This window comes from Blastomyces gilchristii (assembly GCF_000003855.2).
Source record: "Blastomyces gilchristii SLH14081 genomic scaffold supercont1.10, whole genome shotgun sequence".
NCBI lineage: Eukaryota > Fungi > Ascomycota > Eurotiomycetes > Onygenales > Ajellomycetaceae > Blastomyces > Blastomyces gilchristii.
In genome coordinates, this window is record NW_003101673.1 from 1,061,180 (window position 1) to 1,123,378 (window position 62,199).

Below are 62,199 nucleotides of genomic sequence, written 5' to 3' on the forward strand. Positions count from 1 at the left end.
CTTCAGATTCACAGTCTAAATTTCAGAAATCTGAGATAAAATTGATATTATCTTCAGTATAAGCAATGTCTGTGTCTAATCTATTCAAATTCTCATTTTTAAAGTTATCTGAATAAATCAGAATAGAGTCTTCTATATTGATTGTAGAAATTCTCTTCAAATGCTGTTCATATTCTTTCTTCTTAGATAGTTTACTTATTTATAAGTCTATAAGAGATTCAAGCTTTTCTCTTCAGAGAGATATCTTCTCATGATCAACTTTTTCAATATTTGAAGAAAAAAATTGATTTTTAATCAGTGAGTATAGTCTGTACAGTTGAGAAGACATTTTCTTTGAAGAATTATTTTCATTTCAATCAAGAAATCTATTTCAATTCAGTTCATTTTCAGAGTTAATTAATAGAAATGAAGAAGAGACTCTTTCTCTAATTATATAATTTAAGCTCATCTTTATAACTCTCAGAGCATAGTTTACATAGGTCTTTACAAATCTAATAGTAGAAGAAGGAATTGAAGCTTCAATTTTCATTGCTTTAATAGAAGATGATTTGAATACTCTTAGAATTCTTCTCAAAGCTCTGTTTTACAGACTTTAAAATAGTTCAGTGAAATTCTCTTAATTATTCTATCAAACTTGAACTTCATAATCAGCTACTGAGATAATACAAACTATATATAACTATCTTATAGCCTGGAAGAATAGATCTCTCTCTGTATTTAATAGTCTGATTATGTTATTCAATAGTCTTTCTGTCTTGACAGTTCTTTATTGAATATAATATTTAAAACTTAACTTAGAGTTTAATCATACTTCTAATCATTTGACATTTAAACTGAGTTTAATCTCTCTATTTAAAAGAGTTAGAGATAGTTCTTTCTCATTGAATCTAGAAAAGAAATGAATTAACTCAGTTTTATTTATATTAAATTGAATTTGATTGATATCTGCTCTAATAAAGACTACAGGTGCTAGTCACCTGCAGAATGCATTTTAAGCTAATTATATTTAACTCTCTATAATTAATTAATCACTGTGTTCATCCTCTCAGACCAGCCACTAATTTCCAGAGATATTAATTAGTAACTGTCATTGATCACTTGATAATGTACACATCAAGTTTTCAGTTGCTGATCTCAGTCTCATTAGATATTCATTGATCTATCAATTAGCTGTTGTGATCTCATCTTATGTTACAGACTAATCATAGAGTTGATAACTGCAGTTCTCTCTGCTAGTATTAGAGCTTGACAGTGAGCTTGCAGACTCTAGTCTATCAGAGTGCTCTATCTAGAGTCTAGATACACATCTAGATCTGCTAGTCAGATGATTTTCAAAATTATTCTCTGTATTTAAGAGAGAGCTAGGCTTCAATGACAGCTCTAGTTAGAGACTTGCTTAAGTAGTGTATAATCACTATATTAGACTTGACTCTATATTGTTAGAACCTTGATGAATGCATAGTAGAATAGTAAGACATTGACATCTCATGCTGACTCTGATGAGTGTTCACAGAATCTCACTCAACTAGTGACTTAACTTACAGTAGAGAGTTCTATCTCATATCAAGTCTTACTAATTAGACTCAGCCTCTATTACATGAGGGCTTTCATGGGTAAGAAGTGACAGATGCCAGCAGTGAGATTCAAACCCACACACCTCTAATGTATACGGTCTTGATTACTAGTCTTATCAACTGAGTCACGCTGGCATTATATCTAGTTTATTATCAGAGTCATTTCTCAATTCTTTAATCTTAACAGAAGTTTGAGAATTCAAATTCTGTTTACATTTAGCTGAAGAATTGAAGTTTGAAGATTTAAATAGTTAAGAGTTTCTTCTTTTTAAGCTTGCAGTTGTAGATTTACTGGCTTGACTATTCTCTTCAGTTCTAGATTTACTTTAAGCTTCATCTTTTCTTCAGTTCTTTTGAGTTCTTGAAGTAAATATACATTCTTTTGAGCTAGATGCATGTTTTTCTTTGCAATTAGAGTATTTAAGTAGAGTGTATTGATATATTTCATCTCTTTTTAAGCATGTTTCATATTTATACTCACTAGTTTTATGATCTCTAGTATAGAATGCATATTTTAAGTCTCTAAAATAAGAGATTACAAAGTGTTTATATCTTTGACAGTTTGAACACTGTATTTAAGCTTTGAGATTCATTCTTGAGTCTTTGTATTTATGAACTCTCATTTCAAATCTGTTACTCTTACTTCAGAGATCTTTGACTGTTTAAGTATCTTTGTATATACTAGAATAGAGGTATTTCTTCTCCTTTGTCTGAACTCAATTGAATTTAGTCATACAGACTCTTTTCTCAGTTAAATAGAGTTGTATTCTTTTAATTCATTTTTGAGAAGTAGTATTTCTTCTTCACAGTCAAAAATTTCAACTGAAATATTATAAAGAATGAATTTATCTCACTTTTCATCTCTCTTAGATAGAATTATTATGTTTAACAAAGATTCTACTGCTGATTTTCAGAGATTCTCATTCTGAATAAGAAATTCTGTACTGAATTCAGACATTGTAGTCAGAATAATGAAGTTTTCAAAGAAGAATGACTCAATTGAAGCTATAACTAGTTTAAAAACTTTAATATTAGTTATTAACTGAGAAAAGAACTGCTGATTAATTTCATTTCTAATTCTAAAAATGAGATTTGAGTTTAGCTTGTTTCTCTGTAAGATATTCTGATTTAAGACTTTGAGAATAAGTCTTCTATTTCTGAAGATTTGAAGATTTTTCTCTTTTTACATTTTTTTCTTCACTTTTCTATCAATAGAAGTATGAGTAGTATTCTTCTCAGTTTTCTCAGAATTTTAAGCAGATTTTGAGATAGCAGATTTAGAGATAGCAGATTTAGAGATAGCAGATTCAACTGCTTGAGTATATATTTTCTACTAATTTAAAGAAGAAGAAGAAGAAGAAGAAGAAGAAGCAAAGTAAACTGAAAAGTTAGTAATTATACTAGAAATTTTCAATATTGTTAGAACTGTGTTTGAAATTCCAAGTTTGAACTTGATCACTTTCTGTAGTTATTTAGTCTGAGTATGAAGAATTAACAGAACTTCTTCATTCATCTCACTCAGACACTGCTTTTCAAGAATCTTACTTGCTTTTTCATGTTTCTGTATTTCAAGAACTTATTATTTCTCTATTTCTTTCTTCTTTCTTCTCTTCAGAATTTCAATCTCAGGAATAACATTTGAGAAAGCATCTTTTTTCACATCAACTGAGTGTATTTTTGAACTCATTGTTCTTACTCAATGAAAAGTTGATCAGACTGATTTAATTGAGATATTTATTAAACTCTTTTGAATTGAAAAGTTAGTCAGACTGTTTCAATTAAGAGATTTCTAAGTCTGTTTTTCATTGAAAAGTTGGTCAGACTGTTTCAAAAGAAGAATAAAAGACTTTTATATATAAAATACCTGATTTTTTTCACACTAGTTCAGTAACTAGGTTAGATTTTTGAAGAGCATCTAATAAACTAAAATTGATTTTTAAAATAAATTAATAAAATCTTTACAATCTCTTTCTTGAGATATAGTGAGAAAAAGTATGATATCAATTAATAATAAATCAGATGATATGACAGTTTTTGAGAGAAAAACTGATAAAAAATAAATCAATTTTTTACAGAGAAATTGATTAAAACTATTCAATTTTATTCTAAATCATTCAATTCTTCTCACACAATAAGTGTTCAACTCAAATCAGTTAATAAAGAGTGTAAAAAAGAATTAAGTATTAATAAAAGCTTTTCAGTCACTGAAAAAGTAATTCTTACTTAAAAGAATGTGAAATTATAACAGAAAACAACTCTGTTTTTAATTCTTTGTAAGAATATTATGTAAAACTCAGAGAAAAACATCTTACTTTTTCAAGAGAAGTAAAAAACTATTTCTAAGATCTTTTTTTTACATTAACTACTACAGAAGAATGAGATAAAGACTGCTAAGATATGCACTACTGTATACTCTTTATCAAGACTTTCCCTCTTCAGAGTCTTGATATTATAGAGAATATAAGTCTGTTTCTATATAATAATATAAATATTGTCAGTGAGAGGTAGAGGAACTGATTATTTATATCTTAAAATAAATGACTTTGTTAATGATTATATCAATATAGAGTTAATTCTTAAATTCAATAGAAATCTAGTGTTGCTGTTCTCAATCTCTTGCAGAATCTATTGAATATTGAGATATTAAAACTAGATTTAATATATCTCACTGTGCAGGGATCAAAGGCTCAGTCAGATCTTGAGATATACTGAATTTATAGTTGTTAACATGCTGTTGACTTGTTCTGTTGACTCATTGTCTGCTGATTATGTATTGAATACTGTTACCAAGGTATCTTTTTGTATTATTCTATTAGAGATGAGTCGGATTGAGAGAGATGATACAAGAATAAGACTTAGTGTTAATGTCTAGATACACTGAAGATAGACAGAGTATTTATGAAAATTGTACTTCAGAACTGTTCATTGATTATATACTTGATATTATTGCTGAGATATCTTTTTGAATTTTTCTGCTGAGAATGAGCCAGGTTGAGAAGGGTGATACAAGAGTGAGACTTGACATTGATGTTTTAAAACATCAAAGATGAACAGGGTTTTCACAGAGATCACTTCTCAGATATCTTCACAATTACAGATCAGAGATCTTTCAAAATTAAGAAGATTGATGCATATGACTAGGTCTCTTCACAATACAATTTGTATGGCAATTTGGCCCGGGGTTGTGGTGTGGTAGAGAAGAATGAGGGATAATCTCACACAGAAGTTTTGAACAACATCTGGTTCATGTTTGGCTGAATAACTCCATCATCACACAGAGTATGCAGTCAGTGATGGGGTCAAAATGCTTGTATGATTGAGAGCTTTTCAATGAATCTATCAGCGGGTTCTTATTTAAAAAATTGAGCAAGTTCATGATGAAGTGATTGAGTAATATACTGTCTGTTTTTAATTCTTTATAAGAATATTATATAAAACTCAGAGAACAACATCTTACTTTTTCAAGAGAAGTAAAAAACTAATTCTAAGATCTTTTTTTTTTTTGCATTAACTGCTGCAGAAGAATAAGATAGAAACTGCTAAGATATATACTACTATATACTCTCTATCAAGACTTTCCCTCTTCAGAGTCTTGATATTATAGAGAATATAACCCTGTTTCTATATAATAATATAAATATTATCAGCAGGATGTAGAGGAACTGGTTATTTATATCTCAAAATAGAAGACTTTGTCAATGATTATATTAATATAGAGTTAATTCTTAAATTCAATAGAAATCTAGTATTACTGTTCTCAATCTCTTGCAGAATCTATTGAATATTGAGATATTAAAACTAGATTTAATATATCTCACTGTGCAGGGATCAAAGGCTCAGTCAGACCTTGAGATATACTGATTTTATACTTGTCATGTCTGCTGATTATGTATTGAATACAGTTGCTGAGGTATCTTTTTGTATTTTTCTGCTGGGGATGAGCCAGATTGAAAGAGGCGGTACGAGGGTGAGACTTGGTGTTGATGTCTTGATACACCAAAGATAGACAGAGTCTTCGCGGAGTTGCCGAGGTATCTTTTTGTATTTTTCTGCCGGAGATGGGCCAGATTGAGAAGGGCGGTACGTGGGTGGGACTTGGTGTTGATGTTTTGAAACATTAAAGATAGACAGGGTTTTCGCAGAAGTTGCTTCTCAGATATCTTCACAATTATAGATCAGGGATCTTCCAAAATCAAGAAGATTAGCACATATGGCTAGGTCTCCTCATCTTATAATTTGTATGGCAATTTGGCCTGGGGTTGTGATGTGATAGGGGTGAACAGGGGATAATCCCACACAGGAGTTTTGAACAACATCTGGTTCACATTTGACTGGATAACTCCACCACCACACGGGGTATGCGGTCGGCGATGGGGTCAAAATGCTCATATGATCAAGGACTTTTTGATGAATCTATCAGCAGGTTCTTATTCAAAAAATTGAGCAAGTTCATAATAGAGCGCTGTCACAGAATCTTGAAATTATAATAATAATAAATAGCTGATATGCATGCCACTTAGTAACATTAATACAAGAATATTTAATAATTATCTCAATAAGAAATCTCTGCACAGACAATTTCAACACTGACAGAATTAAATATAAATATAATATAAATACTGAAGAAATACTTAAATACTTCTATATATTTTAATACTTCTAATCTCACTCTCTACTCATCATAAAGATTGAAAATGCTTATGAAACTGAGTGTAGATGAAGATGTTATTGATTTTCTAATTAATCAAGATTAATATATTAATGAATAATTAAAGAACTATATGAAACAGAAGTTTTATTCATGAATAAAAGTATGTGAATCAGTATTGTAAATATCTGATAATATTTTCAAACATCTTGATATTCTGTTTTAAGACACTGTTATATAAAAGAAAGTATTAGATTGATTACAGAGTATTTAATAGAGAAATACTTCTCTTATAATATTCATTTCTGACTTTGATATCAAGATTCTAGAAGCAGATAATCAATCTTGAGAGAATTGAATGAAGATTAGCATACCTAAGAAGACATTAACTTTTAAACTCTTACAGACACTTATAAGTATAAATAAAGATCTAACTTATAAAGGCTTCTGCATACAACTTCAGATATTGAATAATTATCTTATTAAGCTTAAGAGTATACAGAATAGTGATAGAAGATATTACATCTCAGTTACTTATACATCTGCACTAAAGAATAACAATAATAATACAGATGTTATGAACTGAGTAGACTTGAATATCTATATATAAGCAAGAGTCTTCACTATCTGAACAGACTTCTGAGTTTCTGAGATCACTTTCAAAGAAGTCACTGACTGACATTAATATAAAGTATGCATTAATTATTATTAATCAGAACATATCACTTTTAACTAAACTGATTATATAATTATATCTGAGATCAGAATCAGAATTTTTAATAGTCTTATTATTAATTTAACTGATCTCATTACACAGTTTTAACATTAAATAGTGCCTCAGTGACTGAATGGTTAATGCAGTCACTCAGTAGCACCATGGCATGGGAAACCAAGGCGCGTGGGTTCGAAACCCGCAGGGAATACATTAAATTCAGAACTCAAGCACCTCAGATTTCTAATAAATACAGAGGTGTACAAATCACTTCAATGAATTGCTCTATATTCCTGAGCTGAGAAGTTATTATTGTATGTATTTAATTGTCACTTCTTTGTATTTTCCTATGTTCTTATTATCTTGACATGATCTTAACACCTGTATTTCCTTCTGTATAACTAACACTTAACCTGTATTTAACATCATGCAAGGACTCATTATAAGCTCTGCTTGTATATAAGTATAATAAAAGAATAATAATAATAATAATAATAATAACATTAAATAGTAGTCTTATACTATCTCAGTGAGACTTACTATCTACTCATATTACATTTTTCAAATGAGAACATAATTTTCACTTCTCAATTTAAATTATTTTTATTGCTTTGAATGACTTTAAATCTTATTTAAGTGTTATCAAAAAGTGTTACTTTTTAAAAAATTAAAAATAGTCTAAAAAAAACTTAAAATATCTAAAAATAGTAACTTTATACTAAGAATGAGACTAAATAAAATCAAATAAGATCACTTTCTTATTTTTTTCAAGTCATGATTTCATTTTAAGACCTGATATATAGTCACTTTACAGATGTTTTTAATAATTAGTCTCAGCAGAATTCACATCAAGAAATATATGAGATCAGATTAAATAAGATTAAACTTGAAATTTATAATCTCAGTAATCAGTCTACTTTCAACTGCTAATTAATCTATATATCTTCTCACTTAAGTGAAAGATCAGTATCTTCTCACTCAAGAGAAAGATCAGTACCTTCTCACTTAAAGAATGAATCAGTGTCTGTTTACATCAATTACATTATATTAGAGAAAGATTCAGAAGATAACTATAAGAATATCTTAATAAAACAGGGAAAAGATTAGCTTCTATTCAAATTTATAAACAGAAGCTTGAAAAGGTTAAATGATAACAATTTAAAGAAAAGATAATAATGAATATAATTCTTGTATCTACTGTGATAAATAACATGTATAATATGAAAGCTATGATAGATAGCAGTCTATGTTACTATGCAATGATTAAATCTTCAGCCTCAGTGGCCGAATGGTTAATGCGGCCACCTAGTAGCACTTTGGCGTGGGAAACCTAGGCATATGAGTTCGAAACCCGCAGGGAATACATTAAATCCGGAACTCAAGCAACTCAGGTTTCTAATAAATACCGAGGTGTACAAATCGCTTCAACAAATCACTCTATGTTCCTGGGATGAGAAGTTATTATCGCATGTATTTAATTGTCACTTCTTTGTATTTTCTATATTCTTGTTATCTTGATGTGATCTCAACACCTGTATTTCCTCCTGTATAACCAACACTTGGCCTGTATTTAACATCACGCAAGGACTCATCATAAGCTCCGCTTGCATATGAGTATAATGAAAGAATAATAATAATAATGATTAAATCTTCAGTTGTAAGATATTACAATCTTCAGTGTATTATCTTATCAAGATCTTAAGTTCTCACAGAATTTGATAACTCAAAAGACATTTGTACTCATTACATAATAAAGTTGATTATAGATGTCAGAGAATATTAATATGAAGATGTCTATACATATGAAGTTGATAATCTTAATTATAATCTTATGTTCAAACTTGTCTGATTATCTAAACAAGATATCTTATTAAACACTTGAAACAGAAGTTTGATATTCTCTAACAATGATAGAATTTATGAAGATGATATTTATATTATCATGAATCTCACACAGATCTCTGTCAACACTTATGAAATGCTCTGAAAAAGAAGTTACTGATAGAATTACTGACAAGATCACTGATAGTAGAACTATGTAACAATCTACTCTGTCAGTCTGATTAATATTAAAAAGTCTCTAGAAAAGTTATTCTATGTTACAATAACAGATTCTCATATAAAACTCTTTTAATAATATTATAAATATCTAGATATCTTCTGATAAGATAATAATGTTACAAATCTACCTCTCTTATGAGGTTCAGAAGTGAATCACAGTATTAAGTTAAAAAAGAAGAATGATAAAGACTCTGAATCATTATGAAACTCTCTTTATAACATGTTTTAAAATGAACTTCTTCTTCTTCAAAAGACACTTAATAATCTGTTAAATAAAGAATTCATATGTATTAGTAATTTCTCTACTGCAGCTTCTATTCTCTTTGCAAAGAAATCAGATGAAGAACTCTTATTCTGTGTAGACTATCAAGAATTGAACAGATTAGTAAAGAAAGACTGCTATTCTTTATCTCTTATCAATGAAACTCTAGATCATATTAAACAAGCTCAATGATTTATAAAGTTAGATATTATTACTGTGTTTCATAAGATCTGTATCACTGAAGAAGATAAGTGACTTACAGTATTTTAAACATGATATAATCTCTTTGAATGAGTAGTTACACTCTTCAGACTGGCTAACACTCTCAGTATATTTCAGAAGTATATTAACTGAGCACTCTGAGATTTCCTTAATAAATTTATATCTGCTTATCTCAATGATATTCTCATCTTCACTGATGAGTTCAGAAAAGAATATCAAGAACACATGTGAAGAGTATTATAATAATTATAAGAAGTTAAACTATCAATAGACATTGATAAATGTGATTTTGAAGTCAAGAGTACAAAGTATCTAGGTTTTATCATAGAAGCTGATAAGAAGTTTCAAATGAATTCTGAGAAGATCTTTATCATTCTTGAATGAGAAGCTTCACATACTGTGAAGAGTATAAAAAGCTTCATCAGATTTGCTAACTTCTATCAGTAATTTATATGAAACTTCTCAGATATTATGAGATCACTTACAGAGCTTATCAAGAAGAACTCAGTATTTCAGTGATTAAAGAACACTGAAGCTGCATTTACATGAATAAAGAAGATATTCATTAATATCTCTCTGCTGATAACATTTAATTCTGATTATAAGATAGTTATGAAAGCTGATTTCTCTGACTATGTTATAGAAGAAGCTATATTACAATATGATAATAAAGATATCTTATAATTATATACTTTCATATCTAAGAAACTAAGTTCTGCTGAATGTAATTATAAGATCTATGATAAGAAACTTCTTACAATTATACACTATCTAGAAGAATGAAACTCTGAACTTTGAAGTATCTCTGAATTTGAGATAATCATAGATTATAAGAATTTTAAGCACTTTACAATCATCTGTAAACTTACTAAATAATAGATATAATGATCTGAGTTCTTAAGCTACTTTCATTTTATAATACACTACTGTTCTAACAGCTAGAACTTCATGACAGATACTCTCTTATAATGAGAGTAAGATATATCTTTCAATATAACAGATATCTGTTGAATGAACTGAGAATACTGACTCTTAGATCTGAAGATATTGACTGATCAAGATGAAACATCTTATAACACTATACATACTTCTTCAATTAGAATGCTCTCTCTTTAAACTGACACTGATATTAACATCTTCACTTTTTCTACACTGAATGAACTGTGGCATATAACAGCTCAGACTGATAAACTTCTTCAGACTCTCACTGAAGTAGTATAATAAAAAGTATCTCAATTCTGTTCAGAATTATGTGTAAAGACTGATATCTCAGAATGTTTAATTAATAATAATAATACTCTGTAATTCTGTGAATAATACTGAGTCTCTCACTCTGAACTCTTACACACTCAGATAATACAAGAGATGCATAACTTATATATAACTAAATATTCAGATTATGAACAACTGTACTAAATAATCTCTTGAGAATTTTACTAATCTGAGATATTAAACAGCATCAGACACTTTATCTGAAACTATAATTATTATTTCTCTGTTATCTGTAAGAGGTCTACGCTAAATAGATCAGTATGATATTTATAGATCTTATATAACAAAGTGAAAAATGTTAAAGAAGGAAAAGAAAGAAAAAGTGCGAGAATTAGCAATCAAAGTGAATATTTATACACATATATAATGATGTACGCGGTGAAGCTTCAGAGTGAGAGAATTTATATATGTTTATAACAGCTGAGAATCAGAGCTTTCAGCAGAATTAGACTGACTGTCAGAATTATGAATTTCATGTTTAATCTCATTTAATCTGATCTCATACATTTCTTGGCATGAATCGGACTGGGACTAATCATTAAAAAAACATGCAAAGTGACTATATATCAGATCTCAAAATGAAATCATGACTTGAAAAAAATGAGAAAGTAATCTCATTTGATCTCATTTAGTCTCATTCTTGACATAAAGTTACTATTTTTAGACATTTTAAGGTTTCTTTTAGACTATTTTTTTAAAAAGTAACACTTTTTGATAATGCTTAAATAAGATTTAAAGTCATTTAAAGTAATAAAAATAATTTAAATTGAGAAGTGAAAATCATGATTTCATTTGAAAAATGTAATAAGAGTAGACAGTAAGTCTCACTGAGACAGTATGAGACTACTATCTAATGTTAAAACTGTGTAATGAAATCAGTTAAATTGATAATGAGACTATCAAAAATTCTGGTTCTGATCTCAGACACGGTCACACAGTCAGTCTAAGCTGAATCTATGAAGTGTATTGAAATAGTCTATATAATTGATTGAGCGCAGCCTGTCATATTAGTTCCCTTCTTCTCTAATTGTATGTAGCTCTCATCAGTCAAGAGCTGCGGTCTCAGATAATACAGAACTCAGAGTTTAGATCAGACAATTATAGCTGACTTATTTTACAAGATATTATTAATCACACCTGTGAGATCTCTTATTAAGAATATTCTTAATCTCTTACTTAAGTTCATTATCTTCTTCTCCAATCTCTGACAGCTGTCAGTTGAAAGTTAGTTGAGAAGAGAATGAGTCAGTGATAGTGCAGTGAAGCAAGCTTGTATAAAACATATTATAAATCTCTGACAGAGTATTAAGATAATAGTTATAACTGTCTAGAACTTCTATTACTATGTATTTCATATAACAATAATTCAATATGTAAGATGAGTATGTGATTCATATATTTTTAAGATTCAATTATACAAGATCTTCTATCTTATACAGTTATACTGCTCTGTGAGATCTCATTGAATATTAACTTAATCTTCTTGATCTTGTTTTACAGTTATTATAGAGGCCTCTGCTCAGTCACAGACATCTCAGAGCTTTGTTACTATATTATCAGTGATCTGAATCAGACTGCAGAGATTCAGTGTGAAATATATAATCTCTAGAAGATTCAACACTTTCATGTGAAATCTGTGTGTAAGAAAGAATAAGCTTATATCTATTGAAACAGTATCTCAGCTGTTGATAGTGATCTCTGCATGTAGAAGAAGATCATGTTAATTATCTTATAAGTAATTGCAAAACTTATAAAGATAATTCTTTACAGTCTGAATTATCTGTTCTGACACATTATTAATCTCAATTATTATTATTATTATTATTCTTCAATTATAGATGTATGCAGTCAGAGACTATGACATCTACCTGAGAATCTTTAATTCTCAGGGTTTTTCCTATATCTATAGAGTCAACTATTATACACTTATTAATTTCAAATATGCAAAATCAGAAAATTCCAGCTCAGAATATAAAAACTGTTTACAAATTACAGTATTTCAACACCTTCTGATACTTTGAAATCATTTGAAAATATCATGACAAAGGAAAAGAGAACATAGTCTTAAAGATAGACACATTAAATAGATAGATAGAAAAGAACAGAAAGAAACAAGTACAGTAAAGAGAGACTATAACAAAATAAAATTATTAAAAGATAGTGTATAGCTGTTTTAACAGACTATATCTAATAAATTTCTGCCTCTTCATATTCAGATACTTGTGAATTCAGTCATTTTCTTATAGCTGCTTGAGTTTCTGATAGAAAGTCTATTAAGTATTTAATTCCTGTCTCAGTTGAGAATAAGAACCTTATATTTAATTAATTTAAATTATACTTCTTCTTTAATCTGACTCTGTGACTATTGTATAATACACAATGTATTACAATATGCTCAGGATTTTCATTTGTATTACAGAATGAGCACTCTGTTGAATCAAATCTATCATCAAATCTTTGTATATAAGATTTGAAATAATCATATTCTAGTTTTAGCTGAATTATGAATGAGAATATTTTCTTTTTACATTTAATTGAACAAGATTTTCACTTTGATTTTATCTCAAATCTTGAATAATATATGCTCTTCTTTTATTTCTGTCAGCTTTTATTTCACTTGTTTAAATAAGATTCTTTTATCTTTCTCTTTATGAAAGATCAGGACACTGTTTTTTGAATAGATCTGCTTAATTCTGAGCTCTTTTTTACAGCTGAATCAGTCAATTCATTGTCATGAATATTTACATGAGTAGAAACTCATTACAGATGAATTATCAGTTTTGATGTTCTTCTCTTTTGAATTTTCAAAACAGAGTTTAAAATCAGTTCAAGATTCATTTAATCATTATGAATCTAACTATTTCTAAGTCTTTTTAAAGCAGCTTGACTATCAGAGAATATTCATATCTCTTTCAAACTATTTTCTCTTTTATAAGATTTTATTTCAATGAGTTTGAAAGCTTTCACTATTACAAATAGTTCAGCATCAAAGACTTCAGATTCACAGCTTAAATTTCAGAAATCTGAGATAAAATTGATATTATCTTCAGTATAAGCAATGCCTGCATCTAATCTATTCAAATTCTCATTTTTTAAGTCATCTGAGTAAATCAGAATAGAGTCTTTTATATTGATTGTAGAGATCTTCTTCAAATACTGTTCATATTCTCTCTCTTTAGATAGTTCACTTATTTATAAGTCTATGAGAGATTTCAGCTTTTCTCTTCAGAGAGTTATCTTCTCATGATCAATTTTCTCAACATTTAATGAAGAAAATTGATTCTTAATAAGTGAACATAGTCTATACAGTTGAGAGAGCATTTTCTTTAAAGCATTATTCTCATTTCATTCAAGAAATCTATTTCAATTCAGTTCATTTCCTGAGTTAACTGATGAAAATGAAGAAGAGACTCTTTCTCTGATTATATGATTTAAGCTCATCTTCATGACTCTCAGAGCATAGTTCATACAGACCTTTTCAAATTGAATAGCAGAAGATGAAATTGAAGCTTCAATTTCCATTGCTTTAATAGAAGATGATTTGAATGCTCTCAGAATTCTTCTCAAAGCTCTGTTTTATAGACTTTGAAACAGTTCAGTGAAGTTATCTTGATTATTTCATCAAACTTGAACTTCATAATCAGCTACTAAGATAATACAGGCTATGTATAACTGTCTCATAGCCTGAAAGAATAGATCTCTCTCAGTATTTGATAGTCTGATTATACTATTCAGTAGTCTCTCTGTCTTGATAATTCTTTATTGAATATGATATTTAAAATTCAACTTGGAGTTTAATTATACTTCTAGTCATTTGACATTCAAACTGGGTTTAATCTCTTTATTCAAAAGAGTTAGACTTAGTTCTTTCTCATTAAATCTGGAAAAAAAGTGAATTAACTCAGTTTTATTCATATCAAATTAAATTAGATTGATATCTGCTCTAACAAAGATTTTCTTTACTGCTTTCTTAATTACTTTTAAATTCTCTTTGATTGTCTTTGAACTGTAGAGTAAATCAATATCATCTATATAACTTGAAGATCTCACTATTTTCATCTCACTATTCTTGAATAGATATGCAGTGTATATTGCAAATAAAACAGATGAGATTAAAGATTCTTGTGATACTTCTATTTTTATCTCAGTTTTATCTTGTTTTCTTTCATCAAAGAATAGTTGTATAATTCTTTTAGATATGAAATAATTAACTCATTTTATTAGAGAAAGTGGCAGTTTTAACATCTTCAAAGTTTGAATCATCTTAGACTTTGAAACATGATCAAATGTATCTTTTATATCAATAAAAACTGCAGTTGAGATCAGGTCTTCATACTTTACTACTTGAATATTATGAATAACTGAGAGAATAGTGTTAATTACAGAACATTGTTTTCTATCTTCTATTTATTCATTAAATAGAAGAGAATCACTAATAGAGCTTATAAAAGATAATCTAGTAGCTATTAACTTTTCTAGAACTTTTCTTAAACAGTTTAACAGAGATATTACTCTATTTAACTTAGAAATTGAAGCTTTTCTATTAGATTTTACACAGATTACTTCAGTAGCTTCTCTTCAGTATTCAGAATAATAACTATTTTTTAAGAGATTGAAAAAGAGCTCAAAATATTCATTCTTCAAGTAGAAATATGTGTTTTGAATAATTAAATGATTAATTGAATCAGGCCCTGCAGCAGTTTTAATTGAACTTAAGAATATTACTGACTCTAGTTCATCATATGTAAGCTCAGATCATTCCCAGTTATTTTCATCAATATATTCATGAAATGACATATTCTCCTCTTCTAAATGTGATGAGTTTTGAAAGAGAATTCTTATAAAAGCTTGACATTTTTTCTTAAAAGAGTTTGCTGTATACAATTCATTCTGAAATTCATATTCTAAGATTGAAAGCTTTGCTACACTTCTTGTTTTAGTATAGTTGAAGGTTTTAAAAACTTCTTTGTAAGAGGCCTACGCTGAATAGATTAGTATGATATTGATAGGTCTTATATAACAAAGATAAAAATGTTAAAGAAGGAAAGAAAGAGAAAGTGTGAGAATCAGTGATTGAGGTGAATATTTATATGTGTATGTGATGACATACGCGGTGGAGCTTCGGGGCAGAAGAATATACACGCATTCATAGCAGCCGAGGATCAGCAATTGGAAATGGCTGAGAATCAGAGTATATGCTATGCGCGTTTGTAGCAGCTGCAGATCAGTGATTGAGAATGAAAGAATCTATAAAGTGTAATGAAATAGTCTATATAATTGATCAGGCGCAGCCTGTCACATTAGTCCTCTCTTTTCAGAAGCAGTTCTGATCAGTCAAGAGTCACTGTTTCAGATAATACAGAACTCAGAGTTCAGGTCAGTTAATCATAGTTAACTCATTTCACAAGATATTATTGATTACAACTGTGAGATCTCTCATTGAGAATATCTTCAATCTCTCACTCAAGCTCATTATCTTCTTCTATGATGTCTGGCAGCTGTCAGTCAGAAGTCAGCTGAGAAGAGAATAGATCAGTGACAGCACAGTGAAGCAAGCTTGTATGAAATATATTATGAATCTCTGATAATATGTCAAGACAGTAGTTATGACTATCTAGAACTTCTATCACTTTATATCTGATATGGCAGTAATCTAGTGTATAAGATAAATGTGTGATTCATATATTCTTAAGATTCAATCATATCAGATCTTGTATCTTATATTATTTAGCAGAGTCTTGATGAACATTGATTTGATCTTCTTGATCTTGTTTCACAGTTGTCATGAAGATCTCTGCTCAATCACAGGCATCTCAGAGCTTCATTACTATATTATCAGTGATCTGAATCAGACTGTGAAGATCTGATATGAACTGTGTAATCTCTAGAAGATTCAACACTTTTATATGATATTTATATATAAGAAAGAACAGACTTATATCTGTTGAAATAGTATCTTAACTGTTGATAGCAATCTCTGCATATAGAAGAAGATTATATCAATCATCTTATAAGTGATTGTAGAACTTATAAAGATAATTCTTCATGATCTGAATTATCTATTCTGACATATCATCACTCTTGAGATGATAGACAGTTGATAGACAGTATATAATCTTGAGAACTTGACAGATTCTTGTTCAGAGAGTGCTTATAAATTGACAGCTCTGATCTGATACAATAGATCTCAGCAATTCATATATCTGATAGAATGAGCTTTGTAGAAAAGCTTCAGTGACTTATTCAGTATTCATCTTATTATAAGATTTCAATATTACATCTGTAAGAAATCCCGCTTCTCGCGGATTCTTTACCCCTATTCCTATCTCTCACGTAATTAATAGGGCTAGCGGCCCTTGGCTACACACAACTATATAGACTGAAGTTCGCGAATACTATTCATAACTCAGCTTGAATACTATTATACATTTGATCTCTATATTTTATCTTTCTACTGTGAATACTTCTAGTAGTTAACAGTATATATCACATCAAGCTGCAAATACTCAAATAATCATCTGTGAGCACTTATTCTTATATTTCAAGCTCAGTCAGTCAGCAATAATCTGTTATAACTGAAAGAACTAGAAACTTATATGCTTCAATCTCTGTGAACTCTACTGCAGACACTCAGAAGCAGTCATCTGAATCATGAATAGCTCTTATAAAAGAAGTCTCAGAGAACTTATTAATCACTCACAGAACATTATTCTCTACATCTGTGATAGAGAAACTCTCTGAACTTATGAATAAATCAATCTCAGTGAAGAATATTCTTGAGCATCTTCTGTAAGATTAAGCTATTTTTCTATAAGAAATACTTACTATCTGTAAACACTCTTGAACTGAGTCTCTAAACATGATCTTCAGAGATACTTATAAACTAAAAAGAAACTTTCTTAAGCTGTGATTACTTAAGATTACTTATCAAATCACAATCTATAAAAGCTTTTATAAGTTTGTATTTGAAATTGACTCACAAGCTTGACTATGTAATATAAAAGATAAAGAAGCTGTTATCTATATAATGACAGATCTCTATTACACTGAAGTCAAGAACTGACTGAATTATCTAGAGAATGATTATAAGAGATCTCACTGATCTGTTCTCAAGACCTATCTAGAGAATAAGTTGAGAAACTTTATAAACTGAATAAAGAATATCTGAGCTATAATCATCAATATTAGAAAAAGAGATAAGAAATCTGATGAAGACTACTCACAGTGCTTTATAGAATTATGATATAAATTGAGATCTGTAAAAATAGAGTTCTAAAACAAGACCTGAATGATGATATTCATAAAGAGACTGAATAAAAATATATAGAATAAGCTTATTGAGTAAGACTCTAAGTTCTTGACTCTGAAGAAACTAATAACTCTCATTCACTGCTTACAGATCACTGTGAGAGTCACAGACTTATAAAGAGCAGATCATTAATCAGCTCTGTAAGAGTCAGAATAACAGAGAACAGATTTATCAGAAAAAGATAATAAGATATAGAGAGATTTATATCTGACTACTAAGTAGAGAGAAAGAGCTTTACAAGCTTTTACAAACAGAGTATATAATAGAAAGATTAAGAAAAAGAGACTCTGCTTTATCTGTTCTAAATCAGAACATCTTCACACAAACTGTCTGAATAAATTAAAATAGAAATTTGAGAAGTTATAGACAGAGTCAGTAACAGTCTTCTTAAAAGTCTTAAAGCTGATATCTGAATCTGTTACTTCTCTGATAAAAATACTTACTTATGAGAAGAGATCACACTGCAGTACTGCTGCTCTACAAGTATAAAAAGTATTAATAGACTCAGAATCTCAGGTCACTGTAGTGTCTCTAAAGCTCACAGAGTGAATGAGCTGAATGATGAAAACTGAGAATCTACTCTTATAATAAGCAGAGTGTGAGAACTCAGATCTGAGAGCTGAGAGACTTATAAGAATTATCTTTGAATTGTAAGATCTCTCTGAAATCTGAAGAAGATTTACAGAAACTGTGATTATTGCAGACATCACAGATAATATGTACTTAAGACTTATATAACTTCAAAGACACAATTCATACATAGCTGTTCATAAGTCAGGTTTATACTTTCAATCAGTATTAGCAGACTTACTTATGAAGATAGAATTAGTTAATGCTGTAGAGTTGATTAGAGAAGATAAGCTTATCTATATAATGACTTTATAAGTGTCTGAGAATCTTGTGATCATGAAAACTGAGCTTCAGATATTAGAGAAATACTGAGATCTTATAGAGATATTCAGCTTAGTAAAGACAGCTGAGCTTTCTTCTTATTATAAGAAGAATCTGATAATAGATTTGATAGAAGAGTAGAAACTCTTCTAAGAACTAATCTATAAGCTCTCTCACTATGAGACAGAGATCTTATAGATCTATGTAAAGAAGAATCTGAAGAATGACTTTATCTGATCTTCACAGACCTTCACAGAAGTCTCTATGATATTTGTAAAGAAGAAGAATAAAGATCTCAGATTGTATATAGACTACTGTAATCTGAACTTTAAGATAATAAAGAGCTGCTATTCTCTATCTCTGATTGAGAATGTGATCAACTGTCTTATAAAAGCTGTTATATTCACACAACTGAATGTGATTAATATATATACATAGCTGTGAATACAGTCTGAGAATGAATAAAAGACTGTCTTTAGAACTGCACTGAAATTATTTGAATATCTAATAGTGTCTTTTAATCTGACTAATGTCTCTGCAGTCTTTCAGTCTTTTATTAATAAAACACTTCATACATATCTAAATATCTTCATAATAATATATCTGAATAATGTGATGATGTACTCTATGAAGAAGAAAGAATACACTGAGCATATACAAAGTGTGTTAAAGATCTTAGATAAGATAGAACTGTATATTAAGCTTATAAAGTATAACTTCAGTGCCTGCTGAATTAATTTTCTAGAATATATAATTATTATAGATAATATTCAGATGAAATCTTTATAAGTTAAGACTATTCTATCATGATCAGAGTTAACTAGTATTTATAAGATTCAGATCTTTCTGAACTTTGTAAATTTCTATAGACAGTTTATCTTTATATTTATAAGAATCTTCTTAACTCTTACAGACATACTGAAGAATGAAAATAAGAAGAAGTTATTCTATAAACAGAGAATAAAAAGATTGTTAAGAAGAGAGAACTGTGAGAACTTTCTTATTCTAGAAGCTTATAAGATCTTTGTAAGATTGAAATAGATATTCACAGATATAGTGATACTGTTTCACTTTAATCTCTTACTCTTAATCAGATTGAAGACAGATGTCTTCTTCTTTATAATTTCAGAAATAGTCTTATAACTACAGTTAAATGAGAACTGGGTTTCAGTGATCTTTTTCTTATAGAAGATATAATCTGTGAAGATCAACTATAATATTTATAATCAGAAGCTTCTTATAATAGTGAAATTCTTCTGTCACTGATGTCACTACTTTAAGAGTCTTGTAACAGTGATTACTGTTAGAACTGATCATAATAGCTTGTAATAGTTTACTTTAATCAAGAAACTCTCACAGCAGCAGGTTTACTGAGCTCAGAGACTGAGTGAGTTCTGATTCAAGATAGAATATATCAAGAGAACTAAGAACTCAGTGAATAGACTCTCTCACAGATCAGACTATATTAAGAAGATCAGAACAACAGATACAGAGAAGCTAGAGAAGACAGAAAAGCTTTGTAAAATGCTTGAACTGAGTATTATAAAGAGATTAACTGAAGAGTCTCTCAATTCTTTATAAGAGAAGAGAGAAGAGAGAGAAGAGAAGTCTGTATAACTACTCTCTATAATACTGAGAGTTAACACTCTGAGAATCTCTATAAGAATTCTTAAAGAGAGTATCTATAATCTGAAGAATTTACAGACTTTAAGAAGTGCTGTGAAAGACCTGATGTAAGAAGAAACAGAGTATAAGTCTTTATAAGATCTTCTATTCAGATTGTCTGAACTGCAACTGAAGAATAAATATACTCAGTATATTCAGAAACTGCTCACAGCAGAGATTAATTCTGCAGAAATAAAGAGTTAAAGAGACTTAAATAATCTCTTATAAAGAGAGAGTTAGATTTATATATCTATGAATGAGTTTCTATATATAGAACTCATTAAAAGGCATCATGACTCTTCTCTAGTGAGTCATTTTATAGATACTAGAACTCATGAGTTATTTATAAGAAAATACTTCTGACTGAAGATACAAGAACTTATAAAGAAGATAGTGAATTCTTATACTGTTTATCAGAATTCACAGATAGTGTGATTCAGATTATATAAAGAACTTACTTCTCTACTCATTCTATAAGAATCCTGAGAACAGCTAGAAATGAATGCTCTTATAAGCCTCTCTGAAAGCAAGAATATATATAATGCCTGCTTTGATAGTGTGCTGATGATAGTGAATTACTTTATTAAGATGACACACTTTATATTCATCTGTAAGAACTTGAAGTCAAAGAATTTGACTTATATCTTTGTCTGCAATGTGATTCAGTTATATGAATTATCTATAAATATTATCTCAGATAAAGAATTAATCTTTGTAGAAGAGTTCTGATCTGATCTGATAACTATACTGAAGATCTCACAAGATCTAAGTACAGCTTTTCATTAATAGACAGATGATTAGACAGAATATCTGATAAGTATATTGAAACAGTATCTATAATACTTTGTTAATTATAATCAGAATGACTGAGTGTATTGATTATCACTCATAGAGTTTATATATAATAACTCAAAGCATGCTAGCATAGATAAAATCTTCTTTAAAATACTCACTGAGACTTATCTGTGAATAATCTTGATAAATCTGCAAGAGTACACTATAGAGTGTAATAATGTCTGTGAACAGACTGAGAGAATTCAGAAGATTCAGAAGAAAGCTCATGAATTCTTGAGAAAGACTTAAGAGTATCAGAAGAGATACTATGACTCTAAGCATATTATAAAGAGTTTTAAGAAAGATAATAGAGTCTGACTAAGTCTAGAAAATATTATTATACAGAGATCTAGTAAGAAGCTGAATCTTCTACAGACAGAGTCTTATAAGATTATAAAGAAAGTTAGCTTATAATTCTATAGATTAAAACTGTCACTTGAGTTGTAGATATATAATATTTTTCATGTCTCTTTACTCTGTAAATATAAGAAATTCTTAGAAGAGAACTCTGTGACTCATCACTTTATCTGTAAAGTACTAGAAAGTGAAAGAGAATATCAGATCAAAGAGATTATTAACTCAGAGAAGTGAGATTATAAGCTCTGATTCAAGATTCAGTGATAAGAATATTTTGACAAGATGAATAAGTTCACTTAAGAATCATTTAGATAGATAAGATATCTGCAGAAGCTGAGATATGACTTTTATACTATAAATTCTGATAAGTCAGAATGACACAGTCTTTGCTAAGAATCTGATTATGATAAAGATATTAATACTATCATTTATAAGTTCTAGTCTATAAGATGATGAGTTTCTACTGAGATGAACAGTTCACAGTGTATATAAGAAAAGAAGAAATTATGCTCTTATTAAAGCTAAAAAATAAGAAAATAAACAGGATCATAAACACAATTTAGAGATTAATAAAGAAAAAATAAAGAAAACTCATATTCACACTCTTAACACTTATAACACTTAATCTTCTCATAACTACTAATTTCTTTCTTTAAAGAAGCAGAGAGTATTATGTCTGTGATACAGATAATTATTACATTTAATATGAAGACTGTCAGAAATGCACAGACTTCAGAGAAGCTGAATATCAGAGTATATACAGTTATGACAGAGTCTTAAGAGCTAGTCATCTGCACATGTGATCAGATATTTCTTATAAAGCTGTATCTGCTTCTTCAGTTGTGCTGAAGTATTCAGTCTGAAAATAATTAAGATGTGAAGAGAGAGCTCATCTGCTCAGATCAACTTCTATCATGAATTTATAGCATTCATATTGCCTTGATTACCTGAATTTTGCAGATACTCAGAAACTCATCTCTCATTAACAATGAAATTGCAGAAATGCGCTGCAGTGTGAGAATCATTGATAGAAAACCTAGGCATATTTGCATATGTCTGATCAGAGATTGTATGAACAGAAAGAGAGTAGTTGTAGACCTGCAGAGCTGTAGAAGACACTGATAACACTGAGAGCTTCATAAGAACTATCAGCTAGAATCTGTAAGAAATTACTTATAAGAAGACTTACAGTAAAGAGAGAGATTGCACTGCTTGAAGTCAGAAGCTGATCTGAGAAAAATATGAAGTTAGCTGCTGATCTGAAGATCAGATGCAGTGACAAGACTGAGAGAAATAAAGATACTATTATAAGCAGTGATGTCTCTGCTTCATCAGTCAGTAAAAAGTAATTAGAGAAGTTATGAAGATACTTATAAGAAGCTCAGCAGCAGCCAGACATTGTTATGAAGATATTAAAATTGAAAAAATTTTTTATTCTTGAAAAGTTCTTGAATTAATATATAAATATTGTCAGAAATACTCTCTCTCTGTCATCTGAGTGAAAACACTTCACAGATGAATGAGAATACTCATAGTTTATAAGAATGAAAGCTGTTATAGAAAAAGAGAAAAGAAGATGAGATTTTATAAATAGATCTGAGATATTTATACTACTCTAGAGAGGTTTGCTTACACTGTAAGTGATCTCATAGAACAGTCAGATTACTCTAGTAAATAAGAGTAATTATGAATCACAGATCTGAATCTTTCTATATAACTATAAAAAATGATTGCAGACTGCAGATATCTTATTCTTGATTCTATAATTCTATAGAGTTGATGAAAGAATGGAAAATTTCTCACAATTCTATAGTATCAAAGAACAATGATTTGTAAGAATGAGTGAAAGATTAACTTATAAATGCTTCTCTTTGATAAGAGTGATCTCACAGAGAGTGATTCATCTGTGAGATGAATCTGTGTGATAATCACATAAGAATCTTATAAAAATAATTGAGAGTCAACTGAAACTCTTCTATATAAAAGATGTGAGATGAATCTGTATGATAGTCAGAGAAGAATCTGTAGATTATAAAGAATTTTATGAAATAAGAAACTGAGTGACAGACTCTTTTCTCTTCACAGTAATAAGGGATTTTTCCTCACTGAGATTTTTTATAGATATAAAGAGTTTTTAGTGAGTATCACTGCAGTGCTGAGCTGATTCTATGAAGTCACTCAGTGAAAGACTTCACAGATGAAGCCTTAGAGAGGAAGAAATATATAAGAAATCTCACTTCTCACAGATTCTTTATCTCTATTTCTATCTCTTATATAATCAATAGAGCTAGCAGCCCTTGACTACATACAACTATATAGACTGAAGTTCATGAATACTATTCATAACTCAGCTTGAATGCTATTATACATTTGACTTCTACATTTTATCTTTCTACTGTGAATACTTCTAGTAGTTAACAGTACATATCACACCAAGCTGCAAACACCTGGATAATCACCTGCGAGCACTTATCCTTACAATATCTTTGCTTAATCAATTCACAATGATCAGAATGTTTCTACAATTCTTACTCTCAGATAAATCAATAGTGAAGTTAATTACTACATCTTATCAAATTCTATTAGAGATATTGAGTGATTTTAATAGATCTTTTCTACAATTCTTTCATAAGATAATGAAAGAACAGTGATTGCAGTTTCAGATGAAGTATCTGATGCTATTTAATATCTCAGATTAGTAGAACTCTCAGAAGACTATTCTATACAGTTATTCACAGTCTGAATGACTGATTATATATAAATCATGCATCTCTTACATTATCTGAGTGTGTAAGAATTCAGAGTGAGAGACTCAGTGTTGTTTACAGAATTATAGAGTATTATTATCATTAATTGAATATTCTGAGATATCTATGCTTCTATGTAGTTCTGAAGAAAATTCAGATACTTCTTAATATACTGCTTCAGTAAGAGTCTGAAGAAGTTCATCTGTCTGAGCTGCTGTATATCACAGTTTATTCAGTGTAGAGAAAGTGAAGATATCAATAGCAGTTCTAACTGAAGAAGCATGTATAGTTCTAATTAAAGAAGTATGTATAGTGTCATGAACTGTTTCATCTTGATTAACTAGTATCTTCAGGTTCAAGAGCTGATGCTCTCAGTTCATTCAGTAAGTATCTGTTACATCAGATAATACATCTTACTCTCATTATAAGAGAGTATCTGTCATCAAGTTCTAGCTGTCAGAACAGTAGTGTATTATAAAATAAAAGCAGCTTAAGAACTCAGATCATCATATCTGTTGTTTAATAAGTTTACAGATAGTCATGAAGTATTTGAGGTTCTTATAATCTGTGATTATCTCAAATTCAGAGACACTTTGCAGTTCAGAGTTCTATTCTTCTAAACAGTGTATAATTGTGAGAAGTTTCTTATTATAGATCTTATAATTGCATTCAGCAGAACTCAGTTTCTTAGATATGAAGATACATGATTGTAGAACATCTTCATTATCATATTATAATATCACTTCTTCTGTTATATAGTCAGAGAAATCAGCTTTAACAACTATCTCACAATCAGAATTGAATATTATCAGTAGAGAAGTATTAATGAATATCTTCTTTATCTGTGTAAATACAGCTTCAGTGTTCACTGATTATTGAAATACTGAGTCTTTCTTAGTGAGATCTGTAAATGATCTTGTGATATCTGAGAAGTTTTATATAAATCACTGATAGAAGTTAGTGAATTCAATGAAGCTTTGTATATCTTTCACAGTATATGAAGCTTTTCATTCAAGAATAACAGAGATCTTCTCAGAATTCATTCAAATCTTCTTATCAGCTTCTATGATGAAACCTAAGTATTTAGTACTCTTAACTTCAAAATCATACTTGTTAATATTAATTGATAGTTCTGCTTCTTGTAGTCATTGTAATATTCTTTATACATACTCTTGATATTCTTTTCTGAATTCATCAGTGAAGATGAGAATATTATCTAGATAAGCAGATATAAACTCATCTAGAAAATCTCAGAGTGCTCAGTTGATATACTTCTGAAATATACTGAGAGTGTTAGTTAGCTCAAAGAGTGTGACTATTCATTCAAAGAGATCATAACATGTTCAAAATACTGTAAGTCATTTATCTTCTTCAGTGATAAAAATCTTATGAAACATGATAATGATATCTAGCTTTGTAAATCATTGAGCTCATCTAATTCATGCTAGAGTTTCATTGATAAGAGATAAGAGATATCAATCTTTCTTTGTCAATCTGTTCAGACCTCAGTAGTTCACACAGAATCAGAGTTCTTTATCTAACTTCTTTACAAAGAGAATAGAAGCTGCAGTGAAAGAGTTACTAATACATATAAATCTCTTATCTAACAGATCATTGAGTGTCTTTCAGAGAAGAAGAAGTTCATCTCAAGACATATTATAAAGAGAGCTTCATGATAATTCAGAGTTCTTATCATTCTTCTTTTTCAACTTGATACTGTGATTCACTTCTGAACCTTGTAAGAGAGGTAGATTTGTAGCATTATTATCTTGTCAGAAGACATCTAGATATTCATGATATTGTTGAGAAAGTTTTATACAAGAATCTGTTATTATAATGCAGAATAACTTTTCTAGAGCCTTTTTAATATCAGTCAGACTGACAGAATAGATTGATACATGATTCTACTATCAGTAATTCTTTCAGTGACTTCTTTTTCTGAGCATTTCATAGGCATTGACAGAGATCTGTGTCAGATTCATAGTCTTGTGAATGTCATTCTCATGAATCCTGTCATTGTTAGAGAATATCAAGCTTCTGTTTTGAGCATTCAATAAGATGCCTTATTCAGATAGCTAGGCAAGTTCTAACATAAGATTATAATCAAGATTATCAACTTCATATGCATAGGCATCTTCATATTAATGTCCTCTCACATCTATGATCAGCTTTATCATGTAACAGATACAAATGTCTTTTGAATCATCAAACTCTGTGAGAAGTTGAGATCTTAATAAGAGAATACACTGAAGGTTATGATGTCTTACAACTGAAGATTTTATCATTACATAGTGACATAGACTGCTGTCTATCATGGCTTTCATATTATACATGTTATCAATCACAGTAGATACAAGAATTGTATTCATTGTTATTTTCTCTTTAAATTGTTATCATCTGATCTCTTCAAGCTCCTGTTTACAAATTTGAATAGAAGTTAATCTTTTCTCTGTTTCATCAGAGTATTCTCATAGTTATCTTCTGAATCTTTCTTCACTGCAATGTGATTGACACAGACAGGCACTGATTCATTCTTTAAATAAGAAGACACTGATCTTTCTTTTGATTGAGAAGATGTCAGTCTTTCTCTTGAGTGTGAAGACACATAGGTCAATCAGCAGTTGAAAGTGATGTATTCTAATCAGTTACAGTTAATGCATACTTCATATCAACATTGATCAGTAACTTCTTTAAGAGTGATCTCAGAAATTCAGAAGCCTATTCAGACAGTGAAGATTCTTGCTTATATGTAGATATTTGAGTCTACTCAATTCATAGCATCTGTATCATTGTTATTCCTCAGTGCAGGTGTATGAGTTGCTGAGATGTAATGTCTTCTGCTACTGTTCTGTATATTCTTGAGCTTGATAAGACAGTCATTCATTGTCTGAAGCTGTGTGTAGAAGCCTTCATATAGACTGGCCGCCGGGACCATGAATTTCATGTTTGGTCCCATTTGGTCTGGTCCCATACATTTCTTGGCGTGAATCCCGCTGGGACTGGCTATCAAAAAAACATGTAAAGTGACTATATATCAGATCTTAAAATGGAACCATGACTTGAAAAAAATGAGAAAGTGGTCCCATTTGGTTCCATTTAGTCTCATTCTTAGCATAAAGTTACTATTTTTAGACATTTTAAGGTTTTTTTTAGACTATTTTTAATTTTTTAAAAAGTAACACTTTTTGATAACACTCAAATGAGATTTAAAGTCATTTAAAGCAATAAAAATAATTTAAATTGAGAAGTGGAAATCATGGTCTCATTTGGAAAATGTGACAAGAGTAGACAGTAAGTCTCACTGGGACAGTATGAGACTACTATCTAATGTTAAAACCGTGTAATGGGATCAGTCGAATTGGTAATGAGACTATCAAAAAATCTGGTCCTGGTCCCAGACACGGTCACACGGTCAGTCTACCTTCATAAGTCTAGTCTTCATCTACACTTATAAGAGTCTGTAAGAGTTTGAAAGTTAATGTCTTCTTAAGCATTCTAATCTTTATTTGATTCTCTCAAGATTGATTATCTGCTTCTAGAATCTTAATGTTGAAGTCAGGGATGAATATTATAAGAGAAGTATTTCTCTGTCAGATGCTCTATAATTAATCTAATACTTTCTGTTACATGACAGTGTCTCAGAACAGAATATCAAGATATTTTATAATATTTTCAGATGTTTATAATACTGATTCACATGCTTTTATTCATGAATCAAACTTCTGTTTTATATGATTCTTCAATCTTTCATTGATATATCAATTTTAATTAGTTAATAAACTGATGATATCTTCATCTACACTTAGTTTCACAAGCATTTTCATTCTTTATAATGAGTAGAGAGTGAGATTGAAAGTATTAAAATATATAGAAGTATCTAAGTATTCTTTCAGCACTTTTGTACTCAATTCTGTAGATATTGAAATTATATAAATTAATTATAAAATCTCTTCATATTGAAGTTGTTGAGTTGCATGCATATTAGCTATTTATTATTATTATAATTTCAACATTGCTTGAAGTCACTGTGACATTATGTCTATACTCACATTTGAGAGTTTCATATTATCATTAAACATGATTATATCAATTGTCAGATATGTGATATCTGTGAAATCTGAAGAAGTGTAATTGTATTCTCATATATCTGAGTGTTAGAACTCTCAGATCTTTCACTGATATTCTTTTATAAAATCTTACTCTCTTCATAAGATCTTGTTACAGAGTCAGAGTGACTGATGAGTAAGCTTCTATCTGAGAACTATTTAAGAACTCAGTGTCTGCTTAACTGTGTTTCTCTTTCTTATGCATTATTACATGTTTGAATATCTCTTGATGAGTAATTGTTTCTGATAAGAAGACAATATATGAATAATCATTTTCTAATAAGAAGATAATGAACATTTTTATAGTGTAAGAGATCTATGCTGAATAGATCAGTATGATATTGATAGATCTTATATAACAAAGATAAAAACATTAAAGAAGCAAAGAAAGAGAAAGTGCGAGAATCAGCAATTGAGATGAATATTTATACATGTATATAATGGTGTACGCGGTGAAGCTTCGGGGTGGAAGAATATACACGTGTTTGTAGTGGCTGAGAATCAGCAATTGGAAATGGCTGAGAATCGGAGCATACACTACGCGCGTTCGTAGCGGCCGCGGATCGGCGATCAGAAATGGAAGAATCTATGAAGTGTAATGAAATAGTCTATATAATTGATCGGGCGCAGCCCGTCACATTCTTTTTCTTATGCTTCTTCAAGAAATTTGTTCCAGCAATCTGTTTTGACTTTTTTAATATCTGAAAAATATTCATTTCAAATAGCTTTGAACTCTTCATCAGATATTAAGTTATTCTTTCAATCTCTCTTAGCAGTGACTAATTACTTTCTTTTAGAAGTGATATTCTCATTTCATCAAGGTTTGAAATACTCAGAAGACTTTTTCTTTGAAATATTTTCTTCAATACTTGTTAGAAGAATAGATGTAATCAGCTTTACTCTATTCTCAAGCATTTTATTTAAGATATCTTGACTTTGATTTTAATAAAGCTCACTCTGTCTTTCAGATTTCAGCTGTTTTACTCTTTCTTCAACTGCTTTTCAATCAGCTTTTTCAAAGTTATACTGATTAGAGAGAAGAGGATTTTCACTTCTTTGTTTTTCACTCAGTTCAATATCAAATTGAATGATCTTATAATCTGATTCTGAGATTTCATTTGAATTAATAAATCAGTTTATAAGTCTTTTTTCAATTAGATTTTATAACATAAAAGTTAGATTTATAATAGATTTCTGTTTCATATCTTTTCTAAAGAATGTTTGTTAATCAGACTTGTTAACTAAATCTATTGAATGTTTAAAAGTTCATTTAATCAGTTTATCTGCTCTTACTGCTCTTGTGCACTCTGAGTTTCATTAGAGATAATGGGTATTGAAGTCTTCTGCAATTATAGAGTTTTTTAAGAGAGTTATATTTAAAAATCCTCTATTAATTGTTCAGATATTATTGTTTTCTTTCAATGACTTTTCATTATAGATATTTATAAGTTGAATAGTATCAAACTTATTCTCTTTATCTATAATATCACTCACTAGAATATCAGAGTCAGATATGATATCAAATCTCAAATTAAATTGATATCTTGATCTTTTTCTCTCATAGATCACTACTCTTGATTTTATCTCAGATTTTTCAGAAAGAAAGTAGTAATAGCTTGAATGAGAAATAATGTACTTTTACTCAGTATCAAAGTTTGATTCTTGAAGAAGTACAAAGTCAACATTTTATTTAAATGTAATCTGAAGACAAGAATAAATGCAATTTGAGTTTCTATTCACATTATTTTAAATAAATATGATTTTTGAAGAGTTTTTAAACTTTTTTTATTGTTTTTGTTGTATATTCATACTAAGAGAGAGTAGAGATAGAGTAGAATCTAATCTCTATCATCAGATAGTAGATTATAACTATTTTGAAAAGTAGGAATCTCAACTGCTTACATTATATCTAGTTTATTATCAGAGTTATTTCTCAATTCTCTAATCTTAACAGAAGTTTGAGAATTCAAATTCTGTTTACACTTAGCTGAAGAATTAAAGTTTGAAGATCTAGATAGTGAAGAATTTCTTCTTTTTAAGCTTACAGTTACAGATTTACTAGCTTGACTTTTCTCTTCAGTTTTAGATTCACTTTGAGCTTCACCTTTTCTTCAGTTCTTCTGAGTTTTTGAAGTAAATACACATTCTTTTGAGCTAGATGCATGTTTTTCTTTGCAATTGAAGCACTTAAGCAGAGTATATTGACATATTTCATCTCTTTTTAAGCATGTTTCACATTTATACTCACTAGTTTTGTGATCTCTAGTACAGAATGCGCATTTTGAGTCTCTAAAATAAGAGATTGCAGAGTGTTCATATCTTTGACAGTTTGAACACTGTGTTTGAGCTTTGAGATTCATTCTTGAGTCTTTGTATTCATGAACTCTCATTTTCAAATCTGCTACTTCTACTTCAGAGATTCTTGATTGTTCAAGTATCTTTATATATATCAGAACAGAGACATTTCTTCTACTCTGTCTGAACTCAATTGAATTAAGTCATATAGACTCTTTTCTCAGTTGAATAGAATTGTATTCTTTCAATTCATTTTTAAGAAGTAGCATTCCTTTCTCACAGTCAAAGATTTCAACTGAAATATTATGAAGAATGAATTTATCTCACTTTTCATCTCTCTCAGATAGAATTGTTGTGTTCAACAGAGATTTTACTACTGATTTTCAGAGATTCTTATTCTGAATAAGGAATTCTGCACTGAATTCAGGCATTGTGATTAGAATGATGAAGTTTTCAAAGAAGAATGACTTAATTGAAGCTATAACTGATTTTTCAACTTCAATATCAGTTATTAACTGAGAAAAGAACTGCTGATTGATTTCATTTCTAATTCTGAAAATGAGATTTGAGTTTAGCTTATTTCTCTGCAAGATGTTCTGATTTGAGACTTTGAGAATAAGTCTTCTATTTCTGAAGATTTGAGAATTTTTCTCTTTTTGCATTTTTTTCTTCACTCTTCTATCAATAGAAGTATGAGCAGTATTCTTCTCAGTTTTCTCAGAATTTTGAGCAGGTTTTGAGACAGCAGATTTAGAGACAGCAGGTTTAGAGACAGCAGATTCAGCTGCTTGAGCATATATTTTCTTCTGATTTAAAGAAGAAGAAGAAGAAGAAGTAGAAAAGAAAGAAGAGCAAACTGAAGAGTCAGTGATTGTATTAGAAATTTTCAAAGTTTTTAGAACTGTGTTTGAAATTCCAAGTTTGAACTTGATCACTTTCTGTAGTTATCTAGTCTGAGTATGAAGAATTAACAGAACTTCTTCATTTATCTCACTCAGACACTGCTTTTCAAGAATCTTAGTTGCTTTTTCAAGTTTCTGTATTTCAAGAACTTGTTATTTCTCTATTTCTTTCTTCTTTCTTCTCTTCAGAATTTCAATCTTGAAAATAGTATTTGAGAAAGCATCTTTTTTCATATTAACTAAGAGTAGACTGGCCGTTTAAACATATCTGAAACCAGGATCAAACTTTACAGTTGTCATGTTGCCTAAAAGCATTACTTCTGATCATGATTTGTGTTCATCACATTGATCTCAAATCATGTTATTTCAAATATTAAAGGTCTCAGATTCACTTTTCAAATAAAAATCTAGTCTCAGATAAAGAATATGTTTGAATTCTTAGTCACATTTTCATTCTGATCTCATTATTGAGAATGGCATCAAATGAGACTATGAAATCATTTCTCACTTACATAATATCATAACATAGTACTCATTTGTTGAAAATTCAACAGAGAGTGTTATCAAATATTATTACTTTTCTGAACACAGATTATAATTCATATAATTTTAATTATGAAAAAAACATAAAATACAAAAAAAAACAAAAAATAAAAAACAAAACAAACACAAGAAAAAAAAGAAAAGGAAAAGAAAAAAACAAAAAAAGAAAAATAAAAAAAAAATCAAGGTCACAGAGCTGCAGCACTCTTAAAATACTTACTTCTCAGAGTCTTTGCAATGTTTATTATCAATCATGTATCTCTTACAGTGAGAGTAACACAGCTGTGATGAGTCATTGTCTTAACATTATCTAATAAATAATCAGTATATATCTGTATAAATGTGAATAATTAGAAAACATACACTTAAAAAGTATGATCAGGGTGAACTCTGCTGTCACTTAAATGATATCAAGAACAGAATGCTGAAATTGATGATTTCTCTCATTAATTTCATGAACAAGGCATGTGAAGATGATCTTGAAGAATATAAGATTCTCTGACTTCTAATAAAAATGAATCTTATAAAGAGACTCTATTTTCATGATATCAGAGACTGAGTGTTATCAAAAAGTGTTACTTTCATATAATACATATGCACTTACTGCAGTGATTCATTCTCTGCATACATAACTGAGAGTTATAGCTTTCTCACACTGCACAGCTCTCTCTGAGATGCTGCTGTCAGTTTGTAATTTATACAGTCTCTCAGTTCAGCACACACTGCATGTATGCAGTTCTGTGTGCTGGGGCTGTGTTGATCATTATGGCCTGATATGATACTTGCTTTTCGCGAGCCATGTTTCATTTGAGAGAGAGAGGAAAGATGTGACTGTTGTTTTATTAAGAGAAGAATGAATAATTAGTATTATTGAATATAATTTAATTCATCTGTATTTAAAATTTGATTAGTCTATACTCTTCAATTTGAGAGTTTCTATGAGTGTTTTAATAGTTTTTATACTAGCTTGAACTTAGTGGTGAATTGAAGAAGAAGAGAAAAGAGAGAAGAAAGAAATGAGAATAACTTATCTTTATAATATGAAAACAGAGAATTGCTGCAATCATTCTTTCTAGCAATAAAGATCTGTTTTCTGCATGTATCTCTGATATAGATTATATGATAAATGCATACAAAGAATATCAATAGTGCATGTATTGAATGAAGATAATATTACTATACAACACTGTAGCTGTTTCTGTACATCTCTGAAAGCTGTTAATAGTTTCTTTATCTCTTTATGTTTGATAAGTCAATAATATATTCTGATACACTTCTCATTTCATTATCATCATTATCATCATCATCATCATTATTATCATCATTATTATTATTATTATCATCATTATCATCATCATTATTATTATTATCATCATTATTATTATATCATTGCCTGCCTTCACTCTCTTCTCAACACTTATTAAAATCAATCATGTCATTCTTCTTCAAATATTCTGCGGTCCTGTGAACCATCAAGGCGCGTGAGTGCTGTCACAGATTGAAGAGAGAGAAGAAGAAGATGTTCAAGTGTGAGAAGACAGATTGTAAGACACATTATGATATCTTGAAGAGACTTTATAAGAGAGTAGAATGATAATGATTTTAAGTAATACTTCTAATAGATTTAGACTGAACTAAGTATAGAAATAATATAAATGACACTGTCTGTGAGAGATTGAAAAAGAAGATAGTGAAGAGCTTTATACAGCAGTAATGAGATCAGAAGAAGTTCTGAGAATGATTTGAGACCAAGATAAAGAGAGAGAGAGAGAAGAAGAGTATTGCTGTAAATAAGTAATGATAGAAGAAGATTGAGAAGATATTAAAGTGAGAGATAAAGAAGTCAAAACTGATAAGTTTTTTATTAAGAGATAATGATTTTTGATAATACTTCTGTTCTCTAATTGATTAGCAGAAGCTGGCAGAGAAGGGAATTGAGACCTTGTTCAGGTCTTGAATGCACTTCATAATTCAGAACATTGAGAAGACAGTCCTGCTCTCTGAGCATATCAATCTGCTTGCTGCTGAGATGGAACCCGAGACAGCAGATCAGAAAATGTGGGATTTTGAGGCACAGATTGACCTGGCTGAAAGAAAGCAGCAGAAACTCTTCTCTGAGAAGGCAGCAGAGAGAGATTTTGAGATAGTTATCATCTCAGATGAGAAGAAGAAGAAGAAGAATGAGAATAAGAAGTGAATTATGAAGAATAATGAGAAGAATGAGAAAGAGAAGAAAGATAATGAGTAGAAAAAGTTTTTTTCTTTTTATATTAGTTAGTTATAAGTTTGTAACTATTAGTTAATAATTGAAATTAATTTTGAGTTTTTAAAAATTATTGTATAAGTTGTAATCAATTATCAATGTCAGAAATAATATATATATATATATTTAACTATCATGTCACTATAATGTATAAGTATCAACATTTTTTCAACATTGATATTCATAATATTAATATATTTTTAATAATATCATCTGATAATGCAATTTGATAACACTCTCTTTCATAATATTAATATATTTCAAGAAATATAACAGAGATTAATCAAGATTGTTTATTTACTTTTATATATTAATGATATTCAATCTGAGTTAGTACTAAAATTATAACTAAGCTAAGAAAGAAGATTATTTTCTCTTATATTAATTCTTCTTACATACATCAGTGATCAGTTATTGAAAATAAATTATTATCTTTTTCAAATTATTATTATATCTTCTGAATTCACTTCTTTCACTTCTTTTATTTCTATTAAAGATCTATAAACTCTTCAAGAAATCACTGTGAATCACAAAGTCTATGTTATTTACAATTCAATATAGAATGCTCTCTTTCAATCATGATAAATGATCACTTCATTCTTCACATCTGATTTCAGGTCATGAAATTTATGAAAAACTCAACACAAATACTGAGATAAACTATAGAATAATTATCAACAGATTGCATTGTAGATTACTAAAGAGTTATCTCTCTGCTGTAATTACTGTAACTTTATTTAGAAATATTCATCATGAACTGATCATAGCTCTGAAGAAATTTCTCAACACCTGAAGTCATCAGAATGCAGATAATAAAAGAAAAATAATCAGAAAATTACTACTGAGCTAAGAAGTTACTCTATCAGATAATGATTTTTGATAATACTAACTTTCTAATTTGAAGAAAATTATGTAAAAACAATTATATATCAGTACTCTGATTTCATAACTCTTATCTGATAACTTCTGTGAATAATTACTTTATATATGTATATCTCTGAATCTTTCTCTTTGATTAATTGAAAACTCTGAATTCTGAACACTTCTTCAAATGCTTAATTCAAATCTTTATATTTCATATTAATTCTGTCTTCAGTTCAATCTCAAGATACACTACAAAGTCAATATACAATATCTAGAATCAGAGTTGAAGAATCATTGAAGAGTGTCTCTCACAGTGAATACATGAACTAGTACAAATAATCTTACATTTATAAGAGTTATATGTTATTACATTGATGAGAACTAAACTTATCAAGAGACATTAATTGAATTTGAATCATTGATTAGTAGTTATACTGAGAATTATATAGCAGAGATATTAATGACTGTGATTAAAAATGACTATTAAAATATTAGTCTCAGTCTTCTTATAATTACAACTGATAATGCTGTGAATAACTACACTATAATGAACAGCTTAGAGTAAAAATTGACTTTGCATTTCTGAAATGATAAATAAGAACATATCTTCTGTATTACTCATATATTTAACTGTGATGCAAACACTGATAAAGAATCTTAATATTAAGATGAAGAATAATGAGATGGCTGATTCTTGAGATGAGAATGAGATGAAAGTGATTACTCAAGTAACTTTTACATTTACTTTGTAAAAGATAATATTTTTTAATAACACTTTTTGATATTGCTTTTTAATAATGCTTTTTGATAATACTACTGTTAATTTTGAATAGATTGACTAATAATTTAAATATCACAGATTCAAAACATTGCTAATGTGATTTGTATCTTCTCTAAACAATAACAATGATTTCATAATATTCAATAAATAAACAAATCAGTCACATTACTGAATATGATACAGAATGTTAAAATATGATAAAGTTCAATATATAAGATAACTGTTCAGACTCTTCAATTATATCAGATGATTGATCATTGAGTGCAACACTCTGATTGAGAAAAGATTCAGACATTGAAACTTTCTGATATGAAGTGAACTCAGTTGAAATATGTGATTGATTTACTATTTCAGTTTTATAAGATAATAAAGACAGTCTCAATCACTTGTACATCAATGCTGCAGTCAGTCTGATGAGTGTATAACAGTTTATTTACTCATCTTAAGAAGCAGTTGAATCACTTAAAAAGAAATTCAGTCTGAGATAATGCTATAGTGCAGACTATTATTGCTGCAAGGAATAAACTGATATATTACTACAGCAAAACTGAACAATCTTTTACAGAGTACTATGCTATAGCAGCTCTACTAGATCTCTTCTGTTGAGTTAATATCTACACTTCTCAAGATTGAACAGAGAAGGAATGAGACTTATATATCAAATTAGTCTGAGACTACTACAATGTCAACTATCAGAGATTTGAATGAGCAGATGTTTGAGATGTGAAGACAGTGAAATACAATTTTCTAGTAAGTAATGATCTTTGATAATACTTCATATCTCATAGAACTATAATACTAACTTTGAAACAGAACTTACATACATTGATTGCAACTGAAAATCAGACAAAACTACATGCTTATAAAACTGAATTTGACTGCTATCTTCAAGATGATTCAATAAATTTATACATCAAATCAATTCTAGAGTTATGAAAAATTGTTAAGAGTATATATTCAACTGTTACACTGATGACATGTGATATTCTGATAATTTCATTGACAGAGATGAGAATGAAGCAAAAGTTCAACTCAAGTTGAGATATTTATCACTATTATCAAGAACAATTACAAGAAGAAACAATCAAGAAACTCATGATTATAAAATATGAAATTATCAGATAGTTTAATACCTCTAATCACAGTATATCAGAGAAGTGTAGTTTTCATGAGAAAGTGAAGAATAAACTTGCACAAGAATGTATTTAGTTGTTTCATGAGCATTATCAATAATTGTTACCAAATTCTGATTATATAAGCAATCACTGAATGAATTGAATGAGACTGATTTTAATCTTCAGTCTCAGTCTCATTCTGATTTTGAAAGAATGATTATCTTTCACAGTTTATTCTGAGAAATTACTCTTATTTCACTGTTCTTGAATTAAATCTGGTCATTTTTCACACCATTTCTCTCAGAAATGGTCCATTTTCAGATTTTTTTGAGGCTTGGTCCTGGTGGGACTCACGCCAAGAAATGTATGAGACCAGATCAAATGAGATTAAATGTGAAATTCATGGTCCCGCCGGCCAGTCTAACTGAGAGTATTTTTGAACTCATTATTCTCACTCAATAAAAAGTTGATCAGACTGTTTTAATTGAGAAATTTATTAAACTCTTTTGAATTAAAAAGTTAATCAGACTATTTCAATTAAGAGAATTCTAAGTCTGATTTCAATTGAAAAGTTAGTCAGACTATTTCAAAAGAAGAATAAAAGACTTTTATATATAAAATACCTGATTTTTTCACACTAGTTCAGTAACTAGGTTAGATTTTTAAAGAGAATCTAATAAATTAAACTTGATTTTTAAGATAAATCAATAAAATCTTTACAATCTCTTTTTTGAAATATAGTGAGAAATAGTATAATATTAATTGATAATAAATCAGATAATATAACAGTTTTTGAGAGAAAAACTGATAAAAAATAAATCATTTTTTTACAGAGAAATTGATTAAAACTATTTAATTTTATTCTAAATCATTCAATTCTTTTCACATAATAAGTGTGCAACTCAAATCAGTTAATAAAGAGTGTAAAAAAGAATTAAGTATTAATAAAAGCTCTTCAATCACTGAAAAAGTAATTCTTACTTAAAAGAATATAAAATTATAACAGAAAATAACTCTGTTTTTAATTCTTTGTAAGAATATTGTATAAAATCTAAAGAAAAACATCTTACTTTTTTAAGAGAAGTAAAAAACTATTTCTAAGATCTGTTTTTTTTTTTGTATTAACTGCTGTAGAAGAATGAGATAGAAACTACTAAGATATATACTACTGTATACTTTCTATCTAGACTTTCTCTCTTCAGAGTCTTGATATTATAGAGAATATAAGTCTGTTTCTATATAATAATATAAATATTATCAGCAGAATGTAGAGGAACTGATTATTTATATTTTAAAATAGAAGACTTTGTCAATGATTATATTAATATAGAGTTAATTCTTAAATTTAATAGAAACCTAGTATTGCTGTTCTCAATCTCTTGCAGAATCTATTGAATATTGAGATATTAAAACTAGATTTAATATATCTCACTATGCAGAGATTAAAGACTCAGTCAGATCTTGAGATATACTGATTTTATAGTTATTAATATACTGTTAACTTATTATTCACTGATTATGTATTGAATACTGTTACTGAGATATCTTTTTGTGTTTTTCTATCAGAGATAGACCAGATTGAAAAGGATGATACAAGAGTGAGACTTAATGTTGATGTTTTGAAACATCAAAGATAAACAGGGTTTTCACAGAGATTACTTCTCAGATATCTTCACAATTACAGATCAAAGATCTTTTAAAATCAAGAACATTGATGCATATGACTAGGTCTCTTCACATTACAATTTGTATGGCAATTTGGCCCGGGGTTGTGATGTGATAGAGGTGAACAGGGAATAATCTCACACAGGAGTTTCAAACAATATCTGGTTCATGTTTAACTGAATAACTTCACCATCACACAGGGTATGCAGTCAGCAATGGGGTCAAAATACTTGTATAATTGAGGGCTTTTCAATGAATCTATTAGCGGGTTCTTATTCAAAAAATTGAGCGAGTTCATGATGAAGCAGTTTGGCATTTGTTACAATTCTGATAGTTAGTATAGTTCTTAATAATTTTATTCAGTCTGTTAAGCTATTAGCTATTAATTTTATTCTTAGTTCTGTATTTATATCTATATCAGTCTCTGCTATGTCTGTCAGTTCTAGATTATTAAGTTAACTATTAACTCATTTAACTGAAAGAATGTCTGAGAAGTTATTAAAGAAGCTATAGACTCTTATTAAATTATTTTATACTTATAAGTTAGTCTTATAGAAGAGTTATCAGATTAATATAAAAATTAATATAAATTATAAAACTCTTCTTCTATAATTTTATAATACTATTTTTTCAGTTCTCTGTAGTTATTATATTAAAGAAGAAGACTTTTTTATTATCTGTATTAACACTCTGAATCAGTGTTATAAAGCTTGTATTAGTTATTATTATAATAGCACTGAAAGTTACTACTTTTATTATAGAAGTAAGTTACTTTTTAATATAAAATATATTAATTTTAATACAATTAATTAATAGTTATACATAGTTAATATCAGTAAGAAGAATAATAAAGTGAAAGAAAAAAAGTAAAAGAATAAAAAGAGAAAGAAAGTTAAGAAGAAGAGCTTATTCAAGAAGTACTCTACAGCTGAGAATATAGAAGCTAAAGTCTTGAAAAAAAACAGATAATAAGTATTAAATTAGTTAATAATTATGATATTAAGATTTTAACTCTTTATATTGAAAATGAGACTCTGTACAAGAAGAATACAGTTCTGAAGATTAAATTCAGAACTATTATAAGCCTTCTTCAGATTACTCAAACTGTTCTTAAGAATAATATATAAGCTAATAGAACAGAGTGAGATATTTTTTATTTTTTTTCTTACTTAGTTAGCTGATGCTTTTACACTGAAAAATGAATCTTTATATGTTTTTACATAGCTCTGCAATGTCTTTGCACACAGAGGCTCGTGTGCATTAAGATATTTTTACATTCAACCTGAGGGATTAAACAGCACATTTTTCAAGCTGAATAAGCGAGCGCAAGCGAGCGATTGAGGCTTGTTTAAAATAAAATAAAATAAAAATTATTGCTCCTCTCCGGTCAGCTCCCTAAACCGATCCTCAGCAGTCTTAACATCTGCCTCCAAGTCATGGAACCAGATCAACGGAAGCCTCCTGTTCGCATAATCTGTGAGTTTCTGTATGTCATGGCCAAATTCTGGATGGTCCAGGAAATAGGCAAGGAGAACCTCCTGGCTCTCTTGGACCACAGCCTGCGCCCGAGGCTGGCGGATGGAATTGTACACCTCAAAAGCAATCTCAAGTTGGTCTGGCTTCTCTACTAGACCAAGAAGTCTGGACAGCACCAACGCATCCTCCAGCCCTAGCCCTGCTCCGGCTGCCTGGCTCGGACTTGAGGCATGGGCCGAATCCCCTAGGAGGCAAACATGGCCGCGATAGTATGTTGAGGTGTAGGGATGGTGGAATAGAGGCCACCGGACAGGCTTTGTGTTCTATCTATTTTGTTAACCACATCGCTGTAAATCCACATTCTGCGCATTCTGCGCATTTGAAAAGAAAAATAGAAGAAAGGCCTTACGTACGTCGTCTAGTAGCTCTATTAGTCGTTGATCAAACCCATCAAAATCAGAAAGCATTTCGTCCCTTGAAACCTGTATCGCCGTTTGCTCCCTTCCCCAGGACCGCTCGTCCTGGATGAAAACAACTACATTCACCTCTTCTCCCTTCGAGATCGGATATATTACACACCCCCGTCCCTCGCCCATGTACCACTTTGCATTTTCGGCATACGAACCAAGTATCCGCTTGGCTTCTTGCATCGGGACGATGCATCTGTAGACATATGTATTGCAGTACCTTGCAACGATTTCCTCCGGATATCCCCTCTCTAGTACCACCCCCCTGGTGATCCCCTTGATACCATCGCAGCCTAGAACGGCGTCGACCGCAAGAGCATCGCCGTTGGAAAACGTCAAGTATACCTGTTTCTTCCCCTCCACCTGCTCAACATGCACTACCCTCTTGCCAAACTCCACAGTTCCCTCCGGTATAAGCGTGCTCATCACCTCCAGCAGCGCCTTGCGATGCGCACTACTCCTCTCAAAATTCGGATGCGAAACCGACCCGCCGCGCCAGCCATCTACAGCCCCAAACCCCTGCGCAACACTTAGTATCTCAAACTGCTCATGCAGCCTGTCGTGGCATGCATTCCCGACCTTGATCTTGTCGTACATTTTCGCAAAGTGCGCGTCCATGAGCTCCATCGCCCGCAGCGCGTTGGGACCCATCCCGATCCCCGCGCCAATAGCATCGAATTGTAGCGCGGCTTCATAGATTTTATAGGACACGTTTTGCTTGCGGAGGCCGATGGCGAGGGCGAGACCGGCTATGCCTGCGCCGATAATGGCGATGGTGAAGGACGGGTCGGTCGGTGATGCCATGATTTTTTTTTTTTCTTTTTTTCTTTTCTTTTTTTTCGGATATGATGGGTCAAAGTATTTAATATATGTATTAATAGGCTTGCTCTCGAAGACCTTGACCGTAAAAGTTCCACGAACGAAAAAGGCTTCATCCATTCATTATAAATAATGTGTGTATGTCATTTGGAGTCTGTCAGACCTGCTGTATATATATAGTATTGTGTCGTGCGACTATTATATTAACTGCCCTCTCAAATAACTACTAAATAGATTCCTCCCGCCCCGGGTCTCTCTGGGTGACATTATTGTAGCCTCATCAGCCCACACTTCCTTGCCATGCCTGCCTCCCACGCACGCACACACTCCTCGCATCAACTACACCACGGCATGTGTGCCACTGGTAAATTCCGCTCGTTCGTGAAGCTGTGCATTAATAATAATGTCATTTTGGAACAAAGGATGCGCCGCCAGAGGTGGCGGCGGCGGTGGTGGTGGTGGTGGGGGGAGACCCCTCGCGAGGCGCAAGGTGCAAACGTTGGGAGGGGAGGAAATAATAATACCGAAGATTCTTACAAGGCCATGCCCCTGCTAGTCCGGCTGCATAATGCCGACGGTGCCCATGATGGAGCTGCTTGCACTTTTATTATTCTTATTATCATTGTCATTATCATTATTATTAGCGTGAAATCGAGGAGACACGACATGCATCGTGGATGCACAGTGGTGTTTATTTATGGCCTTCTAGCGAGACTCTCGATATATATTTATTTGTTTAAACTGTCCGATCCCTCAAGAGGTTGAAAATCCTTGGAACAACTAATCACGTACCCCTATGTTTTTGTATCTTACGGGGGTATCCTCAAGTAAGTTCTGGGCTAGCCAGGCGTTGAAGGAAGACAGTCATCAATTTGATATAGAACAAAGCAACTCGGCGCTTGAGCTAATTTCTAACCTATTCGCATAGCACTATATACAATGGCCAGCTACCCAGATCCCTCTCCTTCGAGTTCCGCCGCTGCTTGTACTGTACAATTACCAACTCGCTCCTGCTTGAGAGAAGAATCTAGCTTGTTGCTGCGAATTTCATGTTGTGGGTTGCTGGCAACCTCGCGATACGATAAGAAATTCCGCAACCAGCCAAACACGCCCCACATCTATTGGTGACGGGTGATAATATACGAGTCCATTCCTGCGCCGTAGGTGTCGATGTTATCCTGCCCGCTGTCCTGTGTCAATGGCTATGCGGAACTCCTCAATGCTCCACTGACAAACCAGCCAACCTCCCGCTGCTGTACGGAGAACCCCCTCTCACCACTTCAGAGATTCCTCTGGAGCAGTGTAGTCAACCTATTCGCATGGTGCTCGCATTGGGAAATGATTTTCATTTCAACAGAAAGCCGATTAACAGTTTCGGTTAAATTCGCGGTTCGCGCCTACAAGGCGTCCACTCTGATAGGTTCCGGCCACGGGACTAGAAAAGCGACATGTTAGGCATTTACGTACCTAATTCATCGTCACAAGGATTGGTAGCCATGGGCCTTTCATTACTAACTTACATGCAGGAGGAGAGAAAGCACAAGCACATGGTTACCTATAGCAGGCTAGTGCTGTTTACTTAAGGGCCTTCCTAGATATCTCAGCATGCAGAATATATGGAAGCGGGATCCCAGTGCACAAATGTATAAAAGAACTTTGTCCGGATATGACCTTGACGTTAATACACCAACCCCCAAACTTTTCCATATGATTAATGCTGGTTGCGGTTCGTCTTTTGAATTTGCGGATGCATACATCCGCAACAACGTGCGGTGCGGGGTACAGAGTGACGTGTCTCATACAACGGGTTGATATTGCGGGTTCCTTTTCGAAAAGGGAACTATTAAGATTATTTATTGCGCAAGATAGCCGTCCACGTCTTGTTGTCCATCCCGGCGACCATCGGAGAATACGTGAAGTTGAAATCATTCGATGTGATGGGCTCAATCGGACTGGTCCCAATTAGATTTATCGGAAATGAATACGGGTTTCCCGTGCCTGATATATGCCAGTCTCCCGAAGCTTTACTTGAGCAGACGATAGACTGGGGTATCGATCCATATTGCTCTGTCATCGATTGGAGTTCAACCACCACCACCGCCCATGTCCGCATCGTGCCTGGAAGTCTTGGGTTATGGAGTTGCCTCGACATTAGACCTGCAAGTTCTCGAAGAAGAACTTGAGAGCCAGATAAATCTCGCGACCCCGCATGGCGATTGACATGGCAGAGAATGTCCAGGACCAGGGTCATTGCAGACATTAAGGTATAAAACACGTCCCACCAAGTCAGCGCATTGAACTGATTATACGCTTCCAACTTGAGTAGAATTGCGCCCAAGGCCCGCGCGGATTCAACGCATGTTTCCGATACTGTGTATAGGCTCTGCGGCAGCTGCTCGTTGGCGGCTTTGGATAAGCCCATTGCCCTGCGCAGCAACGCTGGCTTGGAGATTAAAACTACTACATAGTTAAACTGCGCGTGAAGTAGAAGTACGGGCCTTTGAGAGGACGGGGCCAGCGAATCAGTAACCTCGAGACGCAAGTGAGGAGGCAGGTTTTCTTTCCACTGGTTAAGGTCCCGTAGAATACCAGCTTCCGGCGACAGCGGCCTTCTGTATGCGTCCTCACCCGACATGATTCCCGTCCCCGCTTGATTCAACGCTTTGCACGTTGACGCCAAAAGCAACACTAGCTGCTGTGACCATTTCATAAAGTCCTGAGGGTAATGGCCGGCAAAGCCTATAATCCTTTCATTTGGATGGCTGGTCGGCGTCGTCACATCCCCGATGGCGCTGGGGCGATCGTACGATGAGACCTGCATTAGCTCAAATGCATACAAGGTCCACCAGAGTTGCTTCCCGAGCTCCCTTCGTAGGGGGCCTTGTAGGTGTTTGACGTCGCGATGTAGTCCGATGGCAAAGGCGACACGAATTGCTGTTCCGGTGAGATTCCAACAAGCATCTCGATGGTTTGTATTGTGTAAATGTAAAGCCGATAGCATGAGGGCTTGGATCGTGGAAAGATTTGTCGTAAAGAGCACAGCTGGGAGCAGTGCTTGAACGTATCGCCACCATCTCCGCTCTACCTCTTCTGACACGGTAATGGGGCCGCCGCGGCAAGATAGAATAAGGACACATAGCAAGGTGCAAAGCCAGGCAGGATCTGTAGTCGAAGCTGTCACAGACCATATTTCGTACGCCTCGCGAAACGAGCCTTCGTGTAGCACTGGGAAGTCAAAGTGTATTATATCGAAGTAAGCGTCTACTAGCGGGTCCAGGATAGACACATCATTATTCCTCAGAAGATGTGAGAGAGAGATACAATCGCTGGGCACATTGTGCAGCTCCCTAATTCCTCGCAGATCCTTCCCACTGCCCGTTTGATGAGCGCTGGCCTCGGATGTGCTGGGATGGTCAGCGGCGTTGCGGCCGAACATTGTAAACTCGAAGTTAACATAGCTTCCCAGCAGCATCCGCAATTTGCGATGGAGTTCAAATGAGCTGGACGGCCCAATGTATTGGATTTGACCCTGCTGATCTGGAAACAGTGAAACGGCACATTCATCCTCCTGTGTATTGGCGGGCTTCGTCGGCTTCTTCTCCTCTTCCGCGTCTGCAACGGCCTCATCATGATTAGGGAGCGAGATGTCCAGAGATTTGCCCAATTTCACTATCTCATCATTGCTGGATAGGTTGGCTTCCGGCACAAGGCCTTTGACTAGAGATTCTAGAAGGGCGAGTCTGTTGCGAAGGGTCTCATCGCTGCCATATATCCGCTGCTTGCGCGGGTGGTTGGTGCTGCACACGATTCCGTTTATTTGGCAATAGCGACAAGCTGGTTGACCTCGAACTCTGTCGCACTTTTGCTTCCTCGATTTGCACTTATCGCAGCTTATCTCGGTGCGTTTCCGTTTATCAGGAGGCACGCGCCTCTTATTTTTCTCCATCGCGCGCGGCGTTTGGCTGGCCGAAGCCCAAGAAGCGCTGTCGGTGATCGCAGGAGAAACCCACCACGTCGCTTGTCATCACGATAGCCACGGTACTGGTTGAGTTTAGGCGAGTAGTTAAACTCCTGGGTCTTTCGCGATGCTAAATCGCGGAGAGAGCTCCCATCACCCACGATTTTTTTAGGAAGAATTTCACGGCGTGTGTTGGACTTCTCAAGATCTTACGCTGTAACTACTGCGTCAGCTCATGGATCGGCTTTTTAACTGAGATCGTTCGAAGGCCATCCGACAACCCACGGGGAAATGCAGGATTAGACCCCGTTAAGGGCTCACTCCACGAATCATCTGTCGGAATCCTAGACGCTTTGTGATGTTAGCTCGAAGCCTAAACTGCTGCTAGCCACAAAAGACGAGCCAAGGCCCTCTACGTGGCGCGGCTAGGATGGATTTAACGACGACACCTCATTAATATTAATAATTATTATTATTGGTGATGGTTCTGGCGAGCACGGTCATCCCCCAAAATCTTCTTGAAAGGGATTGTTGTATATATATCTATCGTTCAGTTGAGCTGTTCGGGGATCGATAAGGCCTGGGACGGAGGAACCGAAGTCAAAAAGATTTGGATGGAATTTTCGAATTCCTGTGACCCTGGAAGTTACCTAGGTATGGGATGGGAAGTTCTCTCGTCCTGCCTCCCTCCGCTTCCCTGCGTCCATATTTCCATCGGAGGCTGAAGTTTAATAATAGTTAATAACCTTGGAAACGTGGGAGCTTGGAGATGTGACAGGCTCGGAGAATTAGCCTCGAGTTCGACTTGCGAGCGTTTTTCTCCGCAAGATTAGATTGGTGTTTAAAGGACAGCCTTAACTATTTATTTCCCTGTCCCGTATGCGGGTTCAAGGAACAAAGAAAGCCCTACTCTAACTCTATCAAAAACACACGGAACACCGGTATACCCTCTCTCTCGCATAGTGACGAAAATTAGGCCACGCCAGGCCCACAGCAGCAAATGCGGGATGTACTGTTACCATCAAGCGAGGCCATAAAACAATCCAATGCTGCGCAGCAGACATCCAACCACACGAAATGTGATTTGGCCCTTAATGTGAAGGATGCGAACGGTTGTTCAACCAGCAGCGTTTTCCAATTGAGCCAGATTTAGCTCCTTTTCACACCACAATGTTCCCCTTTCGAGATCCAAAGTTCTTCCTACCAGCGTATTTCCCCACGACGTTAGAGTAGTATCATATGGTTTCCAACATATATTAAGAAGGAATATTATCAATCCCACACTCTACTCGCTATTCCATGGACAACAGACAAACCAGCATACATTCTCCCCATCTCTAGATACACAGGTATCGCACGCACATTCATGCCTTCTTTCCACACTCAAGTCCTTCAAACTAGAGCAGGAGAGGGCATTGCGGAAATCGGTGCTGTCTACTGCTGAAAAAAAAGCTCCGCTTCTTTGAAGCAATAAAGTGGATAGGCACCATAGTTAACAAAACTGCAGAGCTGAAATTCCCCCCTTTCAAGTAGCTCGCGAAAAATAACCCGAATAAAATAATATTCATATTCATATGTTCCGCCTGGCGAAGAACATGACCTGACATCTCCACCTTTTGCGGGAACATTTCGCTGAAAAATCAGCATCCCATATGGTGTAGCCTATCACCCCTACCACCCTCTTCCACCTTGTATCACCTCTATCACCATCATCAGATTAATCAGAGCCATACAGGCCGCAGAGCCGGCCGTTCAATATTTGATGGGGTGCACGTGATATCACGTGATATCACGTTACAGGGCATTTTGGAAGATTCCGGGAATGGGACCCCTCGTCGACGGCAGTACATCTTCCTCTTTGTGCATGGTGAAAATGTTGGCTGCACAAGCCATATCCATCTCTTATTCGACCCAAGGGCCGCCGTTCTTTGAGTCCCGTATGAAAGAAGGCGAGAAGGGCCTAATTCACTCGGCAAAGCCATCTTATCTATCCAGAGGACGAGCCTTTGAATGATAGATTGTCCTTGCTGGTAGAACAACATGCTCAGATGTGTAGTGCTACCAGCTGGAGGGATTGCCAAACCATATATTGGCTGGCACATGAGAACATTCTTTGCAATATTGAATATTGCCGCTTCATCCGCTGCTATTAATACATATCTGCCACCATGGGAGTGGGTTGAATATATTTTTCGTCGACAGTGGCCATTGAATAGAAGCCCAATACAGACCGGGAGGCAAATCGACGATGTCAAAGCAGCAAGGCATGTATATATATATATAAACATAAACACTGCAGACCCACTCCTGCAAGTGGTTCCCAATTCCGCCGAGCGGAGCCGTTTGATCATAATTGAGCTCTTTGGAAGTGAAGCTTTGATAGGGCTGGTTGACAAAACACAGGTGGCTTTTGGTCCCTTAGGTAGTGTATGTATACAATGTTTAGCGCATCGTTGAGTGTGAATCCCAAGGTATTGAAAGTGAGATTTACTTTTTGTGGATGCCATTATTTGGGAACTTCTGGAAATAGAATGAGGGTATGGTTAAAAGCAGGAGGATGTCTGGACCAGCCACATTAAAAGTAATCTTTCTCTTAGGGCTTAGGATCGTCGAATTGCAGTGGAGTTGGCTTGTTGCGGGCGGACTTAATTCGTGGCTTGAGCGTTGGGAGACCTTGAAATCGGGAGTAAAGTAAGGTTTAGTTCTGGAGCCTCAATTGCAGCGATGTGTTTACTGTGTAGGAGGAAAATGAGACCTGTTTCCCAGCTGCTTCGATAAATGAACAGTACGTAGTAACTATATACAACTATCATTGGTGATGAGAGACAGATCACCGATCAGTCCTCTGGTTGTTCAAGTACGTATCTGATGCCAAGTTAAGCGGACTCACATATTTCTGCTCAAGTTCTCGATTCCACAGATGCATTGTCCAGATATGCAGGGTAGTAGCAGCCGTGCCCTATGATAACTAAGTTAAGTATCTAGAAATCTCTATCCGCCGAACACGGTGAACGGTGGGTCTCGGTGGGCTGGCAGTGAGCGGATAAATGTCCAATATCCACCCTCCCTGCTCTACTTTTCTACCTTTGGGAGCGAATCCACTGTGGAGTCCAAAAATAATAACGGAGCGACACGGACCGCTCGATCTCCTCTCTCCTGTCCCCTCGCCGAGTTTTTCGGCTGTGCCCAGTACCTTGCGGACAACAGGATGAGCCCTAGCCTTCTCCGCCGAGGTTTCCATATGGGCCTTATCGGTGCTGATGGCGTGGCCGAGCAGGCGTTGGGTCTGGAAGAGATCTGATCTCTTCCGGAGATTCCAAAGATTCTGCTTAACTGCTTGTTTGCCGAGTGCCCGCAAGGTCCTCATGCGAATGGACGACATGACCTTAGGAAGCTGCCCCAGTTAGTTACAGATGAATGTGATGCTAAAAAACCTGAACATGATGCAAATTTTTGACTCCCTTTTTTCACACGATGTTCAGCTTTGGAATCATGCCAATCTCTCAACACCAGAATCATGACATGACTTTGACATGAGTTTCTGAAGAGGTGATCAAGTTTTAGTGTACTCCGTAGTTAATATATTAGAATTATATATTGATAATATATGCATGAAATGTAATTATTTAAGAATTTAATCATTTAATTTTTTAATATTATATTATAATTAAGAAAAAATTTTAAAACTTGAATATAATCTCAAAATTTAGTATTAAAACTGTATATTATTCAAAAAATTGAGTTTTAATATTAAATATAAGTTAAAATTTAATTTCAAACTTAAGTATAATATTAAAAAAATAAATCAAATTGAATATTATATTCAATTTTGAAATCATATTGAGCTATTTTTTAGTCAAAGTTCGCATCACAATTCATTTTTTTGTCTGGAGCTGCTTTATTATTATTATCCCTCCTGCGGCCGATTCCCTCCTGCGATTAGGGCTGATAATTCTCCTCCGCTTCCCTGCTCCCTCTTAGGGTCGTTTCTTTGACCTGACTCTTGCGTGCATTTACCATACACCTTGCCCTCTAGCTTATCAAGGTGTTCCTGGTACCTTGGTGGCACGGACACTGCGTTGTCTCTCCCCTTGGTTGAAAATGTGCTCTGTTTTTGCTTGCATTTTGTATATATATACCTCTATCCAAGTCCAACTATTCTACTTCACTCTCCTTATTATTCTCCCCACAAATCCAATCTCACTAGATATCTTTTCATTTTGCAGCTAGCTCATGATATCTTCACGATCACAATTTTATTGATCTTGGAATATTCGAAACGTTTATTGAGCTTCGGAGTCTTTCGTCTACTTCTCATCCAACCAGCCGCAGGATGGTCTCCCGAAGTATCCCCCTACGTATTGCCTTGCTATTGTCATGTATCCCGTTGGTCGCTTCTCAGAGCCTCTCCGACTGCCATAACCATGACAGCGTGGTGTATGTTTTTTGCCTCTTGTGTTCCCATCCTTGACCTACATCTCTCTAATAACCTGTTAGGTTCTGTTTCGGGTCGGATGGGAAGGAAACTCCCATCTCGACTCAGGTAGCCCCCACGATGACCCAGCCAGCCTCAGTGTCGGCTGTCACTACAGAGGCTCCTCAAACGACAGCCATTACCGCTTGTCATACACATGAGACAAAGACGTAGGTGTCCCCAAATAAATAACAATCAATCTGGCGGTTGAGTCCCTTGGGACCCAAAAGGGCATAGTGTCTGGTCCTGCAGGTTCGACGACTAATCTGTGTTTTTTTTTTTTCCATCTAGATTTTGCATAGGAGGGGATGGTTCCGAGGTTGAAGTGTCGGCAACCGGCACCACCCGCCCTTCGGCGGTTCCAGTAGAGTTCACAGGCTGCCACTATCATGGTGAAACCAGGTTTGTTGTTCCGTGTGCTTTCCCATATTTACTTGCCTGCGACTACTAAAGGTCTTGAAAGATTTTGCGTAGGGCCCGATGGTGACGAAGTGCAAGTGCTATCCGCAAGCGGAGGCTCCGGCGACGAGCACGGGGGGAGGCAATCAAGCGGAGAAAATTGTCATTTCCATGGCGGTGTGGAGTAGGTGCCAACAGAGAGGATACCAAATAGTCGACTATCTTGGCTAACCATTTTGTAGGCATTGCACGGGCAGTGGAGAATCCGAAGCCTCAGCGCCGCCTTCCTGTGAACGAAGGGATCGAGACTACAACATACCGCTTCGAATTGGATCTCTGTTTGTCATACTTGCCACAAGCGCCATCGCCGTGTTTGGCCCAATGTTGTGGGCTCGATTTTTCAATACGAGTTTGAACGGCGTTCTTTTCACTGTGATTAAACAGTTTGGCACTGGAGTTATGGTGTCGACTGCGTTTATTCATGTAAGTTCTCTGCAAGGCAGTATGTTATATGGTACGAATATACGTTAACAACCCCGTAACGTAGTTGCTTACCCATGCACAACTCATCTTCAGCAACCCATGCCTTGGGACTTTAGACTACGAAGCAACCACAGGCGCAATTGCCATGGCCGGAATATTCCTCGCGTTTCTAGTCGATTACGCAGGAAACCGGTTTCTCCTTGCAAGGAAGCTCGACTGCAACCCGCACGCACACTGTGACGTTGAACCACAGCCAGCTCTAACAAAGTCCGCCAATGGGAGCGACACCGAACCAGCCGCTCCCACACTAGCCAATCTAGGCCACCACCACTCGCTTGCTCGACCAGATGACAAGCTGAGTGTAGTCATAATGGAAGCAGGAATTATCTTTCACTCAATCAGTGAGTCTAATGGAACTCCTTAGCTCAATTTCCCAAACCTGATGAACCTAAATATTCACATTTTCCACTATCAGTAATCGGTCTTACTCTCATCGTCGCCGGGGACTCTGGGTATCTTATCCTCTTCATCGTGATAATCTTCCACCAAATGTTCGAAGGCCTCGCACTAGGCGCGCGAATCGCCCAGCTGGGAGCCGCCCTCACGCCATCCAAGCTGAGCATGGCGACTGCGTTTGCGCTAATCACGCCAATCGGCATGGCGATTGGGCTGGGCGTGATCCACCAGTTCAACGGTAACGACCGATCGACCATCATTGCGATTGGCACCCTGGACGCGTTGTCGGCGGGGATCCTGTCGTGGGTTTCGCTGATTGATATGTGGAGCCATGACTGGCTGGAGGGTGATTTGCGCGATGCGGGAATCTCGAAGACGGGCGTTGGGCTTTTGGGGTTGGTGGCTGGGATGGTTTTGATGGGTTTGCTAGGGAAATGGGCGTGATTTCGAATTTTAGATTGTTGATTTTTGCTTAGCGTGTTTTTGGATGGCAATATTAGATTTGATATTTAGATAGAAGGTTTAGCAGTATAGCAGTGTTTATACCCGTTTTTATATAGATAACACTGGGTATCATCTTCAATTCATAAAAAGAAAGAAATAAGATCTGAAGTTAACATCTGCTTCAGAGTTAATTAAATATTTTATCAGTATTTTATTATTCAGAGTATTTATTTTGATTATAACATAAATTCAGAAATATGATAATTATTAATTTTTTATTTCTTTCTCTTCTTTATCTTCTGCAGATACACTTGTTAAAAGAGAAGTTAATTTTAAAAAAATATTTTCTCAGTTTCTTCTCTTTTTCAGCTTTTTATAATTACTAATATAATGATCATCAGCTCTGTAATTAAAGTAGAAATATTTATAAAATATTTTTTAATATTTCTTTACTATGAGTGAAGAATCAGAATATTTAAAATTCTTTTTTATATTATTTATACTAAAGCTGTCACAGTACTGTTTAAATTCTATTATTAATAATTTAAAAGAAGTTCATTATCTTTTTTCTCAAAGTATTGATTTTTTAAATGAATTTAAGAAATCAAGTTAATAATCTCAGTGTAATTAATTAATAAGCTCTGATATTATAATATTATTATCTGCACTTTGTAAATCAGTTTCATAAAATAAAGCTGTATTTTTAATTGATTTAAATTATTAATCAACTTCTCTCAATATTCTTTGAATTTTATATTAAAATTAAAAGAATTCTTATTACTTTATTAATATAATAAGTTGAATAATTACACTGCTGTAAAGTTATAATTATAGTATCAGATTTCCTCTCTACAGATAGACTGACCGTGTGACCGTGTCTGAGACCAGGACCAGAATTTTTGATAGTCTCATTGCCAATTCAACAGATTTCATTACATAGTACTAACATTAGATAGTAGTTTCATACTGTTTCAGTGAGACTTACTGTCTACTCTTGTCACATTTTTCAAATAGAACCATGATTTCCACTTCTCAATTTAAATTATTTTTATTGCTTTAAATGACTTTAAATCTCATTTGAGTGTTATCAAAAAGCATTACTTTTTAAAAAATTAAAAATAGTCTAAAAAAAACCTTAAAATGTCTAAAAATAGTAACTTTATGCCAAGAATGAGACTAAATGAAATTAAATGAAATCACTTTCTCATTTTTTTCAAGTCATGGTTTCATTTTGAGATCTGATATATAGTCACTTTGCATGTTTATTTAATGATTAGTCTCAGCGGGATTCATGCTAAGAAATGTATGGAATCAGATCAAATGAGATCAAACATGAAATTTATAATCTCAGTAGCTAGTCTATCTACAGGCTGACTGCTTCTATATAAGTGAGGTGTTTGTCAATCACTTAGCAATAGACTGACCGTGTGACCGTGTCTAAACTGATCAGTGAGATCATGAATTTCACATTTAATCTCATTTAATCTGATCTTATACATTTCTTGATGTGAGTCTTATCAGAATCAAGTTTTAAAAAAATCTGAAAATGAATCATTTCTGAGAGAAATGATGTGAAAAATGACTAGATTTAATTCAAGAACAGTGAAATAAGAGTAATTTCTTAGAATAAACTGTGAAAGATAATTATTCTTTTAAAATCAAAATAAGACTAAGACTGAAAATTAAAATCAGTCTCATTCAGTTTATTCAGTAATTACTTATATAATCAGAATTTAGTAATAATTATTAATAATACTTGTGAAATAACTAAATACATTCTTGTATAAGTTTATTCTTTACTTTCTTATAAAAACTACACTTCTCTGATATACTGTGATCTAGACTGACCGTGTGACCGTGTCTGAAATCAGAATCAGATTTTTTAATAGTTTCATTATTAATTCAACTGATCTCATTACACAGTTTTAATATTAGATAGTAGTCTTATACTGTCTCAGTGAGACTTACTGTCTACTCTTATCACATTTTTTAAATGAGATTATGATTTTCACTTCTTAATTTAAATTATTTTTATTGCTTTAAATGACTTTAAATCTTATTTGAGCATTATCAAAAAGTGTTACTTTTTAAAAAATTAAAAATAGTCTAAAAGAAATCTTAAAATGTCTAAAAATAGTAACTTTATACTAAGAATGAAACTAAATGAAATTAAATGAGATCACTTTCTCATTTTTTTCAAGTTATGATTTCATTTAAGATCTGATATATAGTTACTTTACATGTTTTTTTGACAGTCAGTCTCAGTGAGATTCACATCAAGAAATGTATGAGATCAGATTAAATAAGATTAAATATAAAATTCATGATCTTAGTGATCAGTCTACTGTGATCAGAGATATTAAACTATCTGATAATTTCATATTTTATAATCATGAGTTTCTTAATTATTTCTTCTTATAATTAGACTGGCCGCTAAGACTATAAATTTCACATTTAATTCTATTTAATCTGGTTTTATACATTTCTTAGTGTGAATCCCGCTGGGACTAGTCATTAAAAAAATATGCAAAGTAACTATATATAAGATCTTAAAATAGAATCATGACTTGAAAAAAATGAGAAAGTGATCTCATTTAATTTCATTTAGTCTCATTCTTGACATAAAGTTACTATTTTTAGACATTTTAAGGTTTTTTTAGACTATTTTTAATTTTTTAAAAAGTAACCCTTTTTGATAACACTCAAATGAGATTTAAAGTCATTTAAAGCAATAAAAATAATTTAAATTGAGAAGTGAAAATTATGATCTTATTTGAAAAATATGATAAGAGTAGATAGTAAGTCTCACTGAGACAGTATAAAACTACTATCTAATATTAAAACTGTGTAATGAGATCAGTCAAATTGATAATAAGACTATCAAAAAATCTGGTCCTGATTTCAGACACAGTTACATAGTCAGTCTACTTATAATTGTCTCTGATAATAGTAATAAATATCTTAGCTTGAGTTGAACTTTCACTTCATTCTTATCTCTGTCAATGAAATTGTTAGAATATTATATATTATCAGTATAACAGTTAAATATATACTCTTAACAATTTTTCATAACTCTAGAATTGATTTAATATGTAAATTTATCAGATTATCTTGAAGATAGTAGTTAAATTCAGTTTTATAAGCATGTAGTTTTATCTGATTTTCAGTTATAATCAATATATATAAGTTCTGTTTCAAAGTTAGTATTATAGTTCTATATAATATAAAGTATTATCAAAGAATATTACTTACTATAGAATTGTATTTCACTGTCTTTATATCTTAAACATTTGCTCATTCAAATCTCTAATAATTGATATTATAGTAGTCTCAGATTAATTTAATATATAAGTCTTATTTCTTCTCTATCTAATCTTGAGAAGTGTAAATATTAACTTAATAAAAGAGATCTAGTAGAGCTGCTATAGTATAGTACTCTGTAAAAGATTGTTCAGTTTTACTATAGTAATATATCAGTTTATCTCTTACAGTAATAATTATCTGCACTATAGTATTATCTCTAGACTGGCCATCAGAATCATGAATTTCACATTTAATCTCATTTAATCTGATCTCATACATTTCTTGGCGTGAGTCTCATCAGAACTAAGCCTCAAAAAAATCTGAAAATGAGTCATTTCTGAGAGAAATGATGTGAAAAATGACCAGATTTAATTCAAGAACAGTGAAATGAGAGTAATTTCTCAGAATAAACTGTGAAAGATGATCATTCTTTCAAAATCAGAATGAGACTGAGACTGAAGATTAAATTCAGTTTTATTCAGTTCATTCAGTGATTACTTATATAATCAGAATTTGATAATAATAATTGATAACACTTATGAAATAACTAAATATATTCTTATGCAAGTTTATTCTTTACTTTCTTATAAAAACTACACTTCTCTGATATACTGTGATTAGAGGTATTAAACTGTCTGATAATTTCATATTTTACAATCATGAGTTTCTTGATTATTTCTTCTTATAATTATTTCTGATAATAGTAATAAATATCTCAACTTGAGTTGAACTTTCACTTCATTCTTATCTCTGTCAATGAAATTGTCAGAATATTATATATTATCAGTGTAACAGTTGAATATGTACTCTTAACAATTTTTCATAACTCTAGAATTGATTTAATATGTAAATTTGTTGAATTATCTTAAAGATAGCAGTCAAATTCAGTTTTACAAGTATGTAGTTTTATCTGATTTTCAGTTGCAATCAATGTATATAAGTTCTGTTTCAAAGTTAGTATTATAGTTCTATATAATATGAAGTGTTATCAAAGATCATTACTTACTAGAGAATTGTATTTCACTGTCTTCATATCTCTAATATCTGCTCATTCAAATCTCTGATAGTTAGTATTGTAGTAGTCTCAGACTAATTTAATATATAAGTCTTATTTCTTCTCTATTCAATCTTGAGAAGTGTAGATATTAACTTAATAAGAGAGATCTAGTAGAGCTGTTATAGTATAGTACTCTGTAAAAGATTGTTCAGTTTTACTGTAGTAATATATCAGTTTATCTCTTACAGTAATAATAGCCTGTGCTATAGTATCATTTCAGACTGAATTTCTTTTTAAGTGATTTAACTGCTTCTCAAGATGAGTAAATAAACTGTTATACACTTATCAGACTGACTGCAGCATTGATGTATAAGTGATTAAAACTGTCTTTATTATTTTATAAAACTGAAACAGTAAATCAATTATATATTTCAACTGAGTTCACTTTATATCAGAAAGTTTCAATATCTGAATCTTTTTTCAATTAGAGTATTATACTCAATTATCAATCATCTGATACAATTGAAGAGTCTGAACAGTCATCTTATATATTAAGCTTTATTATATTCTAATATTCTGTATCATATTCAGTGATGTGACTGATTTGTTTATTTATTAAATATCATGAAATTGTTATTATTATTTAGAGAAGATACAAATCATATTAACAATGTTTCAAATCTGTGATATTTAAATTATTAGTCAATCTATTCAAAATTAACAGTAGTATTATTAAAAAGCATTATCAAAAAGCAATATTAAAAAGTGTTATTAAAAAACATTATCTTTTATAAAGTGAATATAAAAGTTACTTAAGTAATCACTTTCATCTCATTCTCATTTCAAGAATCAGTTATCTTATTATTCTTTATCTCAATATTAAGATTCTTTATCAGTGTTTATATTTCAAGTTGAATCATATGAGTAATACAGAGAATATAATCTTATTTATCATTTCAGAAATACAAAGCTAATTTTTACTTCAAGCTGTTTATCATAGTGTAGTTATTCACAGCATTATCAGTTATAATTGTAAGAAAACTGAGACTAATATCTTAATAGTTATTTTTAATCATAGTTATTAATATCTCTATTATATAATTCTCAGTATAACTACTGATCAATGATTCAAATTCAATTAATATCTCTTAATAAGTTTAGTTCTCATCAATATAATAATATATAACTCTTATAAATGTAAGATTATTTATACTAGTTTATATATTCACTGTAAAAGACACTCTTTAATGATTCTTCAACTCTGATTTTAGATATTATATATTAACTTTGTAGTGTATCTTGATTATTATTATTATTATTATTATTCTTTCATTATACTCATATGCAAGCGGAGTAATGATGAGTCCTTGTGTGATGTAAAATACAGGCTAGTGTTATTATACAGGAGGAAATACAGGTGTTGAGACCATGCTAAGATAACAAGAACATAGGAAATACAAAGAAGTAACAATTAGATACATGTGATAATAACTTCTCAGTTCAGAAACATAGAGTGATTTATTGAAGTGATTTGTACACCTCTGTATTTATTAGAAAACCTGAGGTGCTTGAGTTCCGGATTTAATGTATCCCCTGCGGGTTTCGAACTCACACACCTTGGTTTCCCACGCCAAGGTGCTACCGGGTGGCCGCATTAACCATTCAGCCACCGGGGCGTAGTATATCTTGAGATTGAACTGAAGACAGAATTAATATAGAATATAAAGATTTAAATTAAGTATTTAAAGAAGTGTTCAGAATTCAGAGTTTTCAATTGATTAAAGAAAAAGATTCAGAGATATATATATACAAAGTAATTATTCATGAAAGTTATCAGATGAGAGTTATGAAATCAGAGTACTAGTACATGATTATTTTTACATAATTTTCTTCAAATTAGAAAGTTAGTGTTATTAAAAATTATTATCTAATAGAGTAACTTATCAGCTCAGTAGTAATTTTCTAATTATTTTTCTTTTATTATCTGTATTCTGATAACTTCAGATGTTGAGAAATTTCTTCAGAGTTATAATCAGTTTATAATAAATGTTTCTGAATAAAGTTATAGTAATTATAGCAGAGAGATAACTCTTCAGTAATCTGTAATACAATCTATTAATAATTATTTCATAGTTTATCTCAGTGTTTATGTTGAGTTTTTCATAAATTTCATGACCTGAAATCAGATGTGAAGAATGAAGTGATTATTTATTATAATTGAAAAAGAGCATTCTATATTAAATTATAAATAATATAGACTTTGTGATTCACAGTGATTTCTTAAAGAGTTTATAAATCTTCAATAGAAGTAAAAGAAGTGAAAGAAGTGAATTCAGAAGATATAATAGTAATTTAAGAAAGATAATAATTTATTTTTAATAACTAATCACTGATATATGTAAGAAGAATTAATATAAGAGAAAATAATCTTCTTTCTTAACTTAGTTATAATTTTAGTACTAACTCAGATTGAATATTATTAATATATAAAAGTAAATAAACAATCTTGATTAATCTCTATCATATTTCTTGAAATATATTAATATTGTAAAAGAGAGTATTACTAAATTATATTATCAGATAATATTATTAAAAATATATTAATATTATAAATATCAATATTGAAAAAATGTTGATACTTATATATTATAGTGACATGATAGTTGAATATATATATATATATTATTTCTGATATTGATAATTGATTATAACTTGTACAATAATTTTTGAAAACTTAAAATTAATTTCAATTATTAACTAATAGTTACAAACTTATAACTAACTAATATAAAAAGAAAAAAAACTTTTTCTACTTATTATCTTTCTTCTCTTTCTCATTCTTCTTATTATTCTTTATAATTCACTTCTTATTCTTATTCTTCTTCTTCTTCTTCTTATCTGAGATAATAATCATCTTAAAATCTCTCTCTGCTACCTTCTTAGAAAAGAGTTCTCACTACTTCTTCTCAGTCAGATTAATTTGCATCTCAAAATCCTGCATTTTCTAATCTACTATCTCAGGTTTTATCTCAGTAGTAAGTAGATTAATATACTCAGAGAGTAGAGCTATCTTCTAAATATTCTGAATTATGAAGTGTATTCAAGATCTGAACAAGATCTTAATTTTCTTCTTCTCTATCAGCTTCTGCTAATCAATTAGAGAATAGAGCCCCGGTGGCTGAATGATTAATGCAGCCACCTGGTAGCATCTTGGCGTGGGAAACCAAGGCGCGTGAGTTTGAAACCCGCAGAGGATACATTAAATCCGGAACTCAAGCACCTCAGGTTTCTAATAAATACAGAGGTGTACAAATTGCTTCAATGAATTGCTCTATGTTCCTGGGCTAGGAAGTTATTATCGCATGTATCTAATTGTCACTTCTTTGTATTTTCCTATGTTCTTGTTATCTTGATGTGGTCTCAACACCTGTATTTCCTCCTGTATAATCAACACTTAACCTGTATTTAACATCACGCAAGAACTCATTATAAGCTCCGCTTGCATATGAGTATAATGAAAGAATAATAATAATAATAATAATAATTAGAGAATAGAAGTATTATCAAAAATTATTATCTTTTAATAAAAAACTTATCAGTTTTGACTTCTTTGTCTCTTACTTTAATATCTTCTCAATCTTCTTCTATTATTACTTATTTATAGTAACACTCTGCCAGCATGACTCAGTTAGTAAGACTGGTAATCAAGGCCGCATACATTAGAGATGCGTGAGTTTGAATCTCATCACTGACATCTGTCACTTCTTACTCATGAAAGCTCTTATGTAATAGATGTGAGAGAGGTTGAACGTGGTTAATTGTTGTTATCTAACTAGTAGCTAGTGAAAGCTAAATATATGTCTGTGGGTCACGTGGGTTAGGGCTTGTGTAGTAGCTTCAACACCCTCTCATGCTACACAGGCCAGTTAACCCACGCAGTCAAAAGCACTCAAATCATTCAAATCTGCAATAATAATTAATTACACAAAGTAGAGTCTAGTTTTCTTATAAGGACTAGCTCCATACATGCAAATACACATGAATATGTAAGAAAAAACACTCAAATCTGTTCTTTCTGTATCTGTATTACCCCCTCAGTCATCTGAACACTGTGAGGTCTCATTTCTCATATTTTTGTCATTTTATTGTTATTGTTATTGTGGTTATTATATAGACACACTCAGTGACCTAGTTATTATGAGTTATCATAGTTATCATATAGGTACACTCAGTGGCCTGATTATTATGAGTTATCATGATTATTATATAGACACACTCAGTGACCTAATTATCATGAGTTATCATGATTATCATATAGACACACTCAGTGGCCTGATTATCGTGAGTTATCATAGTTATCATATAGACACACTCAGTGGCCTGGTTATTGTGAGTTATCATGGTTATTATATAGGCACTCAGTGGCCTGATTATCATGAGTTATCATCTTATTATTATTATTATTCTTCAATTATAGATGTATGCAGTCAGAGACTATGACATCTACCTGAGAACTTTAGTTCTCAGGGTTTTTTCTATGTCTGTAAAGTTAACTATTATACATTCATCAATTTCAGATATGCAAAATCAGAAAATTCCAGCTCAGAATACAAAAACTGTTTACAAATTACAGTGTTTTAACATCTTTTGATACTTTGAAATCATTTGACAATATCATGACAAAAGAAAAGAGAAAAAGAACACAGTCTCAAAGATAGACACATTAAACAGATAGATAGAAAGAAATTGAAAGAAAAAGATAAAGAAAAAGATAAAGTAAAGAGAGACTATAACAAAACAAATTATTAAAAGAGAGTGTATAGCTGTTTTAACAGACTATATCTGATTGATTTCCTCCTCTTCATATTCAGATAATTCTGAATTTAGTCATTTTCTTATAGCTGCTTGAGTTTCTGATAGAAAGTCTATTAAGTATTTAATTCCTGTCTCAGTTGAGAATAAGAATCTCATATTTAATTGATTTAGATCATACTTCTCTTTCAATCTGGCTCTGAGACTATTGTATAATGCACAGTGCATTACAATATACTCAGAATTCTCATTTATATTGCAGAATGAGCATTCTATTGAGTCAAATCTATCATCAAATCTTTGTATATAAGATTTGAAATAGCCATGTCCTAGTTTCAGCTGTATTATAGATGAGAATATTTTCTTTTTACATTTAATTGAACAAGATTTTCACTTGAGTTTTGTTTCAAATCTTGAATAATGTATACTCTTCTTTTATTTCTGCCAGCTTTCATTCCACTTGTCTAAACAAGATTCTTTTATTTTTCTTCTTATAAAAGACCAGGACACAATTTTTTGAATAGATCTGCTTAATTCTGCACTCTTTTTTGCAGCTGAATCAGTCAATTCATTGTCATGAATATTCATATGAGCAGGAACTCAGTGCAGATGAATTATCAGCTTTGATATTCTTCTCTTTTGAATTTTCAAAACAGAGTTTAAGATCAGTTCAAGATTCATTTGATTATTATGAATCTGACTATTTCTAAGTCTTTTTAAAGCAGCTTGACTATCAGAGAATATCCATGTCTCTTTCAAACAATTTCCTCTTTTATGAGATTTTATTTCAATGAGTTTGAAAGCTTTCACTATTGTAAATAGTTCAGCATCAAAGACTTCACATTCAGAGCCTAGATTTCAGAAATCTGAGATAAAATTAATATTATCTTTGGTATAAGCAATGCCTGCACCTAATCTATTCAAGTTCTCATTTTTTGAGTCATCTGAATAAATCAGAATAGAGTCTTTTATATTAATTATAGAAATTCTCTTCAAATGCTGTTCATATTCTTTCTCTTTTAA

The 62,199-nt window shown here is 32.2% G+C and overlaps 5 protein-coding genes across 7 annotated transcripts; 2 read left to right on the top strand and 3 right to left on the bottom strand.

Annotated features, from left to right (window-relative positions):
• Positions 1 to 34,357: 34,357 nt before the first annotated feature.
• BDBG_17222 (uncharacterized protein) lies at positions 34,358 to 34,597 on the top strand (the record flags this gene model as incomplete). The annotated part of the gene is made up of 1 exon (XM_031724995.1): positions 34,358 to 34,597. The coding sequence occupies one exon, from the start codon at positions 34,358 to 34,360 to the stop codon at positions 34,595 to 34,597; it is 240 nt and encodes a 79-aa protein (XP_031578825.1).
• Positions 34,598 to 40,301: 5,704 nt separating this feature from the next.
• On the bottom strand, positions 40,302 to 42,392 carry BDBG_05221 (mannitol 1-phosphate dehydrogenase). Its single transcript, XM_002624406.2, has 2 exons — positions 40,978 to 42,392; positions 40,302 to 40,887 (listed from the first exon to the last, which is right to left on the bottom strand). Exons 1-2 carry the CDS (start codon positions 41,968 to 41,970, stop codon positions 40,459 to 40,461), a joined length of 1,422 nt encoding a protein of 473 aa, XP_002624452.2. The 5' UTR covers positions 41,971 to 42,392; the 3' UTR covers positions 40,302 to 40,458.
• A 30-nt stretch (positions 42,393 to 42,422) lies between these two features.
• On the bottom strand, positions 42,423 to 46,628 carry BDBG_05222 (uncharacterized protein). The gene is made up of 2 exons (XM_002624407.2): positions 43,371 to 46,628; positions 42,423 to 43,285 (listed from the first exon to the last, which is right to left on the bottom strand). Exon 1 carries the CDS (start codon positions 45,794 to 45,796, stop codon positions 43,700 to 43,702), a length of 2,097 nt encoding a protein of 698 aa, XP_002624453.1. The 5' UTR covers positions 45,797 to 46,628; the 3' UTR covers positions 42,423 to 43,285; positions 43,371 to 43,699.
• A 991-nt stretch (positions 46,629 to 47,619) lies between these two features.
• On the bottom strand, positions 47,620 to 49,222 carry BDBG_05223. Of its 3 annotated transcripts, XM_031722039.1 has the most exons (3): positions 48,699 to 49,222; positions 48,300 to 48,614; positions 47,620 to 48,225 (listed from the first exon to the last, which is right to left on the bottom strand). In XM_031722039.1, exon 1 carries the CDS (start codon positions 49,188 to 49,190, stop codon positions 48,777 to 48,779), a length of 414 nt encoding a protein of 137 aa, XP_031578826.1. In that variant the 5' UTR covers positions 49,191 to 49,222; the 3' UTR covers positions 47,620 to 48,225; positions 48,300 to 48,614; positions 48,699 to 48,776. The 3 variants fall into 3 exon arrangements, with proteins under 3 accessions (XP_031578826.1, XP_031578827.1, XP_002624454.1); XM_031722040.1 differs by having other exon boundaries at positions 47,620 to 48,481; XM_002624408.2 differs by having other exon boundaries at positions 47,620 to 48,614.
• Positions 49,223 to 49,596: 374 nt separating this feature from the next.
• On the top strand, positions 49,597 to 52,342 carry BDBG_05224 (zinc/iron transporter). Its single transcript, XM_002624409.2, has 7 exons — positions 49,597 to 50,245; positions 50,306 to 50,452; positions 50,574 to 50,684; positions 50,746 to 50,865; positions 50,924 to 51,164; positions 51,229 to 51,565; positions 51,640 to 52,342. The coding sequence occupies exons 1-7, from the start codon at positions 50,142 to 50,144 to the stop codon at positions 52,062 to 52,064; spliced, it is 1,485 nt and encodes a 494-aa protein (XP_002624455.1). The 5' UTR covers positions 49,597 to 50,141; the 3' UTR covers positions 52,065 to 52,342.
• The last annotated feature ends 9,857 nt before the right edge of the window (positions 52,343 to 62,199 follow it).

Bases quoted from the DNA above. Each gene is read 5' to 3' on its own strand.
- BDBG_05221 (XM_002624406.2), bottom strand. From the start codon at position 41,970: ATGGATGAAGCCTTTTTCGTTCGTGGAACTTTTACGGTCAAGGTCTTC. The intron at 40,888-40,977 runs GTACGTAAGGCC...CAAAATAGATAG, and splicing joins TAATAGAGCTACTAGACGAC to AACACAAAGCCTGTCCGGTG.
- BDBG_05222 (XM_002624407.2), bottom strand. From the start codon at position 45,796: ATGGAGAAAAATAAGAGGCGCGTGCCTCCTGATAAACGGAAACGCACC.
- BDBG_05224 (XM_002624409.2), top strand. From the start codon at position 50,142: ATGGTCTCCCGAAGTATCCCCCTACGTATTGCCTTGCTATTGTCATGT. The intron at 50,246-50,305 runs GTATGTTTTTTG...ATAACCTGTTAG, and splicing joins CATAACCATGACAGCGTGGT to GTTCTGTTTCGGGTCGGATG. The intron at 50,453-50,573 runs GTAGGTGTCCCC...TTTTCCATCTAG, and splicing joins CATACACATGAGACAAAGAC to ATTTTGCATAGGAGGGGATG.
- BDBG_05223 (XM_031722040.1), bottom strand. From the start codon at position 49,190: ATGTCGTCCATTCGCATGAGGACCTTGCGGGCACTCGGCAAACAAGCA.